This window comes from Siphateles boraxobius, unplaced genomic scaffold (assembly GCF_051911475.1).
Source record: "Siphateles boraxobius isolate OS27281-9 unplaced genomic scaffold, OSU_SipBor_1 30, whole genome shotgun sequence".
Lineage (NCBI taxonomy): Eukaryota > Metazoa > Chordata > Actinopteri > Cypriniformes > Leuciscidae > Siphateles > Siphateles boraxobius.
Window position 1 is genome coordinate 5,451,264 of NW_027508920.1, and position 72,089 is coordinate 5,523,352.

At 46.4% G+C, this 72,089-nt stretch overlaps 1 long non-coding RNA gene across 1 annotated transcript; it reads right to left on the reverse strand.

Moving 5' to 3' along the window:
* Positions 1 to 18,852: 18,852 nt before the first annotated feature.
* LOC143757412 (uncharacterized) lies at positions 18,853 to 39,392 on the reverse strand. Its single transcript, XR_013210507.1, has 4 exons — positions 39,326 to 39,392; positions 28,754 to 28,893; positions 28,564 to 28,663; positions 18,853 to 19,088 (listed from the first exon to the last, which is right to left on the reverse strand). It is a non-coding gene; the product is annotated as an uncharacterized LOC143757412 (long non-coding RNA).
* Positions 39,393 to 72,089: the final 32,697 nt, after the last annotated feature.

Sequence of the window (72,089 nt, forward strand, 5' to 3'; positions counted from 1 at the left end):
TACCTTTTTTAATACGTATGATAAAATGTATACTTTTTACAAAGAAAGAATACACTTGAAATATTGTTAAAATTGTAATTGTTGTTGTAATTGTAACCTATTTGTAATTGGTTACACTTTCTAATTGTAAAATATTTATAAATATAGATAATTTCTTTTGTCCTTGCATTCTTTGGGACCCTGTGACACACCTGTGTGAAAGGCTAATTAATATGCAGCTCATTATGTAGTTAGTAAAGTCATTGAACTCCAAGATTGTGTTTGTGGCTGGAGCAAGGCGACAACGGTCAGGGAGGTTGAAGGTTCAACAAGGGAAAATGAAATGCTTGAGGGAAAAGGGACAAGGGCCTCGCATTGATCAGTACTTCTTACAAAGTCACTCAAGTCAGTCGAATGAAATCCAGCGACAGGAAGCAAACCACAGCTCGCAGGATATCAGCACCCCTGTCATAGAGGAGAGGAGGGCTTGTACAGTTAGTGATGAACATATTCATACATGTGAACCCGGTCAGACTAAACAGCATAAGAGAGAAAAGAACCTCAACGGGCATAGGCCTGGAGTTAGATGGCCAAGAGCTTGTGAGAAAACTGCATGGGACAGGGTAAACACAGATCTATGCTTTGCATTGGAAAGATTAACTGGTACGGTTGAAAAGAAGCTGGATAAATTTGGGGACATCATTTACACATATTGAAGTGAGAGGTTTGGTGTGGAAAAAAGGAAGGAAAAAGTACAGACTACTCCTGGAATGTCTAGACGGCAGCAGAAAATTGAAGGGTTAGTTAGAGAAAGGAGACAGCTGAGGAAGCAATGGAAAAGAGCAGAACAAAGTCAGAAGGAGGGACTCAATCTCTTACAAAGGGCCATAAAAGATAAGCTGGCAACATTACGCAGAGCTGAGCGTCTACGTAAACGCTACAAAAAGAAGGAACGTCCGAGGGCTAATTTCTATAAAGACCCATTCAAATTCGTAAAGAAGTTATTCACCAGGGAGAAGAATGCCACTTTAAAAGCATCTAGGGTTGAGCTAGAGAGATATTTGGAGGAAACGCATACAGATGCAAAAAGGCATGAGCCTATGTCAATTCCATCAGACATACCACCTATCAACCAACCAGAATACCAAATGTAGGTCTGTGCACCTAAGTGGAAAGAGGTAGAGCAGGCTGTGAGAAAGGCAAGGGCTTCATCATCTCCAGGGCCTAATGGAGTTCCGTACAGAGTGTACAAGAGTGCTTCAGGAGTTCTGCGAATTCTGTGGAAATTGATAAAAGTGGCATGGGAAAAACAGGTTGTACCTAGAGCATGGCGCAGAGCAGGTGGAGTCTTTATACCTAAAGAAAAAGATGCTACAAGCATCAGTCAGTTTCGTCCAGAGGCGATTTCTTTAAGACTGCAAGGGAAGCTCAGCTTCCCCTGTATAATGTCAAAAAAATAATGGTCAAATATGTACTATTGTGTTAATATTTTATTTTCTAAAAATGCGTTAGAACAATTTACTCTCGAAGACGAGTTCGTTCAGAATCAGCAACGTATAGCAGGTCGGCTGACTCGATTTCCTTCTCATACAGTCTCGTAGCATCACAGTGCATTTCCCAATGGCATTTCCCCATTGAAGCTGAGCGTCTTCAATGGGGCTGCTTGGAACAGTTTTTTTCAGTGCTTCGAAACTAGACGGTCATTGGATAAATGCTGCGATTATGTCCCGCCAACGAACACTCAGCGTCTCTGTGGTGAATAGAGAAGTGGGCTGGCCTGGAGTCCGGGCGTCTGCGTGATGATTGGAGGATCTGTCGAAAGACTGCATCTCCTTTTGAATGACAGCTATTTTGTACTATGAGAAGTCGCTGAAGCTATTCACGCTCAGTCCCATCGCGGATTTCTCAAGTGTAGTCAAAAGACAAACTGCTGCAACCTATTTATTGATATTTGCGTGCGAAATTGCCAATTTTCATTTATATATTCCACAGTTACACACCACATCCCTTGTTTGAGTTTTAGCGAGTTTAATAATTTTTTTTGATCGTCATTCATTCATTCATTCATTCATTCATTCATTCATATAGTAGGCAAGGCTAGCGTGGGGGAAACTGCACACGATGTCAGACAGTGCTAATATTGTCGACCTGATTTTGGCGAAGTCATTTGAAGGTCTTCCTTACGAGGAAAAGCTTAAAGCTTAATTAAACAGAAGGGCAGATCAACACCTAAGATTGATTTAGTGCAAAAAATAGGGAAAAATAACAGGTCCTTTCAGCTCTCCTGGTATGACAAAATTAGCTGGCTGACTGGAAGTGCTGTGACAAATAAAATGTACTGCTGGCCATGCCTCTTAATGAAACCATCTCACGGATGTGTTGTTTGGTCAAAGGTGGGGTTTGAAAATCTGTCTAACTTTGACAGAGCATATAAAAGACATGAAAAGAGCCATGAACATGTGAGTGCATGTGCAAGATTAAGTTGCATGGGCAGGATCAGGGTTGAGCATGCAAGAGATAAAGGTGCTGGCATTCAAGTGGCTAAACATAATGAAACAGTAAAAAAAAAACAGGCCTTCCTAAACCGCCTTATTGATGTGACATCCTTGCTTGGCCGGCAGGAGCTGTAATTTAGGGGACATGATGAGAGTAGTGAATCATCCAACAAGGGGAATAACAGGGAGTTCACATAAACATTAGCTAAATATGACTCTGTCCTGTCCACACAATTTGAGTGCTCAACTGTGTTTTCTGGTATGTCCCATACTATTCAAAATGACTTGATCTCTGCTCTTGCAGCCACCATTTCTGATCAGATCAGAGATGAAATTCAGGCTGCTCCCTTTTTTGGATGGCAGGTGGATGAAACAACTGATATATCCTGTCGTGCCCAACTCTCTGTCATTGTTCGCTATGTGGATAGTGCAGGTAAAATTCAGGAGCGCTTTATTGGATTTTTTTGATGTTTCTGAGGGGCGAGATTCTCAGTCCGTTTTTGATGTATTAAATGAGAACATGCAGGGCTACAATTTTAAGGATAAGCTTGTGGCACAGACCTATGATGGAGCTGCTGTCATGGCTTCAGTTCTCAATGTTCTGCAGGCCAAAGTGAAAGCAATAGCCCCCAGTGCAATGTTTGTGCATTGCTATGCACACAGACTGAATCTGGTGCTGTCACAGGGGGCTAAATGCTTGCCTGAGTGCAGAATTTTTTTTTGCATCACTCTCTGGGTTTGCCACATTTTTTTCAAAACCCACAAAGAGGACGTCTTTTCTGGAGTCTGCAGGCTGTTCAAGGTTGCCCCGAAACGCTCCTACTCGATGGAATTTCAAATCACGGATAGTGAGCACTGTGGCAAACAACTATGATGGCCTCCTGCAGACATTTGATAACATCATTGCAGATACAACAATGGATGATGATACACTAGATTGTGCCAAAGGCTTTGTGAGGAAACTGGAGGATTTTGAGTTCATGTTGTACACATATGAACAAATCTTCTCTGAGACTGTTGTGGTCTTTGACATTGTTCAGCAGAGGGCGTTGGATGTTGTCTACTGCAAGAAAAGAATTGAGTCTCTTCTTGCATTTGTCAAAGAGAAGAGGTCAGAGGGGGCTTTCCAAGCTGTTTATGCCAAAACAGCAGATCTCACATCAGACCCACGAGATGAGCCCATGAGAAAGCGCCGTCTGACCCAATTGCAGGACCCCCAAGAGCTTTACAGAAATCTGTACATGGCGATCCTTGATAACATCTTGGAGCAGATTCCTCGACGTTTTTCAAATTTGGAAAGTATGCTCTTCTTAGAATTAGTCAATCCAGGGAAATTTGATGACATGAGGCAAGTATTTCCAGAGGAGGCCTTCCAAAGTGTCCTGAAAAGTTATGGCCATCACTTTGATTCAGGGAGACTGAGGTCTGAACTTCAAGTCCTGTATTCAGATCAGGACTTGCAGGGTAACAGGGGAAAGCTGTGTGATTACTTGGTGTTCCTTAAAAACATGGAGTTAGACAGTGCAATGCCTCAGCTTTACAAACTGTTCTCATTAGTGGCAACAATTGGAGCTACATCTGCAGGTGTAGAAAGGAGCTTCTCCTGTTTAAAGCGGCTCAAGTCCTACACCCGTAACACAATGGGCCAAGGCCGTTTAAGCAGCCTAGCTCTGCTGGCCATTGAGAGGACACTGGTCAAGTCACTGGAAAAGACGCCTAGTTGGTACGACAGGGTCACAGAGCATTTTCTTGAAAAGGAACGCAGGGCAGAATTTACGTTTAAATACATAGACAATTCTATGATGTAGGCCGAAAATGAGCTTCCCCTCTTTGAGAGACCAGCAGCCGCCACTGGTTTCGTCCAATTTCACTATTAAACGTTGAAGGTAAAATTTTCTTCAGCATTATTGCCCAGAGATTGTCCAGCTACCTATTAAAGAATGGCTTCATTGACACTTCAGTTCAAAAATCGGGGCATTCCAGGGTTCTCAGGATGCTTAGAACACAACAATGTTATCTGGCAACAAATTCAGTCAGCAAAAAAAGGAGAGGAAGGAGCTCCATGTGACATTCCTGGATTTGGCTAATGTATATGGTTCAGTGCCACATGAGCTTCTTTGGGCAGCATTTGATTTTTTCAGACTACCAATGTCAATAACAAATTTAGTGAAAGTCTATTTTGGAGATTTGCAATTTAGTTTCTCAACTCCAAAATTCAGCACCGCATGGTAATGCTTAGAGGTTGGAATAATGGCAGGATGCACCATTTCTCCACTGGCTTTTACCATGGCAATGGAAGTAATCATTAGGGCATCAAGATGGGTAGTAGGAGGAGAGCGCTTGGCTTCTGGGATGTGACTACCACCAATCAGTGCATACATGGATGACATGACAACCATGACTACAACAGTAGCCTGCACTAATCGGTTATTGGGGAAGTTAACAGATAATATTGAATGGGCACAAATGCAATTTAAGCCCTCTAAATCAAGGAGCATCTCGGTAGTTAAAGGAAAGGTAGTAGATAAAACATTCTTCATTAATTGTGAGGCAATACCAACAGTTTCTGAGAAGCCAGTGAAGAGTCTTGGGAGATGGTACGATGGGGATCTAAAGGACACAGTTCGAGTGGGAGAAGTTAGACGACAAGCAGTGGAAGGGTTGAAGAGCATAAACAGCTGTGCTCTAGCAGGCAAACTAAAACTCTGGTGCTTTCAGTTTGGTCTACTGCCAAGGTTGCTGTGGCCACTAACTGTGTACGAGGTTTCTTTGACAACAGTGGATAAGCTGGAAGCGTTAATAAGTTCATACATCAGGAAATGGTTGGGAATTCCACGCTGCCTCAGCAGAGTGGGACTTTATAGTAAAGGAGTATTGCAGCTGCCAGTCTCAGTTTTAACCGAGTGGTTTAATCTCTATCATACATCTGTTTCTCTATCTTTTTTTTGAGAAACATCTTGTCTCAGCTCTAAATAGGGCAGAGGCAGCACAATCCAATCCTCCACCAGCATCTGAAGACCCAGATCAACTTTTCCTCCGTAGCCTGTTGCCACAAATCAAAACTCTCACATCTAGAAGGAGGGAAAGAGTGAAATTTGATATTCACCGAATGATCTTTAAGGCTCAGTGCAGCCAGGAACAGGAAGAGAGCAGGGTACAGCTGACAAGGCCATGAGGGGTGTTTGCAAGCTTATTTACCCTTGTGGTCCTGTGAGCTGTACCCTGCAGCCAAAGTTAATATTGTTAAGTGTTTTTGTTATTATGAGAACAAGGTACAGCTGACAAGGTTGAGCTATAATTACAATTAACCCTCATGTAGTCCATGTTCATGTTGAGTTTTGTTTTGTTGTTTGGTCGGGGTTCTGCTGTTGTTGTTTGGTCGGGGTTCTGCTGTTTAAAAAGAAACCAATCAAAATAACAATGACTTTTAGGTCATTCTTCAAATAAAAATACATTTGTTCCAGAATGTTCAATGTTTCTTAAAAAAAAAGAAGATTTTTAAGGGTAAATTTCTTCAGCACAACACAAATAATATTTAGAAGAATTTTGTCCATGTAGTAAGTCAGTTGGATCCAATACTGATTTCATGAAATTATTAAGTATATATATATATATATATATATATATATATATATATTGAAGTTTGTAGCCTTTTATTGTGTAATTACCATAGTGCAGTCACTTATTATTCATATGTTATGCTGTTATGTATATTGGAAAGATATGTTTATTGAGCATATCTTATACATAGTATAGCCATGCAGGATATAATTTAGTATTGATAAGAGATGATGGAAACACATGGAAACATTTCTCTTTTATTATAATGTGGGTGGCTCTTAAAAGAGCCTTTGGTTTAGTTCTGAAAAGATCCTTTCATGCCTGTCACACCTGTGGCTGCCAGGGAACTGCACCCTCAGCACAGAAGTAATCGACAAGGGTCTCCCTCACACGCATGGTGGTACCTGGGAAGGGTCCCATTAGATTTCTGCGGAGAGGGAAGGCCTCATCTGCCACAAAGACGTGAGGCTGGGGTTCCAGGTGTTCTGCTCCTGGTAGCAGCATGTCCTCCGGTAGGCCAAGGGTTCCACTTTGAAGACCGTTACCAGAGGGACAATTAGCCAGAGTCCCACCATCACTGGACTTCCCATAACTGCCAACATCTATGATGCGGAAACAGTACCTGGCATCTACAACTGCCAAGAGGACAATAGAGAATGTCCCCTTGTAGTTATAATATAATGATCCAGAGTTGTTGGGAGCCTGGATCACTACATGTTTCCCATCAATAGAACCAAGACAGTTTGGGAAATTCCAGCGATGGTAGAACTCTGCTGCAATGTCCCTCCAATCTTCTGTGGAAGGAACCGGCATTTAGTCCTCAACCATGGAGTCCCAAATGGCCTTTGACACCTCTGCCACGATACCAGCTACAGTGCTGTGCCCAACCCGGTAACTGAAGGCAATACTGCGGTATGAATCCCCTGTTGCAAGGAATCTGTGGAAATATGTATTAAGAATTAAAGTATACATTTATATGAAAAGAAAGTATATTATTCTACAATATTGCAGTTAAAAAAATACATTATATATTTATATTTATTTTTATAATAATTTAACTGACACATTAAATAAGATTCAACATGTTATATGTTACAACATGTTATATATGATTCTTCTTTGATACACACAAAGATATAATATATACACACACTTTATAAGTATAAACAAGTATAAATATAAACACACACACACACACTCATATAGACATATATGGGTCCTGTCCAGCCTGAAGTACTGCTGGAACCAGACTTCATCCAGCCGCAGCTCATGCACCAGCCGGTGGTACTCGCCGTGCCGACTCCGGGCACGAATGGTCTCGTGAACCCAGATAGACCGGCGTTTGCGCTTATGCCATAGATAAACGGCCGCAATGAGAAAAATCGACTTTTGTGTCTTGTTCATCTTCATGCTTCACTACAGACGTTTTTATGTACGTAGTATATTTATATTTAGTATTTTCCCTCCAGAAATTGTGTTTTTTAGCGGCAAGAAAGCTGATTCGCTGTCTTTTGGATGTCATTCATAAACATTACTAGTCATTAGGGAACCAGTAGTGGGAACGCCCACTAGCGACCTCATCGCTAGCAACTGGCGACTTGCAGCGACAAAGTCGCGTGTAGTGTGAACGGAGCTTTAGTCAAAAGTCTTGTGGACGAATATTTAGTATGTGTTTTGTCGCCTTATTTCAGACACTTTAAGTTTTAGTTTTTTCAATAACCATGCATAAACAATATTCTCTCAAAAATGCAAACATGTACATAAATTTTGCTCACATATTATGGTAGCCCTGTTTGTGCTAAATAGAGTGTAATTACACCTTTGCTATTAATATGTTTATAAGCAACTGAAAAAAGCACAAATGTCAGGTCATGTCAAAACATCTCAAGGACCCCAAAAACACCCTAGACCCCAGAGGGTTAACTGCTCCTTCATGGACCAGGGTATCTCCCTTAATCAGCAGCTTCTTCCTGGTCCCAGCCTTGGTGCCTCATTGATGGGAGTTCTCCTTCGGTTTCGGCAGTATCCTGTTGCCATTAGTGGTGATATACGTGGCATGTTTCATCAGGTGAGACTCCAATCCAAAGATAAACCCCTGCTGAGGTTTATTTGGAGGAACGTGTGTAGAGAGGATCCGCCTGACGTCTACCATTGGCAAGTCTTGCCTTTTGGGATGACCTGCAGTCCTTGCTGCGCTGCTTATGCTCTACAAACACATGTTCGCAGCCAGCAGCCTGGAAATGAAGTACTGCAGTCGACAGAGCGAAGCTTTTATGTAGATAATTGTCTACAAAGTATTCCCACTGTTATGGAAGCTAAGCAACTGATCAATAAGATGAGACCTCTTCTAGCCTCAGGGGGCTTCGAAATAAAACAGTGGGCTTCTAATGTACCTTCAGTCGTTCAGCATTTACCATCCACGGCTTGTTCGGAGAGCATTGAACTGTGGTTGCAACAGTATAATTTGGATCCTTTGGATCCAGCTCTGGGTTTGATCTGGCGCTGTGTAGAGGATCAACTGGGCTACCGGCATCATGCCATGGTAAAGCACCCTCCAACGATGAGACACATTTACAAGGTCTTGGCATCACAATATGACCCCCTAGGGTTTATCATTCCCTTTACCACACAGGCAAAGATTCTTGTCCAGAACCTTTGGGCCAAACCAAGGAATTGGGATGATCCGAACCTTCCCACAGACTTGCTAGAGAAGTGGAAAATATGGGAGGAGGAGTTGCCTGACCTTTGCAAGATCAAGCTTAACAGATGCTACATCCCTTCCAACTTTGATGTGGAGACATCAAAATTTAGCTTGCATGTGTTTGGTGATGCATCAGAGGTGTCCTATGGATCAGTTGCTTACCTCCTTGTTGAGCACCATGGAGAGATCCATACCTCCTTTGTCATGGCCCACTCTAGGGTAGCCCCCAAACGACAGCTGTCAATCCCACGTCTCAAACTCTGCGCGGCTCTGACCAGTGCCCAGCTTGCCAATTTCATCAGCCAGGAACTGACTATACCCATAGAGGAAGTGATATTATGGACTGACTCCACTACTGTCCTGACTTGGATACAGTCTGAGTCTTGTAGGTATAAAGTTTTCGTTGGGACAAGAGTGGCAGAAATCCAAGAGTTGACAGAGCTTCACTCATGGAGGTATGTGGATTCCCCTAATAACCCGGCGGATGATATTACTAGAGGGAAGACACGTACAGACTTGGCGAACCCAAGCAGGTGGAGTCAAGGTCCAAAATTCCTTCGTGAAACACCAGATCACTGGCCAATCACACCTTTAATTGAGGCCCAAGATGATATATCAGAGACGAAGAAAGGTGTCTTTTGTGGGCTAGTGGTAAATGATCAAGGTTCTGGTATTCCTGATGCATCCCAGTACACTTCCTGGAAGGACTTGATTGATGCTGCTTACCAGTTTCTTCATGGGGCGGCTACCCAAGACATGAGCATGCAACACCCTGATTACCGGAGTGCGGAAACACTCATATTGAGTCGATGTCAGGAGGAGACCTTCTCAGAGGAACTTAAGGCCTTGAAAACAGCGAAACCTGTGCCTGCATCCAGCTGTCTGAACACACTTGCACCAGAGTTGGATTGCACACTAGGACTGATCTGTGTGGGAGGAAGACTGCGGAAACTGGATGGCTTAAGTCCAACGGAGATCCACCCAGTGGTTTTACACCCACACCATAAGGTGACTAAACTTCTCATAAAGCACTTTGATGAATGCCTTCTCCACCCAGGACCTGACAGGGTTTTCGCTGAACTCCGTCGCCACTACTGGATCCTGAGAGGCACACAAGCAGTAAGGCAACATCAGAGAGAGTGTGTGGAGTGCCAGAAGTGGAGAGCTAAACCGATCATGCCAATCATGGCTGACTTACCTTTAGCTCGCCTGCGGTTGTACCAACCGCCTTTTTTCTCAACTGGAGTTGACTGCTTTGGGCCCTTCATTGTGAAGATTGGCCGTCGTACTGAAAAGCGATGGGGAGTCCTCTTTAAGTCCTTTACGACCAGATGCATTCACCTCGACCTCCTCAACAGCATTGATACGGATGCATTTTTGTTGGCCCTTAGGCGCTTTATAGCCCGCAGAGGCACCCCATCCGAAATCCTCTGGGATCAGGGGACCAATTTCCGAGGAATTGAAACCGAGCTAAGGGAAGCCTTCAAAGAAATGGAACCTAAACTGCAAGAGTTGTTGGCTAGTCATCAGATCAACTTTAAAATGAATCCTCCTGCCGCACCACACTTCGGAAGTGCATGGGAAAGGGAGGTTAGATCAGTAAAGTCTGCCCTGCGTGTAGTTATCGGGAGCCAGTCGGTTCCAGAGGAAGTACTATGTACAGTACTGATTGAAGTAGAGGGCATCCTCAACAGCAAGCCACTGGGATACGTCTCATCCGATGTTGCAGACATATATCCGGTTACCCCTAACATGCTGCTTATGGGGTGGCAAGATGCCTCACTTCCCCAGGTGATCTACACTCCCGAACCTCTATCCAAGCGCCTCTGGCAGGCATTCTCAGACCATTGTGGATCACTTCTTGTCATACTACATTCGACATTACCTCCCGAGCCTTCAGACTCGCCAGAAGTGGCAGCGGGAAACCCAGGATTTAACTGAGGACATGGTGGTAATGATTATGGATCCGCAGCTTCCCAGAGCTTAATGGCCAACTGGTAGTGTTGTCAAGTTGATTACCAGTGACACTGACTCCAAGGACTAGGGAGTTTATCTTGATACATATTAGCTATGCTAATCTGGGGCCGGCTGTTCTAAATTCCCTCTATGTAAGTGTATACGAGAAGGACTTTTATTATATTTAACCCTCTGGGGTCTGAAGGATTTTCTGGGTCCTGGAGGTGTTCTGACATGCTCTGACATTTGTGCTTTTTTCAGTTATTTATAAACATGTTAATGGCAAAGGTGTAAATTCACTCTATATAGCACAAACGGGGCTACCGTAATATGTGAGCAATGTATGTACATGTTTGTATTTTTGAGAGAATATTGTTTACGCATGGTTATTGAAAAAACTAAAACTTAAAGTGTCTGAAATAAGGCCAAAAAACACATACTAAATATGTGTCCACAAGACTTTTGACTAATGGGCATTTTTTGCCTAGAATTTATGCTTCAAAATGATCTGAAAATCATCCTGCCTAATCATTTACACAAAACAATACATTGATTTAAATTTTATAAGACACCTTTTGTTTGGAAAGGCAATATGCGTGGAGGTGTGTTCACACCTGAAAAGACAAAGGCCGGATAATGTGCCACATACATAATGAGCTGCATATTAATTAGCTTCACACAGATGTGTCACAGGGTCCCAAAGAATGCAAGGACAAAATAAATTATCTATATATACATATTTTACAATTAGAAATTGTAACCAATTATAAATAGGTTACAATTACAACAACAATTAAAATTTTAACAATATTTCAAGTGTATTCTTTCTTTGTAAAAAGTATACATTTTATCATACGTATTAAAAAAGGTAAGGATTCATTAGTTTGAATATTGAAACAAACACTATAATAACATCTTAGTTGATAATTCAATATACCTACTCTATTTTTGACAAAACATCATACTATAGTATATTTAACATGAAAATCCAAAAGCCACCTCACCAGACACCACCGTCGTCCTTGTGCACAAGATCCGGCTTGCTCCACCCATCGAGCCGCAGCAACAGGCCTTCAGCGAGCCTGGGCCGCGCTCCAGATTTCGCCGCGGCAGGTCCACTCCCACCTCTCGACGAGGCCCAGCCCTTCACCACGGCTTCTGCGGCCGCCGCGCTGCATGCAGCCAGGCCCAGTGGCCTCCCCACAGCCTCTCGGTTTTATACTCCCGCTGTTCATAACCCTTTTTATTTTCAGTGGCCTCCAGCCTCAGTCGCAGACACTAGCGTGAGGCAATCGCCGTTAGCAACACAGGCCAATCTTTTTCACCAGCTTTACCCAACAGGTTACAACCCCGCTCACATCCAGTGGCCTGCAGATCCAGTAGCTCAAACAAGCGTGAGCCCACCTCTGCTTGCAGCACAAGCCCAGACTTCATACTACCATCCTTCCTTTCCTTCCTATCCTCCAACTAACTTTCCATTCAAAGCCACAGCGGGTAATCCAAGCGTGAGGCCGCCGCCGACATTCGCAGCCCCGGCTTATACCCTTCCCATTTCTCTAATTCAAATTAAACCTCAACATTCTCTCTTCACAGAAACACCTATGCCCGTTTCCGTCCAACGGTGTTGCCATAGAACCACCACCAGTGTCTCAAAGCATCCGTGCTCAGATCCTCTCAGGATGTAGACCTTTCTTCTCTTCTCTCTTTGTTCCCCGCAGCCGAACCAGAATGCCAAATAGATTGTGGTGATTTCTCTGTAACCCTGAAAAACACAAACACGCACTCATCCCGCGTTCTTTAATTTTCCGAATTCTCAATTGCCTTTTCCCGTTTCACTGAAATTATCTGTCCAGCTTTCCCTCACAGGCGGCGCAAACTGAATGATTAACTAGCAATCATAGCCGAGCTCGCACTGTCCTATGGGGGAGGGCACTTCTACACGTACCATAAACTTTTCTCAGCTAAATGTGCAGTGCGAGTCACACAGTGGAACCAGTGCACATACTGGGCCTCACTCGACCCAGATCTCCACAGCAGGGCATTTTTAGGCTGCAAAAACATTTATTGCATGGTCTTCAGGTCAGTGATGCACTCAACTGTATCGTGACCGCAGGTTAACCCTTCCTCTCTTCCCTGCCCGGGAACAAGCACCGCTAAATCCACCAACTACCTGCCTTGTGCAGCAACCACCAGTGCAAACCAGGACTTCGAAAGGAAAGTCCCTTCTTTCGACAAAAGCAGAAAGCCCTGTAATCATTTTAACTCTGGTAAATGTAACAGATCGCGCTGCCGGTTCATGCACATATGTAGCTTCTGTGAGAGCGCTCATGCCCACATTGTATGTCCAGTGTATAAATCCGTGAATAAAAAAGAAACTCTAAAAATTATTTGGCAGTTCCTGTAAATATTTTGCACATGCACTTTGAACTAGCTAATCACCCCGATGCTGAATTTACTCATTATCTGTTAGGCCTAAAAAACGGCTTTAAACCTGGCCTAGATGCCCACTCTCCCAAAACATCATATGTAATAATCTTCAATCCGCCCTGATAGAACCTGAAGTCGTAGACAATCTGATAAAAAAAAAAGTCAAGTCAGGCTTCATGATCCGCCCATATGACAATCCTCCATTTAATCTGTTTCGTATCAGCCCCATTGGAGTGGTTACAAGAAAATTCTCGGGTAAAAAACGCCTAATAATTGACCTGTCAGCCCCGCACAATTCTCCATTCTCAAGCATAAACAGCTTGATCCCTCTCGATGATTTTTCGCTTAAATACCACAAAATAGATCAGGCTATCGACATGATCAAAATTGCAGGTTGGGGCCATCCAGATTCATGGCATCCATCCAGATTCATGGCACCTATTCCGAGTTTGCTGGCTCAGGAAATTTTATTTCACAGTGCATCTAACTTTTGGATGCAAAAGCAGCCCAAAAATATTCGACATGCTATCAGAACCCGTTTGCTGGATCTTGTTGAACAACTACGCTATTCCCCACCTCATTCACCCGCTAGACGATTTTTTAATGATCTCGCTTCCCAATGCCATCCCAGCCGCGCACATCCTCAGAGTCCAAAACGTTTTTTCTGAGCTCGGAATTCCCATCGCACAGGAAAAAACCAGGGGCCCTGCATCATCCATCGAGTCCCTAGGAATTAATTTGGATTCAGTCAAATTCCAAGCATCCCTGCCCAAAGAGAAAATCGACCGCATAATTCTCGTCTCATCTACTGTCCTTAAAAAACCAAATTGTTCAAAACGCTAACTCCTATCCCTGCTCGGCCATTCAAACTTCGCAATGCGCATCATTCATATCGCATCTCCTCTCACCTGCGTCCTCTGTCCACTCGCTAGAGGACATTATTATCTCCATAACTCAAGCTTGTCGAGACAAACTCAGGTTATCGATAACATTCCTAAGCCAGTGGAATCGCCTATCCTTTTTCTATAACAATCTTGTTTTATCCCCCATCGATATCCAACTGTTCACAGACGCCGCACTCTCAATCAGTTTCGGGGGATTTTATCAAGGTCGTTGGTTAGCATCTCCGTGGCCACCGCAGCTCCAGGACATATCACAATCCTCAGCGCTATTCAAGCTTTTCCTTCTCGTAGTAGCAGCTTTTCTGTGGGGGAAAGAATAGGTGCACTTGCAGCATTTTAGTGCATTGCGACAACGACGCAACAGTGCATTGCATTAACAAAGGCCGTTCCCATTCACCTGCTCTGATGCCACTCCTAAGGCGTCTCATCTGGATTTCAACTTGCTACCAATTCATCATAATCGCTAAACACGTCCCTGGGTCAGAAAACCAAATCGCTGACTCCGTCTCATTTTCTATTCCAGAAATTCAAGACGCTGGCTCCATAGGCGGACCAATTCCCAACACCAATTCCTCGCTATTCAGAACTGATATTCCCCTAACCCACCCGTTAAAAGCTAAATCTCCTCTGGAACTCCCGTTCATAGGAATCGAATAAACCCGTGACACGACCAACCGTTTCCGAAAAAACAAAACAAAAAAAACGGACGCAGCGAGGACTGTCCCGATAGAGCACTTACGTTTTCTGTTCCGTTCAGAGAATCTCCCGGTCAAGCACTCATATTACTGTTTCCTCTTTTTGTCCAGCGAGCATTTGTCTCACAGCGGACGCAGTGAGAAAATTCCCCGGTCGAGTACTCGCTTTCCTCTTTCCTGTTTTTCTCTTCTGTCCAGCGAGCATTTTGTCTCACAACAAGAACTTTCCCGGTAGAGATTTACGTTTTCTCTTCCGTCCAGCGAGCATTTTGTCTCACAGCGGACTCAGTGAGAAAATCTCCCGGTTAAATACTCATGTTCCTCTCCCTGTTTTCTCTTTCTGTCCAACTAGCATTTGGTCTCACAGCGGATGCAGCGAGAACTTTCCAGGTAGAGCATTTACATTTTCTCTTCCATTCAGCGAGCATTTGGTCTCACAGCGGACGCAGTGAGAGAATCTCCCGGTCAAGCACTCTGTGGCGAACAGGACGAGGCAGAGGGACGTGAGGGAACGGAGCAAGGCCGATTGCGTGAGTGTTAATCAGCGACACCTGTTAGACGCACTGGTCTCGCATCTCTCACGGAAGAGCGGAAGCATAAAGGAGGAGTGACGACGTTGATGATCGAGAGAGGAACAGGCCTGTATTTTAGTTGTGTTTGGTTTTTGTATTTGTATTTTATTTTGGGTAGCCAGCAGTCGTCCGTGAGGGGCTGCTGGCGGATCCTTTTATGTTTATTTTCGGTAGCCAGCAGTCGTCCGCGAGGGGCTGCTGCCGGTATTTTTGGTTTTGTTTGTTTTATGTTAATAAAGTTTGTTAAATGTTTGATGGTTCCCGCCTCCTTCTTCCCTGAACATTGCTACACACTCATTTTTCTCTTTCCTGTTTTCTCTTTTGTCCAGCGAGCATTCGTCTCACAGCGGACGCAGTGAGAACTTTTCCGGTAGAGCACTTACAATTTCTCTTCCGTCCAGTGGGCACTTGGTCTCATAGCGGACACAGTGAGAAAATCTCCTGGTCGAGTACTCATTTTCCTCTCTCCTGTTTTTCTCTTCTGTCCAGTGAGCATTTGGTCTCACAGCGGACACAGCGAGAACTTTCCTGGTAGAGCACTTATGTTTTCTCTTTCGTCCAGCGAGCATTTGGTCTCACAGCGGACGCAGTGAGAAAATCTCCCGGTCTAGTACTCATGTTCCTCTTCCTGTTTTCTCTTTCTGTCCAGCGAGCATTGGTCTCATAGCGGACGCAGCGAGAAATCTCCCGTAAGCATAGATCGAGATTGTCACTCCACCGTCGGTGGGTAGGGCCCGACGACCGCGAGTCGCCCCCGTCAAACCTACACAGGTCCACTCAGTCCGCCATCCTTGATCTGCCGCGAACTGCTCCCATCAAGAAGGCGCAAGCCCTCCCAACTGGTTGTTCCAAATCACAACTGCTCCCTGTTCGCTGGCCAGCAGGGCCCGTCAGTCCGGCGCGGAGTGCCGCCATCACATGCCCTCCTGGTCAAGCAACCAGGTCCCTTCTCGAGATGCCAGCCCACCAAACTCGGCACTCCTTTGGGGGGGATCTTTAGTCCGGCGGCTGTCCTCTACTCTTTAGCCTTTTGGGGGAAGTACTCTGGGTTCGGGCCGAATTCTGAGCTCGAAGCCCTCCCTCCGGACAGCACTCCAAATATGCATTAAACTTACTCCCTCTAATTGTATGTAAGTGTGAACTACTGAAACACTCACACACAACATATCTGTATCTTATCTAAACATTGATACAGTGATACATTCTATACAGTGACATGTGTGGAATAGAGTTTTGACTGAGTAGTGATGTAAGTACAGCTCTCTCTTCCTGAACAGATAGTGACCTCAGGTAGGTGTCTGCTGTGGATTTGGCTCAGACAGAGTGATGGTGATGAGTTGGCTTTACCGTGTGTAATCCAACGATTTGTTTGCCTTTTATGCTTGAATTTCAACAGAGGCCACCTGGGAGAATCTCTCTCTCTCTCTCTCTCTCTCTCTCTCTCTCTCTCTCTCTCTCTCTCTCTCTCTCTCTCTCTCTCTCTCTCTCAGAATCTCAGCCTCTGTGCAGAATTTTTTTTGGCAGGAGCTGCTGCATGTCCTGTTTTACCACTGATTCTCTGTTTACTCTACAGGGTTCCTGAACTCTGCAATTAAAGATATAAGTCATATTGTCTCTTCCTCAGCAGACCAGTACTCTCGTTCCTTGTCTCCTTTTTCGTCTTTATTCGCCTTTGTCGTCATTGGCTTTTGGCTTGGTTGGGGACATTAAGTTTTATATTTAACAATATTATTACAACATTATTTTCCTATTATCTCTGTAAAGCTGCTTTGAAACAATCTGTATTGTAAAAAGCGCTAGAGTAACAGCAGTTTTTGCATCACATTATTGCTGCTTTCTTGGCACTGTATTTACACCATCTTTAGAACATATTTTTCAAGTCTGAAATGAAAGAATTAAAACTATGTTGATGAAAAACAACAGTGTGTCTATCCAGTGAGTGTTATGTTTTCTAAAAAGTGTATCCTACTAAACTAGTGTTGTTTTGTTTTTTTGTTTTTTTATGTTTTCCGTGTGCTAACACTGTTTTTATAAGGCATCCCCAGTCATTGTCCTGCATTTGCACTGCTAACACCCTATTCTGATTTATTGAGCTGCTCATCTTAAAAAAATTGTTTAGCTCCTGTTGTAATGCCAAATTATCATTTTACAACAGTCTGCACATTCCTGCATTTATCTGCATTAGATTTGTATATAATTATTATGATTGTGTAATTGTTTCTGTAATGCAGGGACTGACCTTTCATCGCATCTTGAGGAACATGTTGTTTATAAATGTGTGAGGTCATGTTCAACTCAACATGCACTGAAAAAAGTGTCTCAAAGTAAACATTTTGCGTCAAATTGTTACATCTAATTACTTTACTTTTTATCAACTTAAAATTTTTACTTTGAATAGAATTAACTATCCATTACTGAGCATCCAAATCCAAATATCCAAATGGATAATGAAGCATTTTATATGAAGATATCAGACTGGATCTGATTAATTGATGGGGAGGGCATAGGGACAAGAAACAGGTATGGATATGGCCATGGCTTCAATTCAGAGTGTAATCAAACAAATAAACATCATGTCATAAACGTAATTAATCCCAATTACGACTCAATCCCAATCAACAAATGTAATGTAATAAAAAATTAAATCCACTATTTTTGCATCACAGGATGATTTCTGTGTCAGCATTACATTGGCTGAACACTGACAGTAGGCCTATGTTACATATTCAGCATTAAAAAAAAATAATGACAAAAACTTACCGTCAAATTCCTGGTCAGTTTAGTCAAAGAATATGTCCTGTTCATCATCACCATCATCCTCCAGAAAATCATCCGCTATAAAACCGGTTAAATCATAATTTGGGGCAATTCCACCGAGATTAATATAACAAGCTGTTAGCAATCAGCTGTTTTACGTTCCTGCTCATGCTTCGGTGCTGCCATGTCAGATGTCAAAACAACGCAGAAAATTACCATCCAGCAAACAAATTATATTATTGACACTGAGCAGGCCTAAAATGTCCTTAAAATAAGATTAATATTATTGGCAGAATACTGAGCTACAAAACAAATAAGCTGTTCTTAAATGTTTGGCGGTGACAAGAAACAATCTCCTCAGACATCTGAACCCGGTTTAAGTCGCTTTTTTTTTTCATTGCGTTGACCTGATTGCCGCTCGTGCGGATTGATATTAAGGTCTGTTCACTCTTTCTAATAGAAATAAGTAGAAAAGAAGTTCCTGAACTGAATGATATACGAATCAGCAGGTGTTGTTGCGCTAAAAAATAAACCCAGAGACGATTGAAATGTATAGAAAGCTCACGTCCGTTATTTTTTTTTTTTTTGCGCAAAAGTATAACGTAGTGTCAATAAAATCATTAATTTTAGTATTTATCATGTTATAAATGAAAATGTGGGTATTGCATCTCAAAACCCTTGGTATAATCTATCATTTACAGCAATAAACACACATGACCTATTTTTGTCATTTTTATGGCTATGACTATTTTGACGCTCTTTTACTCATAATTAGATTCTGCGACTTTAGCCGGGGGTTCACATATTACCTTATGTCCAAAGGTAGATTTGAGTCCTTCAGGATATTTTAAGTTCAGTGCATAAATGAGTCCAAACATCAGGGCACAGGCACATGCAACAGAGGGCAACTCCTTTAGTACTTCCGCACCTTAAATGACAATAGAAATGTCCAGTGCATGACTAAGAGCATCACTTTCGCGGATCACAAAAAATGCCATAGTTGTTTTTTCAAATTCTCTCTCCGCTTCCTCCCTCTGGTCACCCTAAAAACATACAAGAACAGATAGTAATTGAGGTTAATTTGTTAGCTGTCCTACTATGAAGGTCAATGTAGAGCCCAAACATCTGTTGCTAACTTTCATTAAAATATCTTCATTTGTGTTCAGTGTAAAACGTCCTGGTTGCGTATGCAACCCACCGTTCCCTGAAGGAGGGAACGGAGGACGTAGTCGACGGTCGACTGAATGGGGATCTCGCTAGAGAGCCTATCCTCTTCGAGTACTATTGAACGAGCCAATGTAATTGGCGTGCGTGATTCACATCACACACTCCGCCCCCGCGGCGCGGGTATAAATACGGAAGTGGATGCACGCACTAGTTGCTTTTTTCGCTGAGGAGCCGAGAGTAACCCAGGGTCAGCGGTGGTCCAACGGTAGTGGCAAGGGGACTACGTCCTCCGTTTCCTCCTTCAGGGAACGGTGGGTTGCATACGCAACCAGGACGTTCCCTTTCAGTCGATAACGTCAGACGTAGTCGACGGTCGACTGAATGGGGATAACCTTTGAAAACGCCACTAACGCTGCCACCTTCCAGTGCCTAAACCAAAGCCTCCTGATGCCCCCGCAAATTTAAGGCGGGGAAGGGCAGGGCTTAGGCCAGGGAAGTCACTGCTGTTCCTACAGGACCACTGGGAAAGCGTTCCCCCGTACATTGGAAGGAAGGGACGCTGCTGAAGCCATATCCAACCCATGGAAACAGCCTTCCCTCTCTGCTGAATTCCAACAGATATTTGTAGAGCTGGTCTGAGGTCTATGGCTTGCGTTCTGTACACGTCCAAGCGAACGGACAGAGAAGCCAGGGCTGGATCTGCCTCCTCAAGGGCAGCGCTTGCAGGCTCACCACCTGCTCCTATTACGGGAGAGGTAGGAACCTTGGGCACAATCCGAGCCGGGGTCTCAGCTTGTGAGAGTTAGCCGGCCCAGACTCCAGGCACAATACGTTGACCGAAAGCGAGCAAGTCCCTGACCTCTAGTAGAGACCACGCTAGCAGGAGAACTGATATAACAGAATTTTTAACTCAATGCCTGCAGTGGCTCAGGGGCGGTCTCTGCAGTGCATCGCACCAGGGACAAGGCCCAAGAGGATAAAGAGGGACGCAAGGATTTACAAGACCTTGCTCCTCAGGAACCTGACGATCAGAACGTGCTTCTGCACACTTCTGCAACACGATGAGCGTCGTTTAAACACCGAGGCAACATCATTTTGAGGGTGAAGGAAAACAGCCTACTCCAACCCATTTTGCAGGAAAGAGAGCACTGAAGTGATCGAAAAGCTTTCAGGATCTCCTCTGGAGAGAAGACGCATTCAACGACTAGGTTCCACTTCTAAAGGCGTAAGCACGCTACCCATTTCTAGGGGGTGCTCGCAGAAGTGATGGTAACTATCACATGCCTGTGATAGCCACCTGAACCTCTGTGTTCAGATGTAAGACCGCCCAGAATCTCCGGGGGAAGAACGCGCGTGCCATCGTGCCCCGTCCCTGAAAGAGTTTTCAGGGGAAGTCAGGAAGGCTGTCGATGGGAACCAGGTCTAGTTGGGCCAATAAGGGGCAACTATGAAGACCTGTTCCTCTCCTGACTTGGCACGTAGGTGCAAGCGACGGGCGCAAAAAGACAGGAGCATTGCTCAACACAACATGTAAAGATCACTGGGCTTCAAGAGCATTTTCTGCTCAGCACTTGAGTGTGATAAGTTCACTGAGCTTCAGGAGAATTCCTGCTCAACACCTGAGTGTGATAAACTCACTGAGCTTCAGGAGCATTTCTGCTCAACACTTGAGTGCGAAGAACTTCACTGAGCAACAGGAGCATTTCTGCTCAGCACTGCGGGTGATGAATTCACTGAGCTACAGGAGCATTTCTGCTCAACATCTGAGTGTGATGAACTCACTGAGCTACAGGAGCATTGCTGCTCAACACCTGAGTGCGATGAACTTCACTGAGTTTCAGGAGCATTTCTGCTCAACATGAAGTGTGATGAATTCACTGACTTGAGCAGGCGCAAGGCGACCATGAGTCGCAGTCGCTTTTAGAAGGCTCACTGGGGTTAAACGCATTTCTGCGGGCCCCTGGGGCAGCTGAGAGCCAGTGTTTGTCCAAGGGTAGTCCGCTCGGTTTATACAAACACTGGCAGGAAGACGAAACCGGAGGGACAACTGAGCGGCCCCGGAATGGTCATGACCCAGCTGGACCCAGGGGATAGAGTCTCCACTTGCCCTGGCTATAACTGTCATGAGACTAGATGGCGGCACGATTGAGTAGAGCGGGAAGAGTGGAACAAAGCGTCCTCAGAAGCTTCTGACTCCAAGGAGGAGGTGACGGGTGAGTTGTGACATGCAAGGGAAGCTTGCGCAACGGTCGCAATGTCTAACAACTCGAGGCACGAATGCCCGTGTAGTCGAGGGTCGCCCCGGCCCCCGTTAAAACTCTCCCTTTGTACATGGCCCCTCTGTTGAAGAGGGTTTGGCAGCAGACCGGGATGAACTATAGTCACACAGGGTGAGCTGCTCTGCCACAATCACCTCGGGACTCGATCATGAAGCTAGCGCTGAAGCGGTCACATATGGAGGAAGCCAAAGGCTGCAACTACCATATACCCCAGGAGCCTCTGAAAGTTCTTTCAGTGGGACCCTTTCTCACTTCAAACACCAGCTGAACACATTCTCATTGGAGAGACGTGTTAGACCGAGTCCATCTCCAAAACTGAAAAAGAGATACTCAGCCCGTGGGCGAGATTACTCTCTTCCAGTTGACCTGAAGACCCAACGGGCTCTGGAGCACTCGAGGGGAAGCACACTGTACTGATACGTCACCCTTACACGCAACACACAGGATGGCCTGCGGTGCGGAAGGTAGAGATCTGAAGCACATGTCTTTCATGTCGGAGCTGCAGACCGATCTTGGGCCAAGATGGTCACGACCCACCACCTAGTAGCACGAAGAACGAGTTTACAACTGGCCTTCGTACCGGCTGGAGGAGCGGCTATATCAAATCCTTCGCCAGCAGGATAAGATAAGCACGCACAAGTCAGGAGCACTGCTCAACACTCGATGTGATGAATATCAATGAATTTTCAGGAGCACGTCTGCTCAACACCTAATGTGATGATTATCAGACAACAGCACGAGAAAGTAGCCACTATGTCTGATTTCGAAGAAATTGATGGCAAAATTTTGGAAGAAACCGTACAGCAACTAAAAACATCAACCTGCGCCCTTGATGCACTTCCCACATCTTTTTTCAAAAATGTGTTACACAGCTTAGAAGCAGATCTCCTAGAAGTGGTAAATGCCTCACTTCTCTCTGGGAGTTTTCCGACCTCCCTGAAAACTGCTGTTGTCAAGCCCCTCCTGAAAAAGAGCAATCTGGATAAGAAAATATTAAACAACTATAGACCGATCTCAAATCTTCCTTTCATAGGCAAGATCATTGAAAAAGTTGTCTTCAATCAGCTGAACAAATTCTTAAGCTCGAATGGATACTTTGACCATTTTCAATCTGGTTTCCGACCGCACCACAGTACAGAGACCGCGCTCATAAAGATAATAAATGATATTCGCTTAAATACTGATACAGGCAAATTATCAGTGCTGGTACTACTCGACCTCAGTGCTGCATTTGACACTGTCGATCACAAAATACTTCTTGACAGGCTGGAAAACTGGGTCGGGCTTTCTGGGATAGTCCTAAAATGGTTCAGGTCATACTTAGGAGGCAGAGGTTATTATGTGAGTATAGGAGACCATAAGTCTGAGTGGACATCCATGACATGCGGAGTCCCTCATTGCTCAATTCTTGCGCCACTCCTATTCAACCTGTACATGCTCCCAATGAGCCAAATAATGAGAAAGAACCAAATCGCTTACCATAGCTATGCAGACGACACACAGCTCTACTTATCCCTATCGCCTAACGATTACAGCCCCATTGACTCCCTTTGCCAATGCATTGATGAAGTAAACAATTGGATGTGCCAAAACTTTCTTCAGTTAAACAAAGACAAAACTGAAGTCATTGCGTTTGGAAACAAAGATGAAGTTCTCAAGGTGAACGCATACCTTCAGTCTAGGGGTCAAACAACTAAAAATCAAGTCAGGAATCTGGGTGTGTCTCTGGAGTCAGACCTTAGTTTCAGTAGTCATGTCAAAGCAATAACTAAATCAGCATATTATCACCTGAAAAATATTGCAAGAATTAGATGCTTTGTTTCCAGTCAAGACTTAGAAAAACTTGTGCATGCTTTCATCACCAGTAGGGTGGATTATTGTAATGGACTTCTCACTGGCCTTCCCAAAAAGACCATAAGACAGTTGCAGCTCATACAGAACGCTGCTGCTAGGATTCTGAGCAGAACCAGAAAATATGAACACATCACACCAGTCCTCAGGTCTTTACACTGGCTGCCAGTTACATTTAGGATTGATTTTAAAGTATTATTACTGGTATATAAATCATTCAATGGCCTAGGACCTCAATACATTGCAGATATGCTCAGTGAATATAAACCCAACAGATCACTCAGATCATTAGGATCACATCGGCTAGAAATACCAAGGGTTCACTCTAAGCATGGCGAGTCTACTTTTAGCTACTATGCCAGCCGCAGCTGGAACCAGCTTCCAGAAGAGATCAGATGTGCTCCTACAGTAGTCACATTCAAATCCAGACTCAAAACACATCTGTTTAACTGTGCATTTACTGAATGAGCACTGTGCCACTGTTCGTCCGACTGTTTGCACTGTATTTTATTTTATGTTTTAATTATTCTGATTTCTGTATTTTATCTTTTATTCTAAACTGTTTTAATTATTCTGATTTCTTTTGATTATTTTAATTTCTTCAATGTAAAGCACTTTGAATTACCATTGTGTATGAAATGTGCTATATAAATAAACTTGCCTTGCCTTGCCTTGCCTTGCCTTATCACTGACTTGAGCGGGGTAGCCGAGCCTGAGGTGGGGCAGCAAAGTAGAGAGAGTGGTGTTAGTGTGCTGTGCAACAGTTACCTGTCTCCACTAGCGGCAGGGGGCGCGTGAGAAGGCGGATGACCGGGTCCTCGAACGCACCAAGCTGCCTGCTGGCGACCAAGGGGGAGCTGAGGGGTGTAAGGCTATACAGGGTCACACCCGCCAGACTGGCCCTCCTGGGTCCCAGGAACAGATGAAATTGCTCTCTCTTTGAAGTGTGGGTACCGCTTTCTCCGCTTTTTTTTTTTTTTTTTAGGGAGCCAGCGGCGGAACAGACACACACACAAACAAAAGGCTCCACCCGGCCCTCACCCGGGGGGAGGGAGTGATCGTGCCACTCCAAGAGCATCTCATCCATTCCTGGGCGGCCCGCTCCGGAATGCTTTCTCTGTCGCTTGCCACCTGGCTTGGCAGCGCCTGGAGCGGGCTGGGCGTCTCTACTGCGGCCGGCTCCATGCTGAGGCCTGGGTGGAGGCTGCTGCGGAGGCCCAGCAGGAGCAGCGGCCGGGGAACGCCCACGGCGACGAGCAGGTGGAGGAGCTGCCACCGGCGGCGGGTGGAGGCAGCAGCTGGCCACCGGGGCAGGATGTGCCGGTTGACCTCCGTCTGCGCTTGAGCGGCAGAGAACTGTTGGATGCAGTTCTCCACTGCGTCGCCGACCAGCCCAACCTGGGAAATTGGGGAGACCAGGAACCGAACCTTGTCCGCATCCGCCATACCAAACAGGCTGAGCCAACGAAGGCGCTACTGGACCACCACGTTGGACATCGCAAGACCGATCACGCACGCTACGACACTCGTGCCCCGGAGGGTGAGGTCGGATGCAGTGCGGTGCTCACCTATGAGCGCACGGTCTGGATTACCCTCGTGCATGCCATGGGTGCCCTAGCCTGCAGCAACGCCATGGCATGCAAGAGGAAGCGGCTTGCCCACAGGCTTTGTAAGCTCTGCCCGTTGGAACGGCCGAAACTCACAGGCCTTAGGGGGGAGACGAGGATCCCCCCAAAAGGCAGCGGCCGCCGGACACAGGTGCACCTGTGTCGACAGACCGCTCCAATGGAGGGACCCTTCGCAACCCTTCACCGTTCCTCCATCAAGGGTAATGAGGGGGAAAAGCTATTCAGGCAGTTTCTGGCAGAGAAAGATGCTGTTCACCACCTGATAAGCTCTCCATGCATTTCGGGAAAGAAAGGCACTGGGGCGGCGAGCTGAGAACCAGCGCGGCCCGCCCCAAGACACCAAACTCCAGATTCCAACCGAGACTGAACGGGACACGGTCGAGGTTCCACTCGAGCCCGGCAGCCTCGGCGGCCCGTTTCAGCATAGCTGATAATTCTGGATCCGGCTCGGGCAACATTGAACTCCCGGAGGGAGACAATGCAGCCGAGTCATCATCTCTAGAAGTCAGCTCACCCTCCGATGCTGCAATCGACGTGCTGTCCTCCAGGGGAGCCCCGAGTGAAACCGCTGGCCCACCCATTACAGATGGACCAGCAGACAACACAGGAGGCTCCAGTGGTTGCAGTGGAAGGGAGGAGTGAGGAGCCCAAAGGCAATGGTTAACGGGCGGGACATCCAACACTATCCTCCGGTCACCCATCCCACACAGCACCCGTGCAGGGTGGGGCATGGTAATGGGGACTCGCTCTCCGCTGTTTAACGAAGGCGAGGCTCGCCCTCAACACTGCGACAGTCATGTTCCCACAGTGAAAACATGAGCTGTCCACAAAAGCTGTCTCAGCGTGCTGTAAGCCCAAACACGTGACACAACAGTTGTGACCATCAGAGAGAGACAGGGAACGACCGCACCCAGAAACGCACGGGCGGAATGACATCTTGAAAAAGACGCAAACTCACCCGTGTTGCTCTTTCAGAAAATAGGACCGTCACCAGTGCCGGAGCACACAGGGGAATGACCGCGGCAACACTGAACAGAGAACTGAAACAGTGAAGCACTCACTTTTCCGCCCTCTAACCAGCCATCAACACACACAAACATTTAGAAATTTGTTGCTGTTAAAACAGCAGTTGAGAGCTCAAAGCTCGCGATCACCGCTGCACTCGCGCTGTAGAACACCCATTCAGAACACTAGCGAGATCCCCATTCAGTCGACCGTCGACTACGTCTGACGTTATCGACTGAAAGGGAACTATTTTTTTTTACGTTTATTACAAGAGTATAGTAAGTGATGACAATTTTCATTTTTGGGTGAAGACGTACTTTTATACTCTCTTTGGCTTTGAAAATGCTTTTAAACACTTATATAATTAATTGTAACCAATCACAGACATATTTGTTGAGTGCAGTACCACAATGGCCAATCAGAGGCATTTATCAATCTACTCAACAGTGTTCAAAATGCATTTTTGGGTGAACCAACCTCTATTAAAGTAGTAATTCACAATCAAAATTATGTCATAATTTAAATTTCTCTTGTCAACAATGTTGGTAACAGAACAGCACAGCCCCCATTCACTATTATTGTATGGACACAAAACCAATGCAAGTGAACGGGGGGCTCTTAACAACATTCTTCAAAATATATTCTTTTGTGTTCTGTGGAAGAAAGTCACACAGGCTGATGTGTAAATGATAAAATTTACTTTAAAGCGTTATGTCACTACCAAATCAAAATTTCCCAACGTTTTACTCACCCTCAAGGCTTGAGAAGACCTTTGTTAAGACCACAGAGCCGTGTCGAACAGTTTTTTTAATCAATGGATGCACTATTTGAAGCTTCAAAAAGTCAACAATTCACTCCCATTCTAGCACTTTGAAGTAAAATGATACGTAGGATTATAAGTTTGCCTGTTTTGTTCTTCAAGAATATACAGGTGCATCTCAAATTAGAATGTCGTGAAAAAGTTATTTTTTTCTTGTATGTTATTTCAAAAAGTGAAACTTTCATATATTTTAGATTCATTGCATGTAAGGTAAAACATTTCAAAAGTTTTTTTTGTTTTAATTTAGATGATTAGAACTTACAGCTCATGAAAGTCAGAAATCAGTATCTCAAAACATTAGAATATTTACATTTGAGTTTCAATTAATGACCATCCCTACAGTATAAATTCCGGGTATCTCTTGTTCTTTGAAACAACAATAATGGAGAAGACTGCTGACTTGGCAATGATCCACAAGTCGAAAATTGACACCCTCCACAAAGAGGGTAAGTCACAGAGGGTCATGAAAGGGGCTATTTATAGAATGCTGTATCAAAGCATATTAAATGGAAAGTTGACTGGAAGGAAGAATTTAAATAGGAAAAGGTGCACAAGCAACGGGGAAGACTTCAAGCTTGAGAATACTGTCAAGCAAAGCTGATTCAAACTCTTGTGAGAGCTTCACAAGGAATAGACTGAAGCTGGAGTCAGCGTATCAAGAGTCACCACGATCAGACGTCTTCAGGAAAAGGGCTATCAAGCCACTTCTTAACCAGAGACAACGTTAGAAGCGTTTTACCTGGGCTGTGGAGAAAAAGAAGTGGACTGTTGCTCAGTGGTCCAAAGTCCTCTTTTCAGATGAAAGTAAATTTTGCATTTCATTTGGAAATCAAGGTCCCAGAGTCTGGAGGAAGAGAGCAGAGGCACAGAATCCACGTTGCTTGATGTCGAGTGTGAAGTTTCCACAGTCAGTGATGATTTCGGCTGCCATGTCATCTGCTGGTGTTGGTCCACTGTGTATGTTTTCTAAAGTCCACAGTCAACGCAGCCATCTACCAGGACATTTTAGAGCACTTCATGCTTCCTTCTGCTAACAAGCTTTTTGGAGATGTTGATTTCATTTTCTGGCAGAACTTGGCACCTGCCCACACTGCCAAAGGTACCAAAAGCTGGTTCAATTACCATGGTGTTAACTGTGCTTGATTGGCAAGCAAACTCGCCTGACCTGAACCCCATAGATAATCTTAGGGGTATTGTCAAGAGAAATATGAGACACCAGACCCAACAATGCAGATGACCTGAAGGCCGCTATCAAAGCAACCTGGACTTTCATACCACCTCAGCAGTGCCACAAATCACCTCCATGCCACGCCGAATTGAGGCAGTAATTAAAGCAAAAGGAGCCCCTACTAAGTATTGAGTAAATATACAGTAAATTAACATACTTTCCAGAAGGCTAACAATTCACTAAAAAATTTTTTTCTATTGGTCTTATGAAGTATTCTAATTTGTTGAGATAGTGAATTGGTGGGTTTTTGTTAATTGTGAGCCTAAATCATCACATTTAAAAGAACCAAAGACTTAAACTACATCAGTCTTTGTGCACTGAATTTATTTAATAACCGAGTTTCACAATCTGAGTTGAATTACTGAAATAAATTAACTTTTCCACGACATTCTAATTTATTGAGATGCACCTGTAACCATATTCAGTTATGATGCCTTAAGGGCGAGTAAAACATGGGGAAATATTGACTTGGTAGTGAAATATAACTTTAAGGCAAACATGGTTGGAGAAAATTTCAGTAGTTTGCATTGTCTACATTACCTGGTATTCTTTGATCAGACAGCTTGCATCTTCACCAAGGTAACAGTTACATGATCAGGCACTTCAGCAGGCACTCTCTTCTGATGTCTATGTCCAGATTCTACAAAATGTTCAAGATGTATTGTTTTTAATAGACCAAAACACTACTAAATTGATTGCCACAAGCAATTTGTTCGCATGCAACCAATACCTGATCCATAACTTTAATAGTATCCTTAGTTTTTTCACAGAGGACACCACCTTTGCTCCTAATAACCTGAAGAAGCTGAGAGCTCTGTCTGTCCAAAGAGGCCATAAATCTCGTTTGTAAAGAAAAAAATCGGCAATAATCTGTAAGAAAGAGAAACAGAGAAAATAGACTTCTGAAAAAAATGATTTTACTTTGAGAACTAGTCTAGTTGTAAAAATACATATACACACAAAGCATTAAACAACAAAAGGTATAATTAGGGCATCTAAAACATTTTCAAAAACACTACATACTAAAATACCATTGTAAAAACTATGGTAAATTCAGGATTAGTCACTTAGTCACTAATATTTTATGAAATCATAGGCTAACGTTACATGTATAACAGGACTTGACATTAACTTTTTTGCTCACCAGCCACTGTGGCTAGTGGTTTTCTAAAGTTAATGTTAACAACTGACTCAGCATTTTCAGTCAATCACTGTATGATGAATGAATCTCCTATGTAGGCTACATCGCTCGTACATCTCTGCTTTGAGTGCAGATTTCAGTGAGTGAGAGCGCGCTCTGAACAAAACTGAAAAAAAAGTATTTCAACGATGACTAATCTGAACGCCTTCTGATTATTAGACATTGCATTCATAAACTCAAAAGAACGTCTCAGGTTACGTATGTAACCCTGGTTCCCTGAGAGGGAACGAGAAGCTGCGTTGAGACGCGGTGGGAACGCTCTGCGTGATTGCGTCGTGAAGCACGTGTATAATCAGTCCAATGGAAGAGCGAGACGTCATAGGCGGTGACGTCATAGATCAGGAAGCTATAAAGCACACCAGAAAACAGATCGCGACAGCTTCTGAAAAAGCCTGAAGCAAGTCGATCAGGGCATGCAGGAAGTATGGCAGGAGAACGCAGCGTCTCGTTCCCTCTCAGGGAACCAGGGTTACATACGTAACCTGAGACGTTCCCTTTCAAGGGAACTCGAGCTGCGTTGAGACGCGGTGGGAACCCCATACCCACTACGCCATAAGACAAATGCCCGTTCTGTGTGAAGTCCTTGAAACCTGAATCTATGAGCTGGGCCCCCTCAGAGGCCGAGCCCACAGTATCCACAACTCCAGAGCTCCCAGGAGCAAAGATATCGGGAAAAGCGTATAGGTGTAGCGGCAACCACACCTATTACATTACATCCAGTCCAAGCGGAGCTGGATGCGTGAGGGAGAACCACAAGGGCAATGCATTGTACAAGCGATGCGAAAGGTCGACTTGTAGTTTGACCGAAGTTCTCCCTAAGAAGCTCCACCACCTCGGGGTGAAGTCTCCATTCCCCGGGCCACAGCCCCTGCCTCAACAGGATATCTGCTCTGATATACGAGACCATCAGTGTGTTGTCCGGACCCTTCGCCGACCAACCACTCATGATTGCCCCCGACTTGTGAGGGAAACATCCGTCGATAGCATTATGCGTCGACAAGAAGCCCCCAACACTGGGCCTGGGCGAGGAACCAAGGTTCTTCCACATGACCGAGGCACGAAGGCATAGCCGCGTGACCTTGATCATGCGAAAACGGATTTCCCCTCGGAGAAAACCCCTTGGCCCGAGCCACCACTGCAGGGGTCTCATGTACAGAAGGCCAAAAGTAACTACGTTGGACGCAACTGCCATGAGCCCCAGCCAAAGACCTTTCACCGAGCGGCCACTCATGACCGTCCCCCATCCTGTGAGGGAAGCATCCGTCGATAGCGTGACGCGTCGACAAGAAGCACCCAGCACTGGGCCCTGGGCGAGGAACTAAGGTTTCTTCCACATGACCGAGGCACGAAGGCATAGCCGCGTGACCTTGATCATGCGAAAACGGATTTCCCCTCGGAGAAAACCCCTTGGTCCCGAGCCACCACTGCAGGGGTCTCATGTACAGAAGGCCAAAAGTAACTACGTTAGACGTAACTACCATGAGCCCCAACAGTCTCAGAGACTGTTTGCAGTGAGTGACTGACCTAGTTTTACATTCTTTACGGCTGTGAGAATCGCAGAAATACGTGCAGGAGACAGACGTGCTTGCATTGTTGTCGAATCCCATAATACACCTAGAAAGTGGTCCTCTGAGCTGGGAGGAGTACACTCTTTTTGGTGTTGAGCCGCAACCCCAACCTCCTTATGTGGGACATAACGACATCTCGATGTTGAACTGCCAAAAGCTCGGACTGAGCTAAAATCAACCAATCGTCGATATAATTTAATACGCGAATGCCCTGGAATCTCAGAGGAGCCAGAGCTGCATCCACGCATATTGTAAAAGGTATGGGGTGATAACCTAGGCCGAATGGAAGAACCCGATACTGGTATGCTTCGCCCCTGAAAGCAAACCTCAGGAACCTCTTGTGATGAGGATGGATAGATAAGTAAGCGTCCTTTAAGTCTATTGTGACAAACCAGTCCTCGGACTGAATCTGTGACACAATCATATTTAGCGTAAGCATACTTTGAACTTAAGATTCTGAAACCTGCTGTTTAATTGACGCAGGTCTAGAGTAGGACGCAACCCCTCATCCTCTTTCGGAACAATGAAGTAATGGCAGTAAAACCCTGACTGTCTGCCGGGAGGAGGAACCCCTTCTACAGCTCCTTTTGCAGAAGTGTCAGTACTTCCCGCTCCATAACCAAAGCCTGCTCGGGGTCCACCACAGTGGGGAGGACCCCTAGAAATCTGGGCGGACACGAATTCTGAACCCTTTTCTATAGTGTGCAGGACCCACCGAGAAATATGTGGCAGTAGTTTCCACGCTGCCAGAATTCTACTAGGGGAACCAGTCTCTCAAGACTGGCCTCTGGATTTGGTTGAACAGTCACTACGGTGCCCTGAAGCGGCGAACCGGCAGGGAACAACCGAACTGACCGTTCTACGACCCTCCTCGGAGGATCGTATGGGGACGCTGACACCTCGGTGCCCTGAACGGCGAACCGGCAGGGAACAACCGAACTGGCAGCGCTGCGACCCTCCTCAGAGAGTCGCACCCCAGAGGGCGCCGAGGAGAAACGATTTCTCAAAACCGTCCCTGCCCCGGAGGAGCCCTATGAAGCTTTATTAGAGATGACGACAGTCCTCAGATCTTGCCTCCCTTTAAATAACTTAGTTCCAACGACCCTCCTCGGAGGATCATTGGAAAAAGCAGGCACCTCGGCACCCTGAAACGGCGAACCGGCAGGGAAACCGAACTGACTGCTCTACGACCCCCCTCGGAGGATCGTTTGGGGACACTGACACCTTGGTGTCCTGAACGGCGAACCGGCAGGAAAACCGAACTGGCAGCGCTGCGACCCTCCTCAGAGAGTCGCACCCCAGAGGGCGCCGAGGAGAAACGATTTTCTCAAAACCATCCCTACCCCGGAGGGGACCACCCTTTAGAAGCCTGATAGCCTCGGCGTCAGGGCTTCCTATTGTCCAAGCTTTTTTAGAGATAAAATAGTCCTCAGATCTTGCATATCTCTAACTGGCTAGACTGCTACCGCCACCCAAGTCCCCTTCGATTGTGGAGGAGCCCAAATGGCGATGCTCGTTCTTGCACTCTGTGCTGCGAGGAGCTTAGTAGACTGAGACTGCTCCGCCCAGCAGTCTCAGGAACATTAGATTGGTGAGGAAGAAACCTCTGGAACGCCGCTGAACGGTTTATTCTTAGTTTTTTTTTTTTTTAAAGCGGAGCGTCCAGAAGAACAGACATAATTTTATCTTATTTTTCTTTATTTTTAACTCAGAAAAACGTATATATATATATAAATATATCACTCCGTGGCCACCAGCAGGAAAACAACCGAACTGGCCGTGCTGCGACCCTCCTCAGAGAGTCGCCACCCAGAGGACGCAGAGGAGAAACGATTTCTCGAAACCGTCCCTCCCCAGTATAGTTTATCTGTTTTTGCACGACGCAATTCTCGAATAGCGTCAGTGCTGACAACCTCCCATTCATCCACGTCTTTATAATTTACCCACCAGCGTTGCCTATTAAATTTTTTTATTTAGATGGCTGGTGGGTAACGTCGGGGTTAAAAATGATGACGCCGACTCGGGAGAGAGAAAGCTAGCAAGCGTCTCTTTAACCCGAGGCACTGTCATACCATGATACTTAATACCCATAGCATTACTATAGTTAGACGTTGGGCATTAAACACATAAAATAGAAACCGACTTATTCCACGATCTCGACACCTCAGTGTGGTGTGGAGATAGGGAAAAAAACGGCAGTCCCCGACGAGGAGGCTGAGATACAGAGTTTTTCTGTTTTTAGATTTATTTCATCTAATAAACTCTTTTTATTTTCACTCTCATAATGTTCAGCTGGCCAGAAAATATTTAACTAGCAACAGCACTAGATAAACCTCCTTTTAAAGCTCGTCTTTATTCAACAGAGTTATGAGCTGACTTATTTATTCATTTATTGAAAACGTCCTCGGGTTACGACTGTAACCCTTGTTCCCTGAGAAGGGAACGAGAACTGCGTCGAATGACACTTTGGGGGGAACGCCCCTCAGCGTAGCGCCTCTGAAGTATGAATGAAACTGAGCCGATCTCTGATTGGTGCAACGTCATGACGTAATGGGTGACGGCAGATAGGCGGAAGCTATAAAAGCAGCCGCCACACATAAGATGTCAGCTTCTGTGATGAAGCAAGCGCTCCCAGGCAGGGGAAGGCGTGGCCAAGGGACACAGTTCTCGTTCCCTTCTCAGGGAACAAGGGTTACAGTCGTAACCCGAGGACGTTCCCTTTCGAGGGAACGAGAACTGCGTCGAATGACACTTTGGGGGAACGAGTACCCACTACGCCACAACGCGCCCTGCCTGCCCTAGTGTGAAGCTGCTCACAGGCACACTTAGGACGCGAGCACAAGAGAGCCGGGTGTAGACGGAATGTCCAAACTATAAAACCTAATAAAGGTATGAGGGGTAGCCCATCCTGCTGCATCGCAGACCTCCTGGATGGGGGCCCCCGCGAGAAGGGCTCTAGAGGACGCCATGCCTCTGGTAGAATGAGCCCTCACGGCCAAAGGTGAAGGCATACCGCGCACCTGATAGGCCGTGGAAATCGTTTGGACAATCCAGTTGCTGATGGTCTGCTTTGAGGCGGGAAGCCCCTTTCTGGGCGACCCGAAACACACCAGCAACTGGTCCGACTTCCGCCATGAAGAGGACCTCTGAATGTAAATACTCAGTGCTCTGACAGGGAAGAGCATGTGAAGTCTCTCTTCATTCGCCGTCACGTGAGGTGGAGGATGAAAAGCCTGCAGAACCGTAGGCCGTGCCGCACTAAACGGCACCTTTGGCAAATAGCCGGGCCTAGGGTGAAGAATGGCCTTAATGTTGCCTGGAGCAAACTCCAGGCACTCGTTAGATATGGAGAGCGCCTGGAGATCTCCTACCCTCCTCAGAGAAGTAATGGCCAACAAAAAGACCACCTTCAACGAAAGGTTCTTGGCCTCAGCCGACTCCAGCGGCTCGAAGGGGGCCTCGGCCAGTCCTTCGAGAACCACTGCCAGGTCCCAAGTGGGAACCCTGGTACGAGCCGCAGGTCTCATCCTCCAAGCCCCACGGAGGAAACGTACGACCAATTGGTGTCTCCCCAGAGGCCCATCACTCAGAGGAGCGTGGAAAGCCGCAATGGCAGCCACGTACACCTTGAGTGTGGACGGGGTAAGACCAGTGGAAAAGCGATCTTGGAGGAACTCCAGCACTGAAGCCACTGGGCAGTTAACTGGGTCCACCTCACGCTCCCTACACCAAACGGTGAAGACGTTCCACTTTAGGCCGTACAATTTCCTCGTGGATGGAGCTCTAGAGCTGAGTATGGTCTCCACTACTCCAGCTGATAGGCCGGCCTCTAGGTACTGTGCCCCCTCAGGGGCCAGACCCACAGTTTCCATAACTCAGGCCAAGGGTGAAATATTGAGCCCTCTGCCTGTGTCAGCAGGTCCCTCCTGATGGGAATCTCCCATGGAGGGCCGTCCAGGAGCAAAATTATGTCGGAGAACCATACTCGGGCCGGCCACAACGGGGCTACCAACAGTAGACTGATCCCGTCGCGACGGACTCTCTCTAGAACTCCCGGGAGCAGAGCGATCGGGGGAAATGCGTACAGACGTAACCTCGGCCACGTCTGCACCATGGCATCCAACCCCAGCGGGGCTGGATGGGTGAGGGAAAACCACAGTGGACAGTGGGTCGTCTCTCGAGACGCGAACAAGTCCACTTCCACTGGGCCGAACCTCTGAGATATTGACTCCACCACCTCGGGGTGGAGTCTCCACTCCCCGGGCCTCAGCCCCTGTCTCGACAGGATGTCTGCTCCCTGATTTTGACTCCCCGGGATGAATGTTGCTTTTAGAGACAACAACTTCCCCTGGGACCACAGGAGGATCTGATGCGCCAGTCTGCATAGAGGGCGAGACCTCAGACCCCCCTGATGGTTTATATAGGCCACTACCGACATATTGTCTGACCTCACAAGGACATGATGACCTTTGAGGTCCGGCAGGAAGCTCCTCAGAGCTCGGAACACCGCCAACATCTCCAGGCAGTTTATGTGCCAGGAGGCATGATGGTCCTGCCATAGGCCTGTCGTAAAGCGGCCGTCCATGACCGCGCCCCAGCCCGTGAGGGAGGCGTCTGTCGAAACGGTTCTCCGGCGACATGACGCTCCCAACACTGGCCCTTGGGACAGAAACCAAGCTTTCTTCCACATAGATAGGGAACGAAGGCATCTGCGCGTAACCCTGCGGAACGGGTTTCCCCTCGGGGAGAACCCCTTGGTTTTTAACCACCACTGAAGGGCCCTCATGTGCAGCAGGCCGAATGGAATGACACTGGACGCTGCTGCCATGAGCCCCAACACTCTCTGGAAGTGCTTCACAGTGATGGCTTGGCCTAGCCTTATCCTGGACACTGTGGTCAGGATGGACTCGATCCGCGCGGGAGACAATTGTGCCCGCATCGTGACCGAGTCCCACACCACTCCCAGGAACGTAGTTCTCTGGGCTGGTGTCAACACGCTCTTTTCCGTGTTGAGTCTCAACCCCAGGCTCTGGATGTGAGCGAGGACGAAATCTCGATGCCGAACCGCCAGCTCCTGTGACTGTGCTAAAATCAGCCAGTCGTCGATATAATTGAGCACCCTGATGCCCTGAAGCCTCAGCGGTGCCAGAGCTGCATCCATACATTTGGTAAATGTGCGAGGGGAGAGAGCTAGGCCGAACGGAAGAACCCGATATTGGTACGCTTCGCCCCCGAAAGCGAACCTCAGGAACTTCCTGTGAGATGGAAGGATGGATATGTGGAAGTATGCGTCCTTTAGATCTATCGTGACAAACCAATCCTCGGACTGAATTTGACTCACGATAATGGGAATAGTGAGCATCTTGAACCTGAATCTCCTCAGAGAACGGTTCAGGTGCCTGAGATCTATTATTGGACGCAACCCCCCATCCTTCTTTGGAACTATGAAGTAGCGGCTGTAAAACCCGGACTCCCTGTCCGGTGGAGGAATACGATCTATAGCCTCCTTTGCCAGCAGGGAGTTTACTTCCTGTTCCAATACCCGACCCTGCACTGGGTCGACTACAGTCCAGACCACCCCGTTGAATCTGGGTGGGCGGGAACTGAACTGCAGCCTGTACCCATTTTGAATGGTGCGCAGGGCCCAAGGAGAAATATGACCCAGATTTTTCCATGCATCGAAATATTTTACCAAGGGAACCAGGCTCTCGAGCCTGGCTTCGGGTATTAATCGGGATTCGTTCTCGGCCCCCTGAAGCGGATTCCCGGCAGGGCTGAACCGAAAACGATTCTCGATGGGCGGACGCGAATGCTGCCTGACCGCAAGCCTGTGGGGTGGACAGTGCAGCCTGCGTTCGCTGGATACCGATGTGTCCCGAAGCGTGTTTAACGGCGGGAGAGCAACATCGATTTCCTGCGGGCTCCGTGAAGGAGACGACCTCGGTCGTTCCACCACGGGTGGGGCCGCCCGCAGAGATCCTAGGGTAGCTAGGATCTCTTTGACGAAGCCTTTTTAGCCTGCAGGACGGCCCTCAGGTCGCCCTGCTTAGGCTGAGGCTTCGCCTGAGAGTGCTGTCTATGCCCCCAAGCTCCTTGAGGGGGGGCTCTAGACGCGACGCTCTGTTTTTGAGCCTGTCTATAGGCGGAGGAGCTGGCTGATGGCTGTGGCTGCGGCTGCCCACTGGGGGCAGACTTCTTGGACACTGAGCGGCGAGGGAGATATTGTTTGAAGGCCGCTGATTGTCTTTTCGCCTCCTGAAACCTGTCGACGACGGTATTAACGGCGTCGCCGAACAGGCCAGAAGGCGAAATCGGGGCATCAAGGAGGAAAGCCCTGTCTTTCTCCCTGATGCCCGTAAAATTTAACCATAAATGCCTCTCCGAGACCACCATAGCTGCCATGGAGCGACCGACAGCGCGGGCCGTCTCCTTGGTGACTCGGAGAGACAAATCAGCGACCTTCCTCAACTCCGCAATATCTTCCGGAGTTGGACCCTCGCCCTCATCAATGTCCTTAAGAAGGTCGGCCTGGTACACCTGGAGCATAGCCATGGTGTGAAGACTCGCACCAGCCCGACCCGCAGCCATATAAGCCCTGCCCACTAGCCCTGATGTGTCTCTACACGGCTTAGTGGGCAGCACCGGGGCTTTAAGGGATGATGCCGACTCAGGCGATAAATAATTCGCCAAAGGCTGTTCAACGCGCGGCATCATCCCATAACCGTTCTCTCGTGCCCCCATGATGTTACTATAATTTATAATAGGGGGATTGGAGACACGAGAAGAGTGTGGTTTTTTCCACGATCTACACAACTCGTTGTGCAGATCGGGAAAGAACGGCAAGCCCCGGTGATGAGGTTGTTCCCTGTGCTGCAGGAAGCGCTCATCCAGTTTACTTTTAGTCTGCGCTTCCTGCCTCTCTTGTGGCCAGCTGATATTTAAATGAGCCACCGCACGGGAAACAACCTCAATCAGCTCCTCATACGCGGGGACACGGGGCGGCGAGTCGTCCCCGAAATCCCCGCCCTCGATGCTGAGCACGTCAACCTCCTCAGAGGCAGACAGCTCAAACATCGGATCCTCGACTCGCGCAGAAGCCCGCCCCGAGGCTCGAGGACATCAGAACTGCAGATCTCTTTGCGAGCCCCATGAAGAGCGTCGCCGCGCCGCCTCAGCGGACGCGGGTCCCGCACCACGGGGCTCGCGAGGCTGACCATCTTCATCAAAGATAGCCAGCCGGGAACGCAGCACACGGATTGTCAACTTTTCACAATCCTCGCAAGCAGCCCCCTCGAGAGCTGCCTGCGCGTGCTGCATTCCCAAACAATGTGTGCACAGTTGGTGTGTGTCCCCGCCCGTGATGTAGCGAGGGCAAGGATGCACACACTTCCTGAAGCTCACACTCGCCATTTCACTCATTCAGTAACAGACAACAATAAATAAGACAGACAGTCACAGATAGCGCTTGCTGAAGAACAGAAAGCTGACATCTTATGTGTGCCGGCTGCTTTTATAGCTTCCGCCTATCTGCCGTCACCCATTACGTCATGACGTTGCACCAATCAGAGATCGGCTCAGTTTCATTCATACTTCAGAGGCGCTACGCTGAGGGGCGTTCCCCCCAAAGTGTCATTCGACGCAGTTGGAGTTCCCTCGAAAGGGAACTCAAACATCTGCCTTTTCTTAATATAACTTTTCTAACGATACCAATTCCTCGGAACTGGAAATCGCCAGCACTGGATCTGGCAGGTGAAAGCTGAGATAGGGCGGGGCCCGTCCCAACCCCCGCTGTCAGATCCGTTTGCGAACCCCAAAATGCGAGTCGCCGCCGTGCATCGGCAACAGCGGGACCCGCGCGGGGAGCGCGAACCGAACCGTCCTCCTCGAAGAACGCCCGGCGGGAGCGGAGCGTCCTCACGGACAGCTTCTCGCAATGCTCACAGTCAGCCCCCTCGAGAACTGACTGTGGCATGCTCCACTCCCAAATAGTAACAAAAAGCTGATCTGTGTGTCCCCACCCGTGATATAACGTGGGCAGGGAACAACACAAAAGCTGCTTGCTCTCTTTTGCCATAATATATATATATTGCAACTTGACAGACAACAATAAATATGACAAGGACAGAATACACAGATCGCTTGCTGAAGGCAACAGAAGCTGTCGCGGTCTGTTTTCTGGTGTGCTTTATAGCTTCCTGGTCTATGACGTCACCGCCTATGACGTCTCGCTCTTCCATTGGACTGATTATACACGTGCTTCACGACGCAATCACGCAGAGCGTTCCCACCGCGTCTCAACGCAGCTCGAGTTCCCTTGAAAGGGAATCGCGTGTGTTTGTTCTAATGCGCAATGCGATTACCATATAAGAGATGCCTTTTGAGAATACTCAATCCGCCCGCCAAAGTGGCTAGATGCGAGTGACTCTGTGTTACACACCACAGCTGGAACCCATCCGCGAATGGCGGGTGTTAATGTCAAGCCCTGATGTATAATGGTAATAATACGACCAAACGTATGTTTAAAATTACTTACCAATTTTCTTGATGCCCGTTTTCCCACGCCGAGTTCATCCATGCGGTGTAACAAGATGGCGGAAAGCGATCCAACGATCACGGATGACATTAGAAGTCAAGTGACAATGGAAACCAATATTTTTACTTTAATTTAAAGACATGTATTTACTTTACACTAACAAGACTTACTTTTAATTTAAATTAACCAAACATTTTAAGTAACACTGATGGCTAGACAGAAAATTAAATGTTTTGAGTTACATCAAGTATAAAAACTTCTTTAGAGTAATGACATGCCAAGTGCACTTTTTTCAGTGTGGATGATTTCTAATGAATGTGAACCTGATCTGTTCTGAAACTGGACTGAAGATTTGTTTAATTGATTTGTCTTACATTTACACCATGTTGAAGATTCTATTTCATGTCATTTTGAATGATGAAAATGGAGTTCCCTTTCAAGGGAACTCGAGCTGCGTTTGAGACGCGGTGGGAACGCTCTGCGTGATTACGTCGTGAAGCACGTGTAAAATCAGTCCAATGGAAGCCCGCTACGACATAGGTGACGTTATAGACCAGGAAACTATAAAGCAACCCTGAAATCAGACCGCGATAGCTTCTGCACCTTCAGCAAGCGCTCTCTGTATATCTGTCCTTGTCTATTTATTGTTGTTTGTCAAGCCCCTTATATATATATATATATATATATATATATATATATATATATATATATATATATATATATATATATATATATATCACTATGGCGAGCAAGCAAAGTTATAAACCTTGTGTTGTGCCCTGCCCTCGTTATATCACGGGTGGGGACACACATCCTATGTGTATTGCTTGTTTGGGAGTGGAGCATGCCCAGTCAGTCCTCGAGGGGGCTGACTGTGAGCATTGCTTGAGTTTGTCTATGAAAACTCTCCGCTCTCGCCGGGAGTTCTTTGAGGAGGACGGTTCGGTTCGCGCTCCCCGAGGTGCGGGTCCCGCTGCTGCCGAGGCACAGCGTCGAATTTCATCTTGGGGTTCGCAGATGGATCTAGTAGCGGGGTTTGAGACGGGCCCCGCCCTTTCTCAGCCCTTACCTACTGGATTCGGTGTCTTTTCCCAGGAAGGAGCCCGCTCTGCGGCTTCTCCTTCCCAGGCTGAGGCACCAATATTACGGCTATCCAGTTCTGAGGATCTGGATGTCGGTAGTATGGGGGATATTGAGTGTTCGCCAGCTCATACCCCTGCTGATGAGGAGCTTATGGAGGTTTTATCTCGTGCTGTTACTAAATTAAATATTGAGTGGCCAGCCGATGATTTCGATGTTGAATCTAGAAAGAGTCTTTTAGATGAACGTTATTTACCATCTAGATCACGACCTCCTCGTCGGGAACTCCCGTTTTTTCCCGATCTCCACGCCGAGGTTTCGAGATCGTGGATTAAACCGGCGTCTTTCAGAGTGCATAACCCACAAACTAAGAATTATAGTAAAGTTCAAGGGATTGATCATTATGGTTATTTGACTATGCCTCGTGCTGAAGACACACTAGCGAGCTATCTCTCCCCTGAGTCTTCTTCTTCTCTGAAAGCCCCGACGTTACCCACCAAACCATTAAAAAATACATCTTTGTTGGTGGGTAAAGCGTATTCGGCAACAGGTCAGGCCGCAGCATGTTTGCACACTATGTCGATTCTCCAAGCGTACCAGGCTGACCTGCTGAAGGACATAGACGATAGTGAGGAAGTTAGTGCTGACGCAATTCGAGAATGTCGCACGACAGATTTATCTCTCCGAGCCACCAAGGAGACGGCCAAGTCTGTGGGCCGCTCTATGGCAGCCTTGGTGGCCACGGAACGCCATTTATGGTTAAATTTATCAGAAATAAAAGATAAAGATAGATCTGTTCTTCTGGACGCACCGCTGTCACCTACAAGTCTGTTCGGCGACGCTATAAATTGTGTCGTCGATAGGTTTCAAGAAAATAAGAAACAAGCGGCTGCGTTTCAGAGGTTTCTTCCTCGCCGGTCTATTGTCCCCGAGGCTGCTCGTAGTATAAAGTCTGAGCAGCCTCATCCGTCTACGAGCTCCGCTCACAGAGTTCAACAAAAACAGAGCGTCGCCGCTCGGGCACCTCCTCAATCTACGGTTCCTGAGTGGCGCTCGCAGCCCAGACCTGTTAGGGGTAGACAAGATCTGAGGACTGTTATCTCTAGGAGAGCTTGGGCTAAGAAGAAGTCCTGACGCCAAGGCTATCATGCTTCTGAGGGTGGTCCCCTCCAGGGAGGAACGGCACCCTCCGGGCACCCTCCTTGGCACCCTCCGGGGGGCGACTCTCCGAGGAGAGCCGCAGCGCTGCCACTTCGGTTGTTCCCTGCCGGTTCGCCGCTTCAGGGCGCCGAAATGATTGTTCAATCAAATCCAGAGGCCAGTCTCGAGAGACTGGTTCCCTTATCGGAATTTCTGGCAGCGTGGAAACTTCTGCCAAATATTTCTCTATGGGTCCTGCACATAATAGAAAAGGGTTACAGAATTCAGTTCGGTTCTCGTCCGCCCAGATTTCAAGGAGTCCTCCCCACGGTGGTGGACTCACAGCAGGCTCTGGTAATGGAGCAAGAAGTACTGACACTTCTTCGAAAGGGAGCTATAGAAAGGGTTTCTCCTCCCAGCAGAGAGTCAGGGTTTTACAGCCGTTACTTCATTGTTCCAAAGAAGGATGGAGGGCTGCGTCCTATTCTAGACCTGCGCCAGTTAAACAGCAGGGTTCAGAAACTCAAGTTCAGAATGCTTACACTCAAACAGATTGTATCACAGGTTCAGTCCGAGGACTGGTTTGTCACAATAGACTTGAAGGACGCGTACTTCCATGTATCTATCCATCCTCATCACAGGAGGTTCCTGAGGTTTGCTTTCGGGGGCGAAGTATACCAATATCGGGTTCTTCCATTTGGCCTAGGTTTATCTGCCCGCACTTTTACAAAATGCGTGGATGCAGCTCTGGCTCCGTTGAGACTCCAGGGCATCCGCGTATTAAATTACATCGACGATTGGTTGATTTTAGCTCAGTCAGAGCAGGTGGCAGTTCAGCATCGAGATGCTGTTCTGTCCCACATAAAGAGTTTGGGGTTGCGGCTAAACACCAAAAAGAGTGTGCTCCTACCTGCTCAGAGGACCACTTTTCTAGGTGTAATTTGGGATTCGACCACAATGCAGGCATGCCTGTCTCCTGCTCGTATTTCTGCGATTCTCACAGCCGCAAAGAATGTGAAACTAGGCCAGTCACTCACTGTGAAACAGTTTCAGAGACTGTTGGGTCTCATGGCAGCTGCGTCCAACGTTATTACTTTTGGCCTTCTGTACATGAGACCCCTGCAGTGGTGGCTGAGGACCAAGGGGTTTTCTCCGAGGGGAAATCCGTTCCGCAAGATCAAGGTCACGCGGCTATGCCTTCGTGCCTTGCCCTTGTGGAAGAAACCTTGGTTCCTCGCCCAGGGCCCAGTGTTGGGGGCTCCTTGTCGACGCGTCACGCTTTCGACGGATGCTTCCCTCACGGGATGGGGGGCGGTCATGAGTGGCCGCTTGGCGCAAGGTCTGTGGCAGGACCATCAATGTTCCTGGCACATAAATCGTTTAGAGTTGATAGCGGTATTTCAAGCACTCAAATATTTCCTGCCAGACCTGAGAGGTCATCACGTGTTGGTCCGCACAGACAACACTTCGGTGGTCTCCTATATCAACCATCAGGGGGGTCTGAGGTCACGTCACCTTTGCAAATTGGCTCATCAGATCCTCCTATGGGCCCAGGGGAAGTTACTGTCGCTCAAGGCGGTATATATTCCGGGGCGTCAGAATGTGGGAGCAGATATTCTGTCGAGACAGGGGCTGAGGCCCGGGGAGTGGAGACTTCACCCAGAAGTGGTGGAGTTCCTGTGGGAAAAGTTTGGTCGTGCTCAGGTAGACCTTTTCGCATCATCAGATTCAACCCATTGTCCCATGTGGTTCTCTCTAACGCACCCAGCTCCTCTCGGTCTGGATGCTATGGTGCAGGTGTGGCCGAGGCTGCACCTGTACGCCTTTCCCCCGATATCTTTGCTTCCGGGGGTTCTGGAGAGGGTTCGCCGAGAAGGGGCTCGTCTGCTACTAGTAGTCCCTTATTGGCCGACCCGAGTTTGGTTCTCGGACTTGGTGTCTCTTCTGGACGGCTCCCCCTTGGAGATCCCAATCAGGGTGGACCTCCTGTCTCAGGCCGGGGGCACGATATTTCACCCTCGGCCGGAGTTGTGGAAACTGTGGGCCTGGCCTCTGAGGGGGCCAGGCTCAGGGAGACCGGTCTTTCAACCGATGTTGTAGAAACCATTCTTCAATCCAGAGCTCCTTCCACGAGAAGGCTGTATGCGCTAAAATGGAAACTTTTCACCACGTGGTGTGTTGAACGTCAGTTAGATCCTGTTAACTGCCCTGTTGGTTCAGTTCTTGATTTTCTGCAAGACCGTTTCTCGGCCAGGTTATCTCCTTCCACCCTAAAGGTTTACGTGGCGACTATATCTGCCTACCACACCCCTCTGGGGGGTACTTCTATTGGGAGAAACCCTCTAATTACTCGCTTTCTCCGTGGTACATTGAGGTTGAGACCTGCACTGCACTCTAGAGCACCGGCTTGGGACTTGGCCATTGTACTCGAGGGTCTGGCTTTAGCTCCCTTTGAGCCCATCAAGGAGGTTTCTGAAAAGTTCCTCACTCTAAAGACTTTATTTCTCCTTGCTATCTCATCTATCAAGAGAATTGGTGATTTACATGCTTTGTCGGTTGCTCCTTCATGTCTGGAATTTGCACCTGGTATGGTGAAGGCATTTCTCTACCCCAGGCCGGGTTATATTCCTAATGTCCCACTGAATGTTGGAGGCCCAATAGTGCTGCAGGCCTTTTATCCTCCACCCTTTAATACCCCTGACCAGGAACAGCTTAACCTGTTATGTTCAGTCCGGGCTTTAGATGCCTACGTTCACAGAGCTGCCCTGTGGCGTAAATCTGAGCAACTATTTGTTTGTTTTGGGTCACTCAAGAGAGGATGCCCTGCATCTAAGCAGGTTATGAGTAAATGGATAGTCGAGGCTATTTCATTGGCTTATGAAGCGTCCGGACAGCCTTCACCTATGGCTGTGCGGGCCCATTCTACTCGGAGTATGGCGGCCTCTATGGCCTTAATTTCGGGAGTTTCCCTTCTTGACGTGTGTAATGCGGCAGGATGGTCCTCTCCGCATAAAATTGTCAGGTTTTATGACCTTGACCTCTCCACTCCTGGGGCGAGGTTTCTTGCTTCTTAGTGTGCGCAGGACCTCACACAGAACGGGCATTTGTCACTATGGCGTAGTGGGTATAGGGTTCCCACTGCGTCTCAAACGCAGCCCGAGTTCCCTTGAAAGGGAACGTCTCAGGTTACGTATTTAACCCTGGTTCCCTGATAGGGAACGAGACGCTGCGTTTGGCTGCCATACTTCATGCATGCCCTGATCGACTTGCTTCAGGTTTTTCAGAAGCTGTCGCGGTCTGATTTCAGGGTTGCTTTATAGTTTCCTGGTCTATGACGTCACCTATGTCGTAGCGGGCTTCCATTGGACTGATTTTACACGTGCTTCACGACGTAATCACGCAGAGCGTTCCCACCGCGTCTCAAACACAGCGTCTCGTTCCCTATCAGGGAACCAGGGTTACATACGTAACCTGAGACGTTTTCGCGATTAGAGGTACAGAGAAGTACATTACATTTTAATTTTATTTAATTGAATTTCTAATCAATGCACAATTCTAATAGTTCATTAGAATAAAATGTAATATACAATTAGAAATTATATTACATGGCAGAAAAATCGCTTTGATGCCAAGGTAAAGTCCTGGTGTGTGCAAGCACACTTGGCAATACAGCTCTTTTTGATTCTAAAATTATTCTAGTTATAAATATTATAAATTATATGTCACCAGAACAGATTTTTTTAAAAAATATATCTCTTCCTCAGGGCCCACTATTGACTCTGCTTTTTTATTGTCCATTTGATGCTGAAATTATACAAGAAATGAACCCCCAAGATTTGAGCCTGCATGATTGGTGATATGATATTATATGATGTATATTATATATGTATGATATAACTTGATTGCCAGACAAAGTCTGAAATTTGTCTTGCGTTACAGTAAGTTCATTCACAAATACAAAACCATACTGCATAAACAAAACCTTTACAAAAAAAAAAAAACGGAATAGATTTAATTTGTATGTAACATTTAATTCTAATACAGCTTGTTTAAAGTGAATCAAGCTGAACTATCATACATAATATCTTGGGACTTTGTAATGCAGAATTGATGGTAAAAGTACAAATTCATTAACATGATTCAGATTCATATTGTTGGCCAACCTTATGATAAGATAACTCTGTGATCAGCCGGATTTAGATCTACCTATAATATAGGGTGATAGAGGGTATGCATTGATGTCACTTTACCGCCAGCCAGACTGAGTGGCAAAATATCCTGCAACATGACTGGATTTAATAGGGGAAACTATGAAAATGGTAAAAGTAAACGGGAGTTGGACTTGACAGTGATACTCACAACTTACCAAAAACTGAGTTACTTCTTTGGGAAGGATTAGTAGAGAGGTGGGTGCCATTTCCTTTTGATCTTGTTTTCTCCCGTTTAAGCTAGTTTGGGTTATATTTTATTGTATTTTTCTTTTCTTTTCTTTTTAAAGTTTATTTCATTTTTCTCCCTACTAGTTAGAGGGTTTATGTTTGTTGTTTTAACCTTGCCTCTCTTGAAGCCTTGGAATCATCCCACATTTACTAAATAAAATAACTTGTTTTTGATTTTGAGTTGATTTTGATTATTGTAAAAGGACTGGGGTTTGTAACTGAACCTTGCGACCTCCAGTAAGTCCATATGATGTACTCTTCACATAGAAAATGGTCTCTGTAGAGTTCCCTTCTCATGGAGAAGGAGAACGCTTCCCAACGTTAACAACCAGGTGTGCTCAGCTGTACTACTTTAAATTTATTCAGCAGAAAAGTCTATCTGCTGTTGAAGTGACCATCTCCATTGTAGGGTACAAAGTTCACACTTACAAATAATCAGATAGTGTAAAGCAAAATGCGTATTTGGCATGATGTCCGAGGAGAGGGCTCGAAGCTCTGTATTTTGTCCCGAACCCAGAGCACTCCCTCCGTATTTCTGGTTACGACCCAAAAAAAACTGCAGAGCGCAGGGCTGATAGTGTGCCGTTCAGAGGGGTTAGTTTGATGGACCAGGAGGGTTCATGCTTCATTGGATGAGGGCATTGCTGCTGCGGCAGTGATGGTAAGATTTAATCAGAAACCGGCTCCTGCGGGAGCAGAGGGGGCATCCCTACTGCGTCAATGGAGAAATATTAGCCAGAGAACTGCGCTCTTGCGGGAGCATGGGTGTAACACTGCTGTGACAGTGAAGGCAAGGTTAGCCAGAGAATCTGAACTCCTGCGGGAGCGGAGGGGATATCACTGCTGTGGTAGTGGAGAAAATTACCTAGGGAAACTGAGCTCCTGCGGGAGCGGAGGGTACATCACTGCTGCGGCAGTGGAGAAAATTAGCCAGATAAACTGAGCTCCTGCGGGAGCCAAGGTGACATCACTCTGCTAGCAAAGGCAGCCTCACGCTAGGGTCTGATGGTGGGGCTGCAGGCCATGGACAGGCGAGAGGGTTAGAGAAAGCGTGAGGAAAAGGTTGTGATGCCTGGGCCTATGCCTCGAACGGATTCATACTCACACCAAAGGGACGGCCTGAATAGAGGGAGGAAGCTGGGGAAAGCTGCGGTTTGTAGCTGGGTGGAAGGAAGAGTGAGGCCTGGCAGTGGTGGAATCTGGGGCAAACCTTTTCAACTTGCAAGCAAAACTTTTCAACTTGCAATCAAAAGATTTAGACCCGAAAAAAAAAACAGCAGAAAAGAGAGCAAAATTTGTGCGTTTGTGATGAAAATTGTTTGAAATGCAAAAAGAAAAATAAAGGTTTTCAAAAAAATACATACACTGCAAATAATTGTGTTATCAACTTCTTTATTTTTAAGCCTTAAGAAGACTTTTTTGCAATCTTTAAATTTGTTTAATTACAAAATTATTATTTTAACTCTCAAACACTCTTTGATTTTATTCAATCAAAGTTTGATTGAATAAAAAAGACACAAAGGAAACTTCATAATCCCTCACCAGAACTAACCCAGCCACAGTAAATGAAGCCCTTTTGACAAACCAGACCAAACCATTTTTATAAATACAGGGGTCTCACAAAAAATTCTAATACAATTACATCAAACTTAACCCTCTGAGGTCTGAGGTGTTTTCTGGGTCCTGGAGGTGTTCTGACATGCTCTGACATTTGTGCTTATTTCTGTTACTTGTGACATTTTCATGGCTAAAGTCTTATTACATTTAATTCAGCACAAACTCTGCTACAGTCATATGTCAGCAGCATGTATGTAAAAGTTTGGAGTTTTAAGATAATAATGTTTATGCGTGGTTTGTGAAAAAACAAAAAACAAATGTCACTGAAATAAGGTCATAAAACCCATAGTGATTATTTCTTCACAAGACTTTTGAAAATTGTATCACGTAGCCTAGAATACTTGCTCCAAAACTATGTGAAAATCATCATGCATACTCATTTAGATAAGACAATATATTGATTTAAAATTTGTATGACGTGTTTTGTGTGAGAAAGCTTTGTGCGAAGGGGCGTGATCTCTCATTAATATGAATGCCTTTTACACCTGAGAAAGACAAAGACTCTCCCCTAATGGCCCTATCAGGTGCTATCAGGCCCGATCATTATGAGGAGCCTTGCACAAAGAATGAGGAGAAATTAAAAAAAGAATAGCTTTTAGATTGTCTGGATTTATTTACAACACAACATTATCCAAAGATACACAACAAAGGACAAAAAGCACATTAGTAAACACACTGATCTAAAGAAAAAGACTTAAACAGTCACACACCTTTGTGCCATTCCTGAAACATAGTAGCCTACATACCTGTCATGTCCAAGGTGTTTGACTTTTCATTTTACCATGTTCATGTACAGAGACTCATGTGAATGTTGACGTCAGCAGGACCCTTTCTAAAAAAATAAATAAATAAACACATGTAAACATGTTGATATCAAGACAAACTATAGGGCTGCACAATTCTGGGAATACATTTTAGATTTTTCACTCACACACACACACACACATATACATACACACACACACACACACATATATATATATATATATATATATATATATTTATATATATATACACACACTGCCGTTCAAAAGTTTGGGGTCGGTATGATTTTTAATGTTTTTAAAAGAAGTCACTTATGCTCACAAAGGCTGCATTTATTTGATTAAAAATACAAAACAAACCCAGTAATATTGTGAAATAATATTTCAATGTAAATCACTGTTTTCTATGTAAATATATAGTAAAGTGTAATTTATTCCTGTAATCAAAGCTGAATTTTCAGCATCATTACTCCAGTCTTCAGTGTCTCATGCCAGTGAGTAAATGAAACCACAACCAAGATATGTGTTTGACATGTGAATGTGTACATCTTACCTGTGGTTACGCCGGGATCCATGAGTGCAGCTTTGAATTAAAATGCCGCAGCCTTTCCTGGTGTCCTTTTATATATTCGTTTGGGAATTATGGTTAATGTAGTTTTTGGGACAATATTTGTTGGGGTCCTGTGTTAATTCGAATGTGTTTAAATTATGTTTTTTTTTTTGTATGTTTAAGTGTATTTTTATTATTATTATTGCTGTAAATGTGATTCTCTTCCAAGGGAACTCGAGCTGCGTCGAGACGTGGTGGGAACGCCCTGCATGATTGCGTCGTGAAGCAAGTGTATAATCAGTCCAATGAAGAGACGAGACTATGACGTCTTTGACCAGGAAACTATAAAGCACACCTGAAAACAGACCGCGACAGCTTCAGCTTCAAGCCTGAAGCAAGTCGATCAGGGCATGCAGGGAGTATGGCAGGGCGACGCAGAGTCTCGTTCCCTCTCAGGGAACCAGGGTTACATACGTAACCTAAAACGTTCCCTCTTAAGGGAACTCGAGCTGCGTCGAGGCGCGGTGGGAACCCCATACCCACTACACCATAATGACAAATGCCCATTCTGTGTGAAGTCAAGGCGCACACTAAGAAGCAAGCACCCTAGACCCTGGAGTGGAGCCAAGATCCAAGTCATAAAAACTAACAAATGTAAGCGGCGAGGACCAGCCTGCCGCATCACAGATGCCATGAAGGGAAACTCCCGAGATTAATGCCATAGAGGCAGCCTTACCCCTCGTAGAATGAGCCTGGACAGCCAAAGGAGAATGCTGTCAGGCCGCTCCATAAGCAAGTGAGATAGCCTCAACTACCCACTCGCTCATTATCTGTTTAGATGCAGGGCAACCTATCTTAGGTGACCCGAAGCAGACAAATAATTGTTCTGATATACGCCACTGAGCAGCTCTGTGGACATACACATCCAAAGCCCGGAAAGGGTATATCGGATTAAGTTTTTCCTGATCTGGGGTATTAAAGGTGAAGGACAGAAGGCCTGCAGAACAAATGACCCACACATTTAGTAGGGACCTAGAAATACAACCCGACCTGGGGTGAAGAAATACTATCACCATACAAGGTGCAAATCCAAGTACGTGCAGGCCTCAGCCTCATGTACCATGGAGAAGACGAAAATAAGGATCTTTCCTCAGAGATAACCCAGCAAAGAAACATTCATTACAGAAATCAAGCACTGTACCAACAGGGCAGAAACTAGATTCAGAAGGCGTTCTCTGCACCAGGCAGAGAACAGTTTTCATATCAATGCATATTTAGTCTTCTCGTGGAGGGAGCTCTAGACTGGAGTATGGTCTCCACGACCTCGGTCGAGAGACCTGAATCTATGAGCTGGGCCCCCTCAGAGGCCGAGCCCACAGTATCCATAACTCCAGAGCTCCCAGGAGCAAAAATATCAGGAAATGCGTACAGGTGTAGCGTCAACCACACCTAATACAACACACCCAGTCCAAGCGGAGCTGGATGCGTGAGGGAGAACCACAAAGGGTTCAAACGATGCGAAAGGTCGACTTGAGTTTGACCTAAGTTCTCCCTAAGAAGCTCCACCACCTCGGGGTGAAGTCTCCATTCCCTGGGCCTCAGCCCCTGCCTCAACAGGATATCTGCTCTGATATACAAGACCATCAGTGTGTTGTCCGGACCCTTCGCCGAGCGACCACTCATGATCACCCCCGACTTGTGAGGGAAGCATCCGTCGATAGCATTATGCGTCGACAAGAAGCCCCCAACACTGGGCCTGGGCGTGGAACAAAGGTTATTCCACCTGACCGCGGCACGTAGGCATACCCGCGTGACCTTGATCATGAGAAAACGGATTTCCCCTCGGAGAAAACCCCTTGGTCCTGAGCCACCACTGCAGGGGTCTCATGTACAGAAGGCCAAAAGTAATTACGTTGGACGCAGCTGCCATGAGACCCACGAGTCTGAAACTGTTTCACAGTGAGTGACTGGCCTAGATAAACCCCATTTACGGCTGTGAGAATCGCAGAAATACGTGCTGGAGACAATCGCACCCGCATCATTGTCGAATCCCATATTACACCTAAAAAAGTGGTCCTCTGAGCTGGGAGGAGCACACTCTTCTTGGCGTTGAGGGGCAACCCCAACATCTTTAAATGTGACAGAACGACATCTCGATGCCGAACTGCCATATGCTCAGATTGAGCTAGGATCAACCAATCGTCGATATAATATAATATGCGAATGAGATTCTGAAACCTGCTGTTTAATTGACGCAGGTCTAGAGCAGGACGCAACCCCTCATCCTATTTCGGAAACAATGAAGTAATGGCTGTAAAACCCTGACTGTCTGCAGGGAGGAGGAACCCCTTCTACAGCTCCTTTTGCAGAAGTGTAATACTTCCTGCTCCATAACCGAAGCCTGTTCGGGGTCCAGCACAGTGGTAAGGACCCCTAGAGATCTGGGCGGACGAGAACCTGTTCACTGGAAAGGCTCTGGAGTTGGCAGGTGCGTTCTGGGAACAAGGTCGGATGTCGTTACCTTCTTATGACGTGTTTATCGCCCTATTCGAAGAGGCTTTTGAACTCCCCGCAGGAGAGGAGGATCCTGAGGAACTGCTCTTGTCCCTGTGTCGGGGAGGTTCGTATGCAGCGGATTTCTCTCGCTCATTCCGCATGCCGCTAAAGCCTCATCTCGCCAAACTTTTCGATTCTCCCTTGATGACCGTCAGAGGGGCTTTCAAGTATATCGTTTCTGCCAAACCCACTCATCGTGTCGGACCCCTCGAGCCCGTATTCAGTGCTGGTCCTGTTGAACTTGCTAATCCAGAGACAGTGGAGGTTTTGCCGGCCAAACTGGAGTTTGAGCGCTTGCCAGCCGACTCGAAAGAATCAAGTATCGAGTTGAGTGCATCACGTGGGTTAAGCGAGTCAAGTGAACCAAATCCCGAGTCAAGTGAACCGAATTCCGAAGTCAAGTCCTGAGTCAATTGAATCTAGCCCTGAGTCAAGTGGATCAAGTCCCTGAATCAAGTGAATCCAGTGAGGAAAGTGAGTCAAGTTCGGCTGAATCTATGGAGTCAGGTCCAGTTAAGCGAAACGAGTCTGTTCCCCTGGATCCAGAGTTACCAGTTCCAACAGCGCGCCGTCGCAGGGGGAGGAGGACCGGTGAGCGTACCCAGACTCCTCGCCCTGCCGGCCCCGCCTCTATGCCTCGCCCTGCCGGCCCCGCCTCTGCACCTCGCCCCGCCTCTGCGCCTCGCCCCGCCTCTGCGCCTCGCCTGCGCCCTTCAAGCTTCAGGAGGCTTCTCTTGAACCCGTTTACAGCCCGGTGGTTCCGCCCATGGATTTCCCCAAGTATATTTTTTTTTTGGGGGGGGGGGGGGGCAGTAGGTACCCTGAGAGAGCATGGAAGTGGCGCTGACATGGACCTGGTCTCTGCTATCTCCTCTTGAGCCTCCCATGCCTCTAGTCCCGTCTGGTCCTGTGCTTCTCATGCCACTGGTCACGTCCAGTCCTGAGTCTGCTCCGCCCTTGTCTCCGTCTAAGTGTGCTCCGTCCTGATACCCTTCCAAGTGTGTTCAACCCTGGTCTCATGCCAAGTGTGTTCCACCTTGGTCTCCTGTCAAGTGTGTTCCACCCTGATTGCCTATGACGCATGCTTCCCCATGGTCTCTTTCCCTGCTCTGGTCTCCAGGCCCCAGGTCTCTCCATGGGCCTGGCCTCCTGCCTCTCCACGGGCCTGGCCCTCCATCCCAGGCCCTGGAGCTCTTAGGAGCGTCTGGAAGCCGCTTCTTTGGGGAAGGGCTATGTCATGTATGCCAGCTGGAGTGCCCGCGTGAGCCACTGGAGGGCACTCTCTCCTTGTGTTATGTTTTCACCATGGACTCATTATGTTAAATTATGTTTCAGTTGTGTTTGATTACCGGTTATTGAGTTCCTTATATAAGCTTGAGTCATCCCTGTGTCTGGTGTGAAGTCTTGTTAAATTGTAAGCGTACATCTCTGAGCATTATTCCCTGTTTTAGTATTCCGTGTTTCCCTGGGCTCTTGACACTTGCCTGTCTTCTGGACTGTTTATGAACCTGTGCTGCCTGCCTCGACCTAAGCCTGTTACCACCACGAGTTACTGGATTGCCCCTTGTTTAACTGCAGGCCTGGGTTTATGTCTGCTTGTGTTTCAGTTGAAATAAAGTGCTGCACATGGATCCGACCGCCTCTGTCCATTTGTTACAGATACAGAGTTTTCCTGTTTTTTTTAGATATATTTCACCTAATAAGCTCTTTTTATTTTCACTCTCATAATGTTCAGCTGTCCAGTAAATTTTTTACTAGCAACAGCACTAGATAAAACCTCCCTTTAAAAGATCCTCTTTATTCAACAGAGTTATGAGCTGACTTATTTATTTATTTATTGAAAACTCAAACATCTGTCTTTTTCTTAATATTTTTATTTGCTTTGTCCTCTTTTTCTTAACAAAACACTAACGATACCAATTTCTCGGAACTGGAAATCGCAGCACACAGGATCTGGCAGGTGAAAGCTGAGATAGGGCGGGGCCCGTCCCAACCCCCGCCCCGACCCCCGCTGTCAGATCCGTTTGCGAACCCCAAACTGCGAGTCGCCACCGTGCCTTGGCAACAGTGGGACCCGTGCGGGGAGCGCAAACCGAACCGTCCTCCTCGAAGAATACCCGGCGGGAGCGTAGCGTCCTCACGGACAGCTTCTCGCAACTCATGCTCCACTCCCAAACAGCAACAAAAAGCTGATGTGTGTGTCCCCACCCGTGATATAACATGGGCATGGAACAACACAAAGCTGCTTGCTCTCTTTTGCCATACTATATATATATATATATATATATATATATATATATATTGCAACTTGACAGACAACTATAAATATGACAAAGACAGAATACACAGATCGCTTGCTGAAGGCGCAGAAGCTGTCGCGGTCTGTTTTCAGGTGTGCTTTATAGTTTCCTGGTCAATGACGTCACCCGCCTATGATGTCTCGTCTCTTCATTGGATTGATTATACACTTGCTTCACGACGCAATCACATTAAGCAGTCTCTCAGAGCAGCTCTAGATATGTTCATGTCCTCATTTTGTGTGACGGCAGATACTGGAAATTCCATAAGTGTCACGCATACTTGAGTATGTATAGACGAAACGGCGCAGCTTATTCACACAGATACATGCAGAACAAGCAGATTATATAGAAGTCTTTTTGTGCTTTAATATTCACAGACCATGTCACGCTTTTATTTATTGTGCAGTTCAACTTTCAATGTATTCATCCATCCATCAATTTGCGCATTTTGCACGAAATTCTATTTTCATGACTGGATTCTGCGATTCCCTCTGCATCTCGGAAATCATACGGCCTTGCGGTATAAACGGGACATTACTTTATTTGCATAGAGAGAGGGTGTTCTCGAATATAAGCGAACATGGTCGATATGTTTCCTCTTTTTGCAGCCACTTTGCGTCCACATTTTTTGTAAATTGGATATACTCGAGGGCAACTACACGTTTATTTTTTTCTATATCAAAAGTATTCTCCTTCTGCAAATTTTACGTTCTTTTTCGATGAAGGATAAAGACTATAGATAACAGCCTCTGTCTCTGACATTTTCGCCTCTGTATGTGTGTTGGTGGAGCAAGTTGAGAGTCTAAAGCCCTATTCAGACGGAACTAGTTTAAAATGGAGAGGTGGGGTAAAGTAATTATGCCCAGAGCTTTTTTTTTACTTTCAGTAAAAAGGACTGGAAAAATTACCTCAGTAAATATTCCGTCATATCCTGTTTAAATGTAGTTTTCCGTGGGTTTTTCAAGTATGGAGGCGCTTGAAAAGCATTCAGTTGCGTTCTAGACAGTGGGACAAGTCTGTGGCAAAACTCAAGTGTTTTCCACATGCCATTCAGATCAAAAAGATGATCGAAAGCACTTGTTAGAGGCACAAAGCATAACGGTTATATATATATATATATATATATATATATATATATATATATATATATATATATAAATATAGGTTACATGGGTTTGCGCACATGATATCAGGAAGCAATGTAATACACACATGACAACAGGAGGGTGACAGCGGTGCGTAAATCAAGTTACCTCTCCCACTTCTGCTAGTTTTACTGAGATCTTATCCCTTGTGAATTGGCAATTATTGTTACAGACGTCCTGTGGTAAAATTGCATTACTCCTCCCACCGCAGGTAAGATTCTCCTTCTGATGTATTTTTTCCCCAATACAGTAGATAAGCAAATGTGACAGTAAAACGTCTCGGGTTACGACTGTAACGTCTCGGTTACATATGTAACCCTCGTTCCCTGAAGGAGGGAACAAAGATGTAGTCAATGTGTCGACAGATTGGGATCACGCTTAAGGAGCCTGTCATCTTCGAGTACTATTAAAACGAGCCAATGCACATTGGCGTGCAAGATCTGCATCTCACACTCCGCCCCGTGGTGCGGGTATAAATACGGAAGTGGATGAACGCATCAGTTGTTATTCACTGAGGAGCAGAGCCCGGAGTCAGCGGTGGTCCAGCAATTGTGGCGACGAGACTACGTGTCCGTTCCTTCCTTCAGGGAATGAGGGTTACATATGTTGAGTCGACGTGTCGACTGATTTGGATCCCAATTAAAACGCCACAAGTGCTGCCACCTTCCAGTGCCTAGACAAAAGCCTTCTGATCCCCCCCGCATTATTTGAGGCGGAGGTGGGACAGGGCTTAGGCCATGGAAGTCACTGCTATTCCACAAGACCACTGGGAAAGTGTTCTCTTTTGTTGGAAAGGAATAGGCTGCGGAAACCACATCCTCCCAGTAGGGAGGTAAACATGTGGAGGACACACATATGGACTGGGCGGATTACCTGGCAGTACATCATATGGAATGTCACTGGGGTGGCTCCAGCTTATGACAGGGGGAAGACTCAACTTGACAGTGACGACAGAGCAGGCTCTGCCGAGGGAAGACACGGGCTCGCCGCAGGGAGGCGTACCGTGAAAGAATACACATATGGGATCGCCGTAGGGATCACAACATATGGACCCAGCCTAACACAGGTTCCACCAGTGCATACGAGTGATAGCCCTGGCTTCGGACGTTCCGCCACAAACCGTTGCCGAAGGGTATGGAGGAACTCGACAGGGTTCGGCTAATAAAAGGGAACTCTGCTGGAGCAAGAATTGTGCACGTATCCAGTCCATAGGAGGGGATTGGCGCAGAAAGCCGACACTTCGAACCAGGCTTACAGTGAAACTGGCTTCATGTGAAGGGAGCCCACGGGAAGCAGCGGTTCGACACATAGGCTAGTTCTCTAGCGCAGTGGTTCTCAATCCTGGTCCTGGGGACCCACTACTCTGCACATTTTATATGTCTCCTTTATCTGACATAGCCAATTCAGTTCATAGAGCTCTTTCCTAATGAGCTGATGATCTGAATCAGGTGTGTTAAATGAGGGAGACATACACACTGTGCAGAGCTGTGGGTCCCCAGGACCGGGATTGAGAACCACTGCTCTAGCGAACATGATAGGTGTCGCCCAGCCCCCAACTCTATTTAACATCTGTTCAGTGAGGCACTCTGTGTCAACACCTAGGAGGGAGAAAAACTCTCAGTAAGATGGGCACGTGCATCTTGGGAAAACTTTCTCATCAAAATGAAGGCAACCACATGTAGTGGGCCAACCTCTGCTTGGAAACAGCCTTCCCTTCTGGGTGCTTTCACACGGCGGATGCTGCTCTGCCACGGCCACCTCGGGACCTGGCCGTGAAGTCAGTGCTGAAGCGATCTTCATATGGAGGAAGCTGAGTGGCTGCGTCTCCCATATGCCCCAGGAGCCTCTGAAGAGTTTCATTGGGACCCTTTCTCACTTCTATACAGCACTCACCAACCACATACTCTTCTTCAGAGATTCGGTGGACCGAATCCATCTCCAAACTAGAAAAGAGATCCTCAGCCCGTGGACGAGTTTACCCTTTCCCAGTTGACCTGAGGACCTAACTGGCTATGAGTACTTGAAGGGTAGGACTTTGTACTGATACTTCACACCTTTTGTAGGTATGAACATAGGATGGCCTGTGGTGCTGAAGGATAGAGATCTGAAGTACATGTCTCTCAGATCGAAGGGGGGAGACGAGTATCCCCCGTTCAAAAGGCAGCGGCCGCCGGACACAGGTGCACCTGTGTCGTGACAGACCGCACCACTGGAGGGATAGCCTCGCAATCCTTCACCGCTCCTCCGTCAAGGGTAGTGAGGGGGAAAAAGCTATTCAGACTGTTTCTGGCAGAGAAGATGCCGTCCACAACCTGGTATGCTCTCCATGCACTTCGGGAAAGAAAGGCACTGGAGTGGAGAGCTGAGAACCAGCACGGACCTCCCAGAGATACCAATCCTCCAACTGAGACTGAGCGGGACACGGTGGAGGACTCCACTCGAGCCCGGCGGCCCGTTTCAGCATAGCTGACAATTCTGGATCCGGCAACGTTACACTCCCAGAGGGAGATAACGCAGCCGAATCGTCATCTCCAGAGGCCAGCTCACCCTCCAGTGCAGCTATCGACATCTTATCCTCTGGGGGAACCCCAATTGAAATGGTTGATCGGTCCATTACAGAGGGACCAGCACGTTCAAAAGGAAATTCCACAAGCTGTGGTGAGATGGAGAAGTGAGGAGCTCACAGGGAATGGTTACCGGGCGAGACATCCATCACTATCCTCCGATCACCCATCCCACACAGCACCCGGGGCCTTAAGAGAGCGGCCAGAAAAATGGAGAGCAAAACTAGAGGTATTTCGAATTTCATGAAAAGAGAGCACGATTGCATACAGAGAGGCCTTAAAAGCTGCTAGATCTGCTTATTTTTCAACCCTATTAGAAGAAAATAAACAAAACCCTAGGTATTTACTTGAAACAGTGGCTAAACTAATGAAAAATAAAGCTTCTAGCCCAGACGTTTCCAAGCAGTACAGCAGTAATGACTTTATGAAATTCTTTACTTACAAGATTGATAATATCAGGGAGAAAATTATAATTATGCAACCATCTACTCCAGTATTGCATCAGACAGTGCATTGTAGTCTTCCTGACGAAAAATTTGATTCATTTATTGCTATAGGAGAGGAAGAATTTTCTAAACTAGAACGCCAACATGTATGTTAGAGCCTATACCCACTAAGCTGCTGAAAGAGATGCTTCCAGAGGAAGGAAGATAAAGGAAGAAAAAGGAAGAAAAAGGAAGATACTGCCTTTTCTAATATCTTTGACAGAAAATCTATGGATCCTCTTCTTAATATCATTAATTCATCTTTGTCATTAGGATATGTACCAAAAACTTTTAAGATAGCTATAATTAAAAAAAAACACAACTTTATCCTACAGAATTAGTCAATTACAGGCCAATCTCGAATCTACCTTTTCTGTCAAAGATATTAGAAAAGGCAGTATCTTCCTTTTTAGAAAGAAATATCTCTGTAACGATTTTCAATCAGGATTTAGACCGTACCATAGGCCTGAGACAACTGTCATTAGAGTCACAAATGATTTGCTTTTATCATACGATCGTGATTGTATCTCTCTATTAATGTTACTCGATCTTAGTGCTGCATTTAACACTATCCACCACAACATTCTTTTAAATACACTCAAAATGATGTTGGCATTAGTGGAATTGCACTAACATGGTTTAAATCATACTTATCTGACCGTTATCAGTTTGTAGCAGTAAATGAAGGTATGTCTTATCGATCAAAAGTTCAGTATGGTGTACCACAAGGCTCAGTACTAAGACTGTTGCTGTTCACTCTGTACATGCTTACCCTTATGATATATCATTAGGAAACATAGCATTAGTTTTAACTGTTATTCTGATGATACTCAGCTCTATGATACTTCACGCCCTGACGAAACTTACCAATTCAGAAAAATTAACGGAATGCATGACTAGCAACTTCCTACTACTTAATAAAAAAAAAAGAGATTCTAATTATTGGACAAAAAAATTCCTCACGTAATATCCTAGAATACTGTCTAACACTTGATGGCTACAGCATAACAAATCATAATCATACACTGTTCGTTTGTTGGGCAAAGGAGGACTGGCCCCCCGACTGAGCCTGGGTTCTCCCAAGGTTTTTTCTCCATTCTGTCACCTGATGGAGTTTTGGTTCCTTGCCACTGTCGCCTTTTTTCCGCCTTCATTCGCCATTGGCTTTTGGCTTGCTTAGTTGGGGACATTTAACATTTAATTTTGAATTTAACAATACTATTACAACTTTACTTTCCTGTTATCTCTGTAAAGCTGCTTTGAAACAATTTGAAACAATTTGTATTTGTAAAAGCGCTATATAAATAAAGGTGACTTGACTTGACTTGACTACAGTTAGGAACCTGGGTGTGCTCTTTGATACCAATCTTTCATTTGAAATTCACGTGTGTTGTATCTGTAAAACCACATTTTTTCATCTTAAAAATGTATCTAAATTACTTCATATGCTCTAAAATTATATATATATATATATATATATATATATATATATATATATATATATATATAAATTACGTCATATGCTCTAAATAAAAAATGCAAAACAATTAGTTTATGCATTCATGACATCAAGGCTAGATTATTGTAATGCTATTACGGGTGGTTGCCCTGCATGCTTAATAAACAAACTACAGCTGGTCCAAAACGCAGCAGCTAGAGTTCTTACCAGAACCAGGAAGTATGACCATATTAGCCTGGTTCTGTCGACACAACATCGGCTCCCTATTAAACATTTTATAATTTTTTAAATATTGCTGATTACTTTAAAAGTACTAAATGGTTTAGCTCCCCAGTACTTGAGCGAGCTCTTAACGCATTATACTCCTTCACGTCTATTGCAATCTCAAAATTCCGGCCAATTGGTAATAGACACACTCTGTCAGTTCAAATCTAGACTAAAAACACATCTCTTTGACCTAGCATACACATAACACATTATAGACTTCTATAATTCAAGGTTAGGCTGCATAGTTTAGACCAGCCGGAACTGGGAACACTTCCCATAAATCCTGATGTACTTGGTACATCATAAGAAGGATGGCGTCTACGCTAATATTGGTCTCTCGGATTATCCCGAGGTATACCGCAATCCACCGGATCCAGGCCGTATCCAGATCTGATGCAGGACCAGCGCCTGGAAACGACGACAATGCAGTCCTGAAGTGTCAACTAATCTCTCCCCTGTGAAGGCCTCCTTCCCTTTACCTCTGTACAGATAAAACGTTATCGAGGTAATTCCAGTTTCCGTGGCTACGCAGACGTGACAAAAAATTCTTTATTATACATTTTTGAGCCAGACAAGTAGTTTGTTGAGGGTTGATTTGTGAAGGACTACACGCCTGCGAATATATATATTCAAACGCACATACCTATCGACTGAACATGATGCGCATGTGCACGCTGTCTGCGTTTCCGCGGGTTTGTGTTTTTGAGGTTTGCGTAGAGATAACGAATAATCGCTTGCACCTTCGAATCTATTTCAGGGAGTGCGTTCTCGAAACAGCAGGCACTGTTTTAGGGTTTTTCTGTTAGAATGGTGTCGTGTTAGCGGCCCCTAAGTGTCACGTAATTACTACGGAAGCAATTGCAAGTAACAATATTTATTGGAAAGCTCAGAACACAGACCACAGACAGGCAAGGTTGAAAACTCAGTACATGGTTCACAGACAGGCAGGTAAGTGGCGCAGGGACTCGATGGTCAGATGGATACAGTGCAGGTGAAGTGAGGTGACGATCAACAAGACGAATCCAGAACATCCACAGGGAACAGACAGGAACAACGAAGGATACCGGAACGTAGAGGGATCAGACACTGGACATCACAAACAACGATCTGACAATGGAGATGAGAAATGGGTGAGATTAAATAGACCGGGATGATAGACTGCAGCTGGTGATGAGTGATTACTGAATGAGCTCTGATGAGCAGCCACGCCCCTCTAATGAGCACACACACATATGTAACAACAGAAACACGAGACATGAATGAGACATAGGATTTACCCACCGTGACAGTACCCCCTTCCCTAGGAACGCCTCCTGGCGTTCCCAGACTCCCTTACCTGTCGATTGTAATCATCGATAAGGGAGTGATCCAGAATGTCTCTAGCTGGCACCCAACTTCTCTCCTCCGGACCGTAACCTTCCCAGTCCACCAAGTACTGTAATCCGCGTCCCCTCCGTCTCGAGTCCAGAATACGATTAACCGAATATGTGGATTCCCCATCTACGAGGCGCGGCGGGGGGGGAACCGGGACTGGCGGATTAATGCGAGCATAAAAGACGGGTTTAATTTTGGAAACATGAAAGACGGGATGGATTCTCCTGTACACTGGAGAAAGATTCAGGCGGACTGTCACCGGACTAATGATCTTGGTGACAGCAAACGGGCCAATGAATTTAGGTGTAAGTTTATTCGAAACGGAACGGAGAGGAATATCCTTGGTAGAAAGCCACACTTTAGAACCGACGACGTATACGGGAGGCTTCCGCCGGTGGCGATCGGCTTTGGCCTTGGTGCGCGCCCCCACTTGGAGTAGAGTCTCACGGGCTCTCGTCCAAGTGTGATGACACCTCTGGACGAAGGCGTGGGCGGAGGGGACCGCGACTTCGGATTCCAGACTAGGAAAAATTGGTGGCTGGTAACCTACGCTACACTCAAATGGTGATAGGCCCGTGGATGACACTGGCAACGTATTGTGGGCGTAATCCACCATAGAAAGTTGCTGACTCCACGAGGAAGGATTCTTGGACACTAAACATCGCAACATTCGTTCCAAATCCTGGTTGGCGCGCTCAGTTTGACCATTGCTCTGGGGATGGAACCCAGAGGACAGACTCACAGTCGCCCCCAGAAGTTTACAAAACTCTCTCCAAAATTTGGATACAAATTGGGGTCCTCTGTCAGAAACCACGTCTGTCGGGAGGCCATGAATCCGAAAGACGTGGTCAACGACCGTGACCGCTGTCTCCTTGGCTGAGGGTAATTTGGGCAAGGGAATGAAATGGGCCGCCTTCGAGAACCGGTCCACCACGGTCAAAACTACCGTGTGACCCTGGGAGGGTGGGAGGGCGGTAATAAAATCTAGTGCGATATGGGACCAGGGTCTCGAAGGCACCGGCAGCGGTTGGAGTAACCCGTCCGGAGATCGATTGGAAGTCTTACCTGTGGCACAAACTGAGCAAGCCAATACAAAACTGCGAACATCACAAGCCATGAGAGGCCACCAGAATCGTTGCTTGACTAAAAACATAGTACGATTGACTCCTGGGTGACAAGCCACATTGGAACAGTGACCCCACTGAATAACGCTGGACCGTAAACTCTCCGGCACAAACAACCGGTTCGGTGGGCAACGAGTCGGAGGCGTTACCCCTTCTAAGGCCTTCTTGACCTTCGATTCGACCTCCCATGTGAGTGTAGAGATGAATAGATTCTCAGGTAAAATGCACTCGGGAGTAGACGGGCGATCGGAACGGTCAAAAATGCGCGATAAAGAATCGGGTTTGATGTTTTTAGAACCCGGGCGGTACGAGAGAGTAAAGTCAAAACGTCCGAAAAAAAGAGCCCACCAAGCCTGCCTGGAATTGAGTCTTTTAGCCGTACGAATGTATTCCAAATTCTTGTGATCGGTCCAGACGATAAAAGGTACCCCCGACCCTTCTAACCAGTGGCGCCACTCTTCCAATGCTAACTTGACTGCCAACAACTCTCTGTTGCCAATGTCATAATTGCTTTCGGCAGGTGACAAACGATGGGAAAAAAACGCGCAAGGGTGCATCTTGTCGTCTGAAGGAGAGCGCTGGGATAACACTGCACCTACCCCCACCTCTGACGCATCGACCTCCACCACGAACTGACGTGATGGATCAGGGGTTATCAGGATGGGAGCTGAAACAAAGCAGCTCTTCAGTTTGGCAAACGCAGCTTCTGCTGCGTCTGACCACCTGAACGTCGTTCTGGGGGAGGTCAAGGCAGTCAGAGGCGCGGCTAGTCGGCTGAAATTGCGAATAAAACGCCGGTAAAAATTGGCGAACCCCAGAAACCTCAGTAGGGCCTTACGGGAATCAGGACTTGGCCAATTTACCACAGCCTTAACCTTGTCAGGATCCATGCGCATTCCCTCAACCGAGATGATGTGACCTAGGAAAGGAACAGACTGTGCATGAAACACGCATTTCTCCGCCTTGACAAAAAGCCCATTCTCTAACAACCTCTGAAGCACCTGTCGTACGTGTTGCACGTGTTCCTGGAGAGACGATGAAAAAATCAATATATCATCCAGGTAGACATATATGAATTGATCGATCATGTCTCGCAACACGTCATTGACAAGTGCTTGGAAGACCGCTGGGCTATTGGACAAGCCGAAAGGCATGACCAAATATTCAAAGTGCCCCCTAGGGGTGTTAAATGCGGTCTTCCATTCATCCCCCTCCCTAATGCGGACCAAATGATAAGCATTTCTTAAATCCAATTTCGTGAAGACGGATGCTCCTTGCAACCTCTCGAAAGCTGAAGACATCAATGGCAAAGGATATGTATTCTTTACCGTGATGTTGTTCAGCCCCCGGTAATCAATACAAGGTCGCAACGATCCATCCTTTTTCCCCACAAAAAAGAACCCCGCCCCCGCAGGAGAAGAGGAAGGGCGGATGAACCCTGTTGCTAGAGAATCAGAAATGTATTTCTCCATGACCTCTCTCTCTGGGACAGAGAGTGAATATAATTTGCCCTTAGGCGGAGACGTACCTGGCAATAATTCTATAGCACAGTCATAGGGACGATGTGGAGGGAGAGAATCAGCCCGAGACTTACTGAACACCTCCTTCAGATCCCGATACTCCGTGGGCACGTTAGATAAATCCACTGTCTCCTCCTGTAACACATGAACAGAAACAGACGGACAAGCAGAGACAAGACAGGACTTATGACAAAAACTGCTCCAAGCCGCTACGGATTTGAGTTGCCAGTCTATTTTGGGATTGTGACGAGTGAGCCATGGGTGACCAAGAACTATGGGTGCAAGCTGAGTGTCCAGGATGTAGAATGAGATGGTTTCTGAGTGATTGCCTGATGTGGTGAGGATGATATCTTCAGTAACCAGAGATATGGTGGGGAGTTTCTGACCGTTGAGGGCGTGAACTGCAATCTGATGGGTGAGTGGTTTGAGGGGAACTTGGTGCTTGAGTGCAAAGTTGTGATCCATGAAGTTACCTTCGGCGCCCGAGTCCAGAGGTGCATGACAATCGTGACGGTGGTTGGACCATCGGAGTATAACCGGAAGGAGAGTCGATGTCGATGAGGTCTTCTCGGCGGAGATCCCACCCGATAGTAGCCTCATACTTACTACCGGGCTGGGCCTTTTAACGGGCAGTTGTAGGCAAAGTGTCCCGCTCCTCCACAGTACAAGCAAAGGCCCTGGGATCTCCGCCTCTCCCTCTCCTCCTGGGAAAGCCGGGCTCGACCTACCTGCATGGGCTCGGGATCGTAGACGGGGCTGACCGCGTCCCCACCTCCAGCACGGTGACCCTCCGATTCCGCCGAAGAACGGTAGTTGGGTCCTCTTCGCTCCACACGAGACAGTCTGGCGTCCACTCTCAGTGCTAGCGCGATTAAATCGTTGAGTTTCGGTGGTAAGTCCATGGCATAAATCTCCTTTTGGACGCGGTCAGCCAACCCATGCAGGAACATATCCCACTGCGCCTCCTCGTTCCATTGGCTCTCCGCCGCCAGGGTCCGAAACTCGATCGAGTAGTCCGACACGGATCGATGTCCTTGACGTAACTCGGCCAGCAATCTGGCCGCTTCTCTGCCTCCCAAGGTACGGTTGAAGACCCGTTTCATCTCGTCGGAGAGCGCTTGGAACGAGGTGCAGCAGTCTTCCTGGTTTTCCCACACCGCCGTTCCCCATAGTGCCGCTCTCCCAGTCAGCAGCGTTAGCACGAAAGCCACTTTAGTTCTCTCCTCCCGGAAGGTTCTGGGCTGGAGAGAGAAATGCATGGAGCATCTAGTTAGGAAAGCTCGACAAAAATTGGGTTCACCTTAGTATGTCTCTGGGGCTGGTAATCGTGGTTCCGACTGGGAGGGGTCCACTGGTGGTATTTGGGGAATCGGCGGTGGGACCGGCGCAGCGGGAATACGCAGCTGTTGGACTTGCTGGGTGAGCCCGGACACCTGCGCCACTAACGCCTGAACAGCACGAGCGGTGTCGTTGATATTTCTCTCTTGATTCTCCATCCGCCGTCTGCTGTTATTGACGAAATCCTCCAACGTCTCAGGATTGTCACTCGCTGCTTCCATTTCTGGTCAGATCGTTCTGTCACGTAATTACTACGGAAGCAATTGCAAGTAACAATATTTATTGGAAAGCTCAGAACACAGACCACAGACAGGCAAGGTTGAAAACTCAGTACATGGTTCACAGACAGGCAGGTAAGTGGCGCAGGGACTCGATGGTCAGATGGATACAGTGCAGGTGAAGTGAGGTGACGATCAACAAGACGAATCCAGAACATCCACAGGGAACAGACAGGAACAACGAAGGATACCGGAACGTAGAGGGATCAGACACTGGACATCACAAACAACGATCTGACAATGGAGATGAGAAATGGGTGAGATTAAATAGACCGGGATGATAGACTGCAGCTGGTGATGAGTGATTACTGAATGAGCTCTGATGAGCAGCCACGCCCCTCTAATGAGCACACACACATATGTAACAACAGAAACACGAGACATGAATGAGACATAGGATTTACCCACCGTGACACTAAGTTAATAACTAATGATCTTCGAAGACCACCAGCCTCTAGACTTCCTCTAGAGACTTCCTTAAGAAGCACCGACACACTCACTCGTTGTAATATAACAACACTCTTCAGAGACATCGGCTCTGAAGCGAAAGGCAACTGGTGTGTGCATCCACTTCCATATTTATACCCGCGCAGTGGGGTGGAGTGTGAGATACAGATCTCGCACGCCATTGTGCATTGGCTTGTTTTAACAGTACTCGAAGATGACAGGCTCCCTAAGCATGATCCCAATCAGTCGACACGTCGACTACATCGAATGTGAGCGACTGAAAGGGAACCCTGGTTCTCTGAGAACAGGGAACGACACTTGACACTGCGTCCTGAGACAATATTGGGGAACGCCTCAGCGTGACTGGTATCTTAAGCATTTGTTAAATCACGGCAATCCTATTGGCCGGCGACAGCCTATGACATCATACTAGTGCGACCAGGAAGTATATAAGGAGCGCCTAGAGAACATGTCATCCACATATCGTCTGAAGGGACTGTGCAGGCAGCCTGGAGGCATGGCAAGGGGAAGATCACTATAGGACACACTAATGGCGGCACGCATACACGGTTGGTGGGGCCCCGTGCTTGCTGCGCTTGTTGCACTTTTTATCGGATTAACTAATTTCTCCATGCATCTCAAATACCGGTTGATCAAGCTTTCAACACCGAGGCAATCACCGCTGATATTCAGCAGAAAACAAAGTATATGTGTGCGTCTTGAACAGAAACAACTCGAACACCAGAGACAGCACACAAACAAACAATGCCACCTGAGCCTCTACTTGCTGTTCATCCATGCTACAGCAGTATTATTTTTTACATTTTTTGCCTCTATGGTTGGATCCTTAAAAACCAGAACTCAACCAGAGACTGTAAGAAATTTTCTAACATTAAGCTCTTTCCCAACAAAAATTAATCTGCATAACTTCGGACATGGACAACTCATCATTTACCGCTCCTTTTTAATTTTCGATTCAAAACGTGCTTTACGCACAACAACATGTTAATCCAGCCGCACTTAAGCAAACAAATATTATGCGGTATCATATCTTTTCCTCCTGGTGTTGCTCACAGGGGATGTGCAGCTCAATCCAGGTCCAGGCCTTGTGGATGCATCTATGGATACACCTGTTGACGGAGTGACGGACCTCCCTCCCCGCCAGCTAGCGGAGTTTCCTGCCCTGGATGACACTGGTGCGATCGGCTCCTTACCACTCAGAGTGCCAGCGGGTTCCCGGTCTCTATTCACCAGCGAGGACGGAGCCTGGCAGGGGAACCTGAACGTGCAGCTCCGCGATGACGAGGGGACGACAGAGCAGGCAGAGAGGCCAGCCTGTGCGGCTGAAAGGTTGATGGAGGCCGGTACGGCGATGGATAACGGGCTGAGTCTAACCAGTGCCCTAAACTGCTCAGCTAGCAGTGCTGGCTGGCGAGGAGGAACTGCTGTACCGGCCAAAGTAAGATCACTCCAAACACAGGCACTGACCAAACAGAGACAGACTCTATTCTTTCAAACTGTTAACCATGCCAAAGTGGTTTGGGATTACATGGTTAAACCTAAAGGTATTTTGGGAGGTCATTTAAACATCCGAAGCTTATTTCCCAAGCGAGATGAAATCAGGCTATTATTATCTGAATCCAATATCGATTTTCTCTGTATTAGTGAAACTTGGTTACATGATAAAATTCCAACCAGCATAATTGATGTTCCGGGGTATACATGCTTTAGAAGTAGGGTGACCAGACGTCCCGTTTTTCCCGGGACAGCCCCGTATTTCCACTCTAATTTTAGTGTCCCGACTTATTCTGAAAAAATCATGTTTTGTCCCTTATTTCATCGTTAATATATATATATATATTTTTTTATATATAATAGGTTTCGTTTCCGAAAGGCTAAGTGAATATATATGTTACGTTCAAACCGTGTAGCGCGCATGACAGAGAGGGAGAGACCGTGTGTGTGCTAGTGTGCCTAATGAAGCGCATGTAAGACGCATTAATAGAGGGAATGCATTAACGTCACTTTCCCACCGGAACACGCCCCCTCAGCCGGACTGAGTGGCAGAAGAGCAGCTGCGTGACTGGATTTAATAGGGGAAACTGCGAAAACGCAAGTAAAACAAACGATTATCAGTTTAAACTAAAGATTGGACTCAATATCGTGTTCCTTACAACTTACTAAAGATCCAGTGATCCATGAATATTAACATGCAGCCAGGAATCGTGTTTCCTCACATTTATATGTGCCTGATTTCGACACCAGGGAAATACATACAGCAAATGTGCCTGTGAATGCTTTATATAAATACAAAATAGGCAGGTCTAAATCCAGGTGATCACTTATCAATGTTATATATATCATCATATCGTCTAGAGACTTAAAACTTGTATAGTTTTTTGTCAGTGTTTATTTAAAAATGTCAAATTATACAGAATATACAGTGGTAAATATTTGATTGATGAGTTGTCACTGCAATATATAACAATACAATATATAGAGAATGATTTTACCACTAAATTCAGCATATTGACACAAAAAGGATAACTGCAAATCCACCTTTCGCTGCCTGGAGTCCAGTTGTTTCTATGAATTGTAGCGATCTATTTGCTTCTCTGTTCTGTAGCTTTAGGTAGTCTGTAAAAATATTCCTCATATTTCTTGTTAAATCTAGTTGTACAGTCAGTCTCAAAGCTCTTTCCCGTTTTAGACGCGTTTTGTGTGTTTTTCCGCAGCATTCACACTGAAAACCAATGCTGCCGCTCAGTCTTTTTGCCACTTGTGGGCGTAACTGCAGTCACTCCGGCCAACGGTGACGTCACGTGCATTCCCTCTATACGCATGCGTTCTGTATCTGTCCCGTATTCCACTCCGAGAAATCTGGTCACCCTATTTAGAAGGGACCAAACTTTAGGCAGGGGTGGGAGTTTACTTAATATACATTAAGGAGACTTTCAATGCAAAGGAAATGTATCCAACTGTTGATATGTCTACTGAATATCTATGTGTTAATGTAATATTGTCGCAAAGCATGCAATTATATATTTTAGCGGTATATAATCCTCCCTCGGCGTGCACTGCAACACTATGTGAAAACTTGGATGCGTTGTTTAAGAACTTTAAGCACAAGAACGAGGTGCTTGATTTTGGAGATTTTAATATAAATTGGCTAGACAATCACTGTAGGAAAAATTTGGAATATCTTGCATCTAAACACGACTTCATTCAAATGATTGAAGCCCCTACACATATCACTAGGAATACTCAAACACTAATAGATTTAATTTTCGTGCAAACCTGACAGAATCATAAAAACATATAACTTAGTCACTGGTCTATCTGACCATAATATGATTTTAATTGCTAGAAAACTGACAAAGAAAAGATTGACCAGGTAGCAAGCAAGATTATAGACGGTGTGTTGTTCCCTGCCCTCGTTATATTACGGGTGGGGACACACATCAGCTTTGTGTTGCTTGTTTGGGAGTGGAGCATGCCCAGTCAGTCCTCGAGGGGGCTGATTGTGTGCATTGTATGAGTCTATCTATGAAGACGCTCCGCTCTCGCCGATCGTTCTTTGAGGAGAATGGTTCGGTTCGCGCTACCCGCGCGGGTCCCGCTGTTGCCTAGACACGGCGGCGACTCGCATTTTGGGGTTCGCAAACGGATCTGACAGCGTGGGTTGGGACGGGCTCCGCCCTATCTTAGCTTTCACCTGCAGATCCAGTGTGCTGCGATTTCCAGTTCCGAGGAATTGGTATCGTTAGTGTTTTGTTAAGAAAAAGTGAACAAAACAAATAAAAGTATTAAGAAAAAGGCAGATGTTTGATTTTTCAATAAATGGGCAGCTCATAACTCTGTTGAGTAAAGATGAGCTTTTTAAAGGAGGTTTTTCTAATGCTGTTGCTAGTTAAATATTTACTGGACAGCTGAACATTATGAGAGTGAAAATAAAAAGAGTTTATTAGATGAAATACATTAAAAAAAAAAAAAGAACAGGAAAACTCTGTATCTCAGCCTCCTCGTCAGGGACTACTGGTTTTTCCCTATCTCCACACTGAGGTGTCGAGATCGTGGAATAAACCGGTTTCTATTTTATGCGTTTAATACCCAAACGTCTAACTAGAGTAATGTTATGGGTATTAAGTATCATGGTATGACAGTGCCTTGGATTATAGAGACGCTTGCGAGCTTTCTCTCTCCCGAGTCGGCGTCATCATTTTTAACCCTGACGTTACCCACCAGCCATCTTTAATAATAAATAAATTTTATGAGGCAGTACTGGTGGGTAAAGTATTTAAGGACATAGATGAATGTGAGGATGTCAGCATTGACTCTATTCGAGAATATATTCGAGAATATATATATATATATATATATATATATATATATATATATATATATATATATATATATATATATATATATGTTTATATGTATACGTTTTTCTGATATAAAAATAAAGAAAAAGAAAGATAAAAATGTCTGTTCTTCTGGACGCTCCGCTTTCAAGAAAACTAAACCTTTCAGTGGCGTTCCAGAGGTTTCTTCCTCACCAATCTATGTTCCTTAAACTGGCATAGAGTGCAAAGAAGAAGACCTGATGCTGAGGCTATCAGGCTTCTAAGGGTGGTCCCCTCCGGGGTAGGGACGGTTTTGAGAAATCGTTTCTCCTCGGCCCCCTCTGGGGTGCGACTCTCTGAGGAGGGTCGCAGCGCTGCCAGTTCGGTTGTTCCCTGCCGGTTCGCCGTTCAGGGGACCGAGGTGCCTGCTTTTTCCTACGATCCTCCGAGGAGGGTCGTAGGAACTAAGCTGTTAGAGGTAGGCAAGATCTAAATATAAAGAGGACTGTCGTCATCTCTAATAAAGCTTAGACAAGAAGTCCTGTCGAAAAAATAAAAGGAGGGACGGTTTTGAGAAATCGTTTCTCCTCGGCTCCCACTGGGGTGCGACTCTCTGAGGAGGGTCGCAGCACTGTCAGTTCGGGTGTTCCCTGCCGGTTCGCCGCTTCAGGGCGCCGAGGTGTCAGCGTCCCCGTGCAATCCTCCGAGGAGGGTTGTAGAACGGTCGGTTCGGTTGTTCCCTGCCGGTTCGCCGCTTCAGGGCGCCGAAATGATTGTTCAATCAAATCCAGAGGCCAGTCTCGAGAGACTGGTTCCCTTATCTGAATTTCTGGCATCGTGGAAACTTCTGCCAAATATTTCTCTATGGGTCCTGCACATAATAGAAAAGGGTTACAGAATTCAGTTCGGTTCTCGTCCGCCCAGATTTCAAGGAGTCCTCCCCACGGTGGTGGACTCACAGCAGGCTCTGGTAATGGAGCAAGAAGTACTGACACTTCTTCGAAAGGGAGCTATAGAAAGGGTTTCTCCTCCCAGCAGAGAGTCAGGGTTTTACAGCCGTTACTTCATTGTTCCAAAGAAGGATGGAGGGCTGCGTCCTATCCTAGATCTGCGCCAGTTAAACAGCAGGGTTCAGAAACTCAAGTTCAGAATGCTTACACTCAAACAGATTGTATCACAGATTCAGTCCGAGGACTGGTTTGTCACAATAGACTTGAAGGACGCGTACTTCCATGTGTCTATCCATCCTCATCACAGGAGGTTCCTGAGGTTCGCTTTCGGGGGCGAAGCATACCAATATCGGGTTCTTCCATTTGGCCTAGGTTTATCTCCCCGCACTTTTACAAAATGCGTGGATGCAGCTCTGGCTCCGTTGAGACTCCAGGGCATCCGCGTATTAAATTACATCGACGATTGGTTGATTTTAGCTCAGTCAGAGCAGATGGCAGTTCAGCATCGAGATGCTGTTCTGTCCCACATAAAGAGTTTGGGGTTGCGGCTAAACACCAAAAAGAGTGTGCTCCTCCCTGCTCAGAGGACCACTTTTCTAGGTGTAATTTGGGATTCTACCACAATGCAGGCACGCCTTACTCCTGCTCGTATTTCTGCGATTCTCACAGCCGCAAAGAATGTGAAACTAGGCCAGTCACTCACTGTGAAACAGTTTCAGAGACTGTTGGGTCTCATGGCAGCTGCGTCCAACGTTATTACTTTTGGCCTTCTGTACATGAGACCCCTGCAGTGGTGGCTCAGGACCAAGGGGTTTTCTCCGAGGGGAAATCCGTTCCGCAAGATCAAGGTCACGCGGCTATGCCTTCGTGCCTTGGCCTTGTGGAAGAAACCTTGGTTCCTCGCCCAGGGCCCAGTGTTGGTGGCTCCTTGTCGACGCGTCACGCTTTCGACGGATGCTTCCCTCACGGGATGGGGGGCAGTCATGAGTGGCCGCTCGGGGCAAGGTCTGTGGCAGGACCATCA